Source organism: Pongo abelii, chromosome X (genome assembly GCF_028885655.2).
Source record: "Pongo abelii isolate AG06213 chromosome X, NHGRI_mPonAbe1-v2.0_pri, whole genome shotgun sequence".
Lineage (NCBI taxonomy): Eukaryota > Metazoa > Chordata > Mammalia > Primates > Hominidae > Pongo > Pongo abelii.
This window is the reverse complement of record NC_072008.2, coordinates 111,959,526-112,031,614: the sequence shown is the minus strand read 5'-3', so window position 1 is coordinate 112,031,614 and position 72,089 is coordinate 111,959,526. Positions and strand designations below refer to the sequence as shown.

Below are 72,089 nucleotides of genomic sequence, written 5' to 3'. Positions count from 1 at the left end.
AGATTGTATCAATAATCAAAAATCTCCCACCAAAGAAAATTCCAGGACCAATGTTATGCTCACTCTTGCCACTTTTATTCACTGTAGTTCTAAAAGCCCTAGCAAGAGCAATTAGGCAAGGAAAAGAAATAAAAAAGGCATTCAACTTAGAAAGGAATAAGTAAAATTGTTTCTGTCTGCAGATGACATGACCATATATATACCTGTAGAAAACCCTAAAGACTCCACCAAAAAAATTTAGAATAAACAAATTCAGTGATGTTGTAGGATATGAAATCAACAGCCAAAAATGAATTGTATTTCTAAATATTAAGAATAAAGTATTTAAAAAAGAAATTAAAGAAACAATCCCATTTACAATAGCATCAAAAAGAGTAAAATATTGGAGTGTAAATTATAGAGCTAGTATATGAAAAACAGAATGAAGATTCCTTAAAAAATTAAAAATAGAACTACCACATAATACAGTAATCCCACTTCTGTATATATATCCAAAGAAAATGAAATCACTTTCTTATTAATAATAACAGTGCATACTTGAAGTTTGCTTAGAGTGATCTTCATTATTATCACCACAAGAAAGATAACTATATGAGGTGATGAATATGTTAATTAGCTTGATTGTCATAATTACTTCACAATGTATACATACATCAATATGTCATGCTCTGCACCTTAAATATATATAGTGTTTACTTGTCAATTATGTCTGAATACAGCCAGGAAAAAACACCTGCCACCTGACCCCTTTTAACTCTTCCTGCCTCCAAATCAATACACAAAGAAGTGAGCTATTATGCTGGCTGGGGTGATTGATCCTGACCACTAAGAGGAAATTAGACTTCCACTTTACAATAGCGGTATGGAAGACTATGTCTGGAATACAGGAAGTCCCTTAGGGCAGCAGTCCCCAGTTTTTTTGGCACCAGGGACCAGTTTCATGAAAGACGGTTTTTCCGCAGACGGGGTGGTGGCGATGGGGGTGGATGGTTTCAGGATGAAATTGTTCCACCTCAGATTATCAAGCATTAGATTCTCATAAGGAGCATGCAACCTAGATCCCTCGCATGAGCAGTTCACAATAGGGTTTGTGAACTTCCATAAGAATCTAATGCCAACGCTGATCTGACAGGAGGCGGAGCTCAGGTGCTAATGCTCACTCGCGCCGCACTCACCTTCTGCTGTGCAGCCTGGTTCCTAACAGGTCAGAAACCGTTTCTAGTTTTGTACGAGTCCACGGCCCGGGAATTGGGGACCCCTCCCTTAGGGTGTCTCTTAGTATTACCAAGCCCTGTGATTTAAGTGAATAGAAAACTATAACAACTGAATCCAGACAGGGCTACTAATGACCCAGACCCTTCAAAAATGCAGATTTGGGTCACCCCACCAGATAAAGAGCCACAACCAGCTGAAGTGCTTGCTAAAGGCAAAGGGAATACAGAAGGGGTAGCAGAAGAAGGGGGTTATAAATACCAGCTATGACCATGTGACAAGTTACAGAAATAATGACTGCAATTGATATGATTATTCCTCCTTATTTCACAAATATGTGCATGTGTATATCTATTTTTGTACCTCTTTTATTCCCTTATCATGTAACATAAGATATGTTGACTGTACATAATAATATTTAAGTATTGTTAAATTTGCTTTATAGTATTTAAGTTATGGGATATCAAGGAGAGGAGTAAACATCACTCAAGGGCTTTACCTCCTTTTCTGGGGAAGGAGTTAGTGTGTTTTTGGTTGTACACAGGATAGGTACATCCTGTTAGGGAGAATTATGACCTAATTGTTGTCTTTATCTGGAGATTAAGTATGGTTTAAGGAGATGTGTATGGGTGCCAAGCTGATAAACGGTAGACCTGTGATTGTTAATTTTATGTGTCAACTTGACTGGGCCACAGATCCCCTAGACAGTTTGTTAAACATTATTTCTGAGTGTGTCTGTGAGGGTGTTTCTGGATGAGATTAACATTTAAATTTGTAGGCTGAGGAAAGCAGATTGTACTCCCCAGTGTGGGTGGGCCTCATCCAATCCATTGAAAGCCTGAGTAGAAAAAAATTCTAAGTAAATAAGAATTATTTCTGCCTGACTGTGTTCAAGCTAGGAAGCTGGTCTTCTCCTGCCTGCAGACTTGGACTCTGGGCCCGAAATTACACCATTGGTTATCCTGGTTCTCAAGCCTTGGACTGGGAGTAGAACTGATTTTCTGGGTCTCCAGCTTGCCTACTGCAGATCTTGGAATTCTCAGTCTCCATAATGGTGTGAGCCAATTCCTTATGGTAAATCTTTTTATATATATAGGATAACAGGTGACATAGATGATAACAGTAAAAATTATTGTTCACATCGTATTGTAAGATTTTACATGGAGAATTCATTTGTGTTTACATAGGCACCTAAAAATTTACTTTTTAAAGGCTCTTAGGGGATATAAAATGATATATTGAACATAAGTGAATAGACACACCACAACAGTAATAAATTATACCCGACCAAATGCAATTAAAGAACAACCGCTCTCAAAAGTTTTTTGAGGGCTATCTCATATCGGTTCAATGAATTGTTAGATATGAAAATTTATGTATCAAGCACATAGCTTTAAATTTAGAGAGCAAAGTCTGATAGAACCAAAAAAATTAAAACTGATACAGAAGAAAGTTCTTCATCCCAGAAGAAAATTTTTTGAAATGAAATACCTAAAACGACTTTTAAAATAATGTACCCAAGGATTTTATTCAATAGCAGCTTAGACACAGTAAGTGGTATAAAAGCAATTTGAAAGAGAGGTAAGATATAATACAGACAGCAACATGGAGTGACAACAAAGTTGGAAAATGTGGAAGAGTTAATGAGTGATTTACAGGACAAAAAATTAAGAGATATTTAATCAGAGTGTGAAACGGAGAGGGGAGAGATAATTTGGAAAATGTAATATTTGTAGGATATGTGTTCAAGAACTTTCCACAAAGGATAAAAGGTATCAAGCAATTCAAGAAGGGCTAGAAAACTCACACGTACCACATTAAAAACAAAAAGTATTTATTTATGATTATTCTTTTAAGAACTGCCAAACTGCTTTCCAAAGTGACTATGGATGTACCATTTCACATTGCCACCAGCAATAAATGAGAGTTTCTGTTGCTCTGAATCCTCATCATCAGTTGCCATTGTTAGTTTCTTTGATTTTTAACTATTCTAATAGGACTAAAGTGGTAAGTCATGTATGTTGCCATAACATATGCTTTTTTGCAATTTTTGTGTCTTCTTAGGTGAAGTGTCTACTCAAATCTTTTCTAAAGCTATTATTGGGATGTTGTCTACTTGTAACTGAGTTATGTGTGTGTTTGTGTGTGTGTGTGTGTGTGAACATACGTTTTGCCACAGTTTATCCCAGTTTGTGGCCTGCCTTTTCATTTTCTCAGTTGTGTTTATTGAAAAAATAAACTTAAAATATTTGGTTTTGATGAAATATAATTTACTTTGTTTCTTTTTATCATTCATGATTTTTGTGTCCCATTTAAAAAATCTTTACCTAAACAAAGTTCACTGTGATATACACCTTTGTATTCCCCTAGAAACTTTATAGTTTTCCTGTTATATTTGGGTCTATGATCCATTTGAAGTTAATTTAAAATTTTTTAAAGTTTTATAAATGTATATATACACACTTTTTTTCCGAGCAGTTTTAGGTTTAAAGTAAAATTGAGTGGAAAGTATAGAGATTTCCCATATATAGTCCCTGCACTCATAAGTTCAAGTTAATTTTTTATGTAAGGTATGTATAGGTTAAGGGTCACTTTTTTTTCACACATAAGATGTTCAAGCACCATTTATTGAAACGACTATCTTTTCTTTCTTGAATTGCCTTGGTATCTTTGATGAACAACAACTGACATTATGTATACAGTTATATTTCTGGGCACGCTCTTTTGTTCCATTGTTCTACATGCCTATATTTTTGCCAATAGCACATTGTCTTGATTATTGTAGCTTTATATAATCATGCAGTCAGGTACAGTGAGTCCTCCAAGTTTGTTCACTTTCAAAATTGTTTTGGCTATTCTGAGTTCTTTGCTTTTCCATTTTCTTAGTTTGTTTACTGTTGCCATAAAGGAACACCTGAGGCTGGGTAATTTATAAAGAAAAGGGGTTTATTTGGCTCATGATGCTGATGTCTGGAAAAGTTAACGTTTGGGCATTTGCATCTGGTAAGGGCCTCAGGCTGTTTCCACTCATAACGGAAGGCAAAGGGGAGCAAGCTGTGTGGAGATCACATAGTGAGATAGGAAGCAAGAGAGAGGGGAAGGAGGTGCCAGGCTCTTTTAAACAACCATCTCTCTCAGGAACTAATAGGAGTGATAATTCACTTACTCCATCTCCCAGGGAGAGTATTAATCTATTAATGAGGGATCAAACCTGATGACCAGAACACTTCCCATTACGCCCCCCTCCTTCAACATTGGGGATCAAATTCAACATGAGGTTTGAGGGCACAAACATTCAAATTATGGCGTCCATATACCTTCTAGAATCAGCACTCCCATTTCTAGAGAAAAAGCCTACTGGAATTTTGATTAACAATAGGTATATGATAACAATAGGTGTTTGATAACAATTTTGATCTAAGTATCAATAGATCAATTTGGGAAAGATTGATATCTAATTTTTAGACTTCCAGTCTGAGACTTTTTAGACATTTTTAGAATTCCAATTATAACTCCTCTCACAGAGTTATAATCTGTGAACACATTATAATTCTTTTTTTATTCAGGTCTTTGACTTCTCTCTGCAAGGTTTTGTACTTTTTGGCATAGAAGTCTTGCAAATAATTTGTTAGATTTATGCCTAAGTATTTCATCTTTTGATGCACTTGTTAAATTACTTATTGTTCATTTCAATGTCCAATTTTCATTGCTGGTATATAAAAAATCATTGATTTTTGTATATTTTCCTTGTGTCCTGAAATCTTGCTAAACTCAATTTATTAGATAGAATAGCTGTTTAATAAGCTCTTTGGCATTGTCTGTATAAGGAGTCATGGCATAGAAAACAAAGATAGTTTTATTTCTTCCTTTCAAATCTTTGTTTTTTAATCTTTTTTGTTTTCCTTATTGCAATATCTGGGAACACCAGTATTATGTTAAATATATTTGGTGAGAGCAGACATCCTTGTGTAGCTCCCAAACTTAGGAAAAAAGAATTCAGTCTTCTATCATTTTACATCAGTACCCATTACAAGTTTGAGGAAGTCCCTTTTTATTTCAAGAGGCTGGAAGATTTTATCACAAATAGAAGTTGAATTTTGTGAAATGCTTCTTATGTATTGGTTGAGATACCCTTGTATATGTATGGATATAGTAAATTGCATTAATTGATTTTTGAATGTTTGAGCAAGTTTGGATTCTTGGGTAGTTCTTATCTTTGATAATATATCGTCATTTTATACATCCTTTTAATAATTACACTTGATATTTTCTTAAGGATATTTGCATCTACATTAATAAGAGTTATTGGTCTGTAGTTTTCATTTCTTTTAATGTTGTCTTTATGTCTTCAATGAAATTCTGTTCTCATAAAATAAGATGTAAACTAATACTTTCTTTTCTGTTTTACAGAAAAATTTCTATAGAATTAGTAATATTTATACCATAAATATTTCATAGAATTCCCCAGTGAAGATACTGGGATCTGTAGTTGTTATTGTTGGAAAGACATTTACTATGAATATAATATCTTTAGTAAGTATAGAACTATGAAGGCTATAAATTCCTTTTTGAGTGATCTTTGGTAGTTTCTTTCAACGAACTAGTTCATATCATTAATGTTGTTAAATTTTTTAGCATAAACTTTTAAATAATATTCCCTTATTGTATTTTTAATGCCTGTAATATCTGTAGTGATGTTACACCCTTAATTTTTATAATTGGTAATTTGTTTTTTTCTTATAGTTTTTTTTTTTTATCTTTTAAAACAATAAACTTGTGATTTCATTCATTTTCTTTATTGATTTTCTGCTTTTCGGTTCTTACTTTTACTTCTGCTCTTACTTTTACTATTTCATCCCTCTTTTTTCTGTAGGTATAATTTGCTCTTCTTTTTCTAGTTTCTTAATGTGGAAGCTTAGATCATTGATTTTAAATCTTTATTATTTGTTATTCTGAAAATGTAATGCTTTCTATTTCCCTCTAAGTATTACTTTAGAAGCATCTCAAAAAACAAGAATTTTTATGTTTCATCTTTTCCCTGTAATACAGTTTCTAATTCTCTTATGTCTTCCCTTTTGACATATTGAGTTATTTATCAGTACTGTTTAATTTTGAAATAATGAGGATTGTGAAATATATTTCTATAATATATTTCTAGTTTGGTTCCATTTTGGTCAGGGTAGGTACTTTGTACAATTTTAATTATTTTAATTTTGTTGACATTTGTTTAGTGGTCCAAATATGGTCTATCTTGGTAAATGACCCATGTGCACTTGAAAAAATGTTTATTATGCAAGTTGTTGTGTGGAGTGCTCTGTAAATATTAATCAGATCAGTTAGTTAATAGTTTTGTCTAGATCTGCTTCAAGCTTAAACTCTTTATTCTATTAATTAAGATAATTTTATTAAAATCTCCAACTATAGCTGTATATTTTCCATTTCTCATTTAATTTTTGTTTTTTGCTAAATATATTTTAAAACTTAGTTGTTAGGCACATATCCATTTAGGATTTTTAGATCTTCTTGATCGATTTACCCTTTACTATTGCTATGTCCGTCTTTATATCTGTTAATTTTTTTTGTTCTGAAATCTAAGTTTTCAGATGTTAATATATCCACTCTAGCATTCTTTTGCTGAGTATTTGCATGGTATGTATTTTTCATTACTTTATTAAATGGCTTTAAGTGGGTATAACTGACATATAATAAACCGTATGTGTTAAAATCATATAATGTAGTTTTTGACACAGGTATAAACCCATGAAACTATCAGCACACTCAAAATAGTGAATATTTCAATCATTCCCAGAAGTTTCCTCATTCCTCTTTGTATTGTCTTACTGTTTCTAGTCCCTGCAACTCCTGTCTTCTTCCCCAGATACCTATACATTTTGCATTTACTGTGATGTCATATTAATATAATCATATAGTAGCTACTTTATTTTGTGTGGCTTCTTTCATTCATAATAATTATTTCGAGATTCACCTATGTTGTAGCATACGCCAATAACTCATTTGAATTAATCAGATATATTGATAGATGATAGTTAGGTAGCTGGATAGATGTAGCTATATCAAAGTTTGTATTTTGTTCATTTACTTCTTAATAGACATTTGGGTTGTCCCCAATTTACAGTATTTTGCTAATTTAAATAAAGTTGCTACGCACGTTTGTGCACAAATCTTTCTATGGATGTATGGTTTCATGTCCTTCAGGTAAATATCTAGGAGAAGAATGACTAGATCATATGATAGATGTGTGTTTAACTTTTTAAGAAGCCACTGAGATGTCTTCGAATGTGTCTGTACCATTTTACATTCCCACCAGCAGTGTATGAGAGTTCTAGTTTCTCCATATCCTCACCAGAACTTGGCATTGTCAATCCTTTACTTTTACCCATTCTGATAAGGGCACTGTGCTAATTCATGGTGGTTTTATTTTTTTATTTTATGTTTTTTCTTTCTTTTTGTTTTTTATTATACTTTAAGTTCTAGGGTACATGTGCACAACGTGCAGGTTTGTTACATATGTATGCATGTGCCATGTTGGTTTGCTGCACCCATTAATTCATCATTTACATTAGGTATTTCTCTTAATGCTATCCCTCCCCTATCCCCTCACCCCATGACAGGCCCCAGTGTGTGTGATGTTCCTCGCCCTGTGCCCAAGTGTTCTCATTGTTCAATTCCCACCTATGAGTGAGAACATGTGATATTTGGTTTTCTGTCCTTGCGATAGTTTGCTCAGAATGATGGTTTCCAGCTTCATCCATGTCTCTGCAGAGGACATGAACTCATCCTTTCTTATGGCTCCATAGTATTCTATGGTGTGTATGTGCCACATCTTCTTAATCCAGTCTATCATTGATGGACATTTGGGTTGGTTCCAAGTCTTTGCTATTGTGAATAGTGCCACAATAAACATACATGTGCATGTGTCTTTATAGTAGCATGATTTATAATCCTTTGGGTATATACCCAGTAATGGGATGGCTGGGTCAAATGGTATTTCTAGTTCTAGATCCTTGAGGAATCGCCACACTGTCTTCCACAATGGTTGAATTAGTTTGGTGTTAATTTGCATTTCCTTAGTAATTAATGTTGTTAGGCATCTTTTGACGTGCTAACTTACCGTGTATATCATCCTTAACAAAATGGTTGTTGAAAATTTTCTCATTTTATGTTGTGTTGTTTATCTTATTGAGTTTTTAGATATTATTTTATGCTAGGGTTTTAATCTTCATATTGAGTTCTGAGGTTTTTAAAATATATTCTGGATATATGACCTTTATCTGATATCTGATTTAAAAGTATTTTCTCTCTGTAGCTTGTCTTTACATTCTCTTAACAATGTCTCTTGAGGAGGATAGCTTTAATTTTTATCATGTCCAGTTGATTTATTTTTTCTGTTATGAATCTTGCTTTTGGTGTTACACCTAAGAAAACTTTGGCCTATCTTTTCTTCTAGATGTTCTGCAGTCTTAGGTTTTACATTTAATTTGATGATGTATTTTGTCAAAATTTTTCATATATGGTGTGAGGTGTATATCAAAGAAGGAAAGAAAAAGGGAGATTATCTGTGCTCTCTCAGAATATTAGGCATTTGCGATTCCTTGAGCCAGAACTAGATGGCATTCTCTGGAGTTCTCATTTTTCTGTGCCACAATGTTCACTTCTGGGTTTCTGACTGCATTACATTTGAGTTGGAGGATGCCAAAACAAGAAAACATTAAATTTGCTGCCAGTTCAGGATACTTTGAATGTGGGTGTTCTTTCCCAAATTGCCTTCTGCTATTTACATTTCAGAGTCCTTACATAACTGCTCTATGCATTCTATTCAAGTTTTATGGTTGTATTCAGTGGCAGAGATGAATGAAGTGTCTTTATTTTATATTACCTGGAACCAGAACTGATATTCTAATTTCCAAACATTTCTACCACTACTTTTATCTCTCAAACACACACACAACCAACAAACCAATGCCTTCTTTCCAAAGAGAATGAAATATCAGTGTTGCGAACACCCAGAAGCCAATGACCAAGGCTGGCATTAGAAGACAGAAACCCTGGCAAGTAAAGATACGTAAAATACTCTCCATTATTCAATGAACAATCCCAGTAATACAATGGAAGAATTCTGTTTCTCACAAATGTGCCACATAAAACTCTCCCTTGCATTAAAAACAAAACCCTCACATTTTATTATACTAAGTAGTTCAACCACATATTTATCAGTTGGACTCTCAATCCAGAAGCAAAATGTTTTATCATTTTATATCAGTCCATGCCAATGACTTACCACAAACTTTCCAAATTTAGATAAAGGTTTTTTTTAAACTTCTCATTTGATACTTCTTTGTATCCTAAAATCCCAAATAAAATCAAATGTTCTATTTATATTAAATGATATTTATATTAAATGATGTGTAAATACATCTGAAGACAATTGCTTTTGAAGTACACTTGGGATTAGAACTATCTCAGACTAATTGTTTCATCTTGCTCATTAAAGAATAGAACTGACAAAAGCCTTTCAAGGGAAATCCCACAGAAAGAGGAATATGCTCTCATGTCCGGTAGAGTGATTTTTATATTTCAAACTTTGTCTGAAATATCCCCCAAAGTTTCTAAAATGTAATAATCCACAAAAATTATATTTCTCACATTTCTCTTCATGCTTATTATTTATATTTATATTAACCCCTTCTAGAAAACTCTTGAGATTTAAACTACCTTTTTTTTTTCTTTCTGAGATTAATACAACAGAGATTTGTTAAGTACTTCTTTGTGTTCTCTAGGTCAGAATGGACTAAAAAATGACTTGAGTGACAGAGAGCTAGACATCAAAATGTTAGCTTTATTTCTAATAATCTATACCCAAAATGCTTGCAAATACTTGCTCCCTGAACTAAACAGATTTACTTATCCAGTCTCTGACATTGCTAGAAAATCACTGCTTTCACCATCTGTCAGTAGCACAGGACAGGTCCATTTTAAATTGTGGCATAGAGAAAACCAGAATGAACCCTCCTTGCAGACAGCCAAAAACAAAAGAAGGGTCTGATCCAGTCATACTTAATTTTTTCTCCCAAAGCTCACCAAGCTTTTCAATCATCCTTGAAGGAAAGTTGGGAGAGAGATTAGGAGTGTTCTCTGAAATCAGTTTTCTTCAACAGTGAAGCAAGCAGTAAGGAACATGGAGGATCTCCAACCCACTCTCATTCCAATGTTCCACCAGGTTTTTGTTATTTTAACACACATCTTAACCATTAATTAAGTTTTTGGTAAATGAAGTGTGTAGCTGCACCCTCCTGTCACCAGATACAATTAGAGGTAACTTTTCTTCCTATCCAGCATATTTAAACTTTCCTACTTGTCTGTTGAGCCTTGTGTTTCTGGCATTACAGTCCTGAATTGACTGTAAACTTCATCTAGCCACTTCTCCACACTCTCAGAAGCAAGATTTCCCACATCTCTAGCAGCAGACTATCCATTTACAAGCATAGTCTTGCTGTCTCTGTAGTTTCAGTCTCTTACTCTGTTTACTCCCTGTTCTACTTTGCATCCTATGTCCAGCTATGCTTCTCAATGTGGTACATTAGAGGTTCTAAGATTATAAGATCACAGTTAGATAAACCAATAATAAAATGGCAACAATAAGGAGATGCTCCAAATTTGAAAAAAAACCTCTTTTTCCTTATGAATTTCCAATAAATAAATTCCAAAAATTAATAAAATTATTCTGCTTTTGTGTGAAATTAAATTAAAACCCAAAAAAACTTAAAATCTTGCACTGTATCTTTTTTTCTATTTATTTTTGGCCAAAAGTGTCCCTGATGCTTGGATGGTGCTGAGCTTGCTTCAGCAGCTACATTCTGAGATGTGTTCTATTGGAATTGGATAGTGCTTTTAAGGTCTCAGAAATCACAGGAATTTTACTTTTTTTTCACATACGAGAGAGCAGGACTCAAGAGATTTGATATCTATACTACTCATTCTTTCAATTCATTTAACAAATACTTAACTGGTACCTCTTATGTGTCAGGCACTGCTCAAGGCACTATAGATGGAACAGAACAAAAGTAAAAATCTCTATAGTCCTGAAGCTGGTATTCTAGAAAGCTCTTCATGGGTATGAGTAAAAAAGAGAAGCAACTTCCAGAATTTAAGACAATTATCCTATGCCAAATTATGTTCCCAGAATATAGTACATGGTTGTTGCCAAAGACCATAGCAGCAATTGAATGATATATGATGAAAAGGGGGTACACGGGCAAAATATTGGCTTTATTATTGCCAAGTTGTTTTGATGATAAAACCTAATCAATTCAGTGCAAGATTCAATTCTAGAGTTCCCAAAAATGTTGATTCTGACAGTTTTTGCTAGTATCTTTATTGCCCCGTGGGTTGACAGATCCTTGGAGTTCCCTACTCCACAATTTCAGTGATTCCAATAATTTTTTTTTTTTTTTTAGACAGAGTCTCACTCTGTCATCCAGGTTGGAGTGCAGTGGTGCGATCTCGGCTCACTGCGACCTCTGCCTCCCGGGTTCAAGCGATTTTCCTGCCTTAGCCTCCCAAGTAGCTGGAACTACAGGTGTGCGCCACTACGCCCAGCTAATTTTTGTATTTTTAGTAGAGACGGGGTTTCGCCATATTGGTCAAGCTGGTCTTGAACTCCTGACCTCGTGATCCACCTGCCTTGGTCTTCCAAAGTGTTGGGATTACAGGCGTGAGCCATTGTGCCCAGCCTCCAATAAATAATTTTTAATCTTCTACATCACATATTGAAATCCACATTGTAAATGTGTATAATGTATTACAATTTTTATTTGCAATTATCTTGAATGAATGTCTGTCTCTCTATTAAAACATTAACTTACTAAGTGACAGGTAAGTGGGTAATCTCCCATCCAACAGGAAATGCAATATAATTTTTATTAAGGGAGCTTCTGCAAAGTGAAAGGGAAATTATGAAAGAGGTCTTATTCCCCTCATAAATCCAGGAGGATAGACTTCAACTATCATAGTCATTACTGTGAAAAAAAGAATATGTGTCAATGTCATCAGAAATGAGGTGCAGTTGACTTATTCTACGAAGTAAAAATGCAGGTAGGTCTGGGTTAAGACCTTAGCATTTGTTTTCACATTCAGTTTTTTAAATAAATCAGACTTTCTAACATTTATTCTCACAAAAACTGTATTTCGTTAGGAAAAACAATTCATTTCAGATTTTAACTTTTTAATTGTGTATATTTAGCCATATTAAGATAATTGTCATATTTCACCAAATGAAGGCTTTTTCTGTGAGCTATTTTCAAAATTCTAGATTCTGGTCCATATACTCCTTCTAGCAGTTTGGAATGACTTACTAGTCAGCATTTGTATTACTGGAACCAATTGAAACTATTCTACAAATAAGCAAGGTGATAAACCTTGCTTGGTTTGGGACAAATGACTATTTGGAGCTAAAAGACTCAAAATAAAGTGCTTGCTTTTTCTACAGTTTATATTAGACTACAGGAACTCTTAAGTCAGTGTGGAGTCATAGGTCAGGAGCAGCCAGTTCATGAATACAATGATGCTAGCTGCCTTCCACATGGGAGTAGATGGCTATATTAAGAGAATCTCCCTCAGTGTCAGTGAGGAAGACAGCCAAAAAGGCTGTCTGTTTTAAGAAACAATTCAATTGTTAAATAATGGATACTCCCAAAAATGGAATTTCAGGAAAATGTGGATGAACAATCTTGCTGAAGGCTGCCCAAATGATTTATTGCATGCTGAGATTTTATTCACACACATATAGACTGCATACAGATAATGCATCAACTTTATCTTTTAATTGCAGGTTGTTTTCTTGCAAAAACTGTTGAAATTAGGGATAATATATATGAAAGTTTCTCTGCCATTGTTTTGAATTTTCAGAAATTTTCTTAAAAAGAAAATCTAAGAGTTTATATTAATAAGGTAAAACATTCAATTAATATTTCTGAAAAAAATACATTGAATTTTTAAAATTATTGTTGCTTAATATCTGACACCAGTGCCTTTTCATGTAAAAAATGTGAATTCCATATTAAAATATCAAGTGTATTTCAATGAAATGTTATAAAATAAAATGATATTTTCTTTAAAAATACTTGAGGACTTGGTCCATTTCATTTAAATTATTAAATTTTTGTGCATAATGGTGTTGATAATATTTTATTATCCTTAACAACCATAGGGTTAGTAGTGATGTCTCCTGTTTTATCTGTTATTGATAATTTGTGACTTTTCTTTCTCTCTCCCCTTTTCTTGGTTACCCTGGCTAATGTCTTATCAAATCTATTAATCTTTTCAAAGAAACACCTTTAGATTTTACTAATTTATTCTATTTTTCCCTGTTTTTAGCTTTGTGGATTTCTGCTCTAGTATTTATTTTCTTTCTACTGCTTATTTTAGATTTAATCTGCTCTACTTTCTCTAGATTCCTAAGGTGAAAAGTTAGGTTACTGATTTTAGTAGCGGGAATGGGGTGGAAATGTGTATACTTTGTCTTATCCACAAATGGAAAACTTATTAACTTTTAACAGCTTTCATTTATGAATGTTTAAAATGTTTATGATGTTACTATACAGTGGTACCTAGTTATATTTTCTAAAATATATGCACCATTATTGTTGTTTGTCATTGCCTGAGTGTCCACAAAACAGAGCCTGATACAAGAGTTTGCATGCAAATAGTTTATTTGGCAAGTGGTTTTAGTGAGTCAGAGTGAGAAAAATTAGTGGTGAAATAAGAAAAGAAGAAAATTCAAACAAGGATGTGTTATTAAATTGGACATCACTACAGGCAGGTCGTGCTCAATCTTCTGGGATAGAAGTTGGTATCCACTTTTGTTAGGATGAATAACTACTATGGGTGCAGCGCATTCAACATGGATCCAAGTAGCTGGATGGTGTCTTTGAAGGAAGGTATAGAATTGAGGGCAGAGCATCAGATGTTGCTCTTGCAAAGATATACATTGAGCAGTGGCAGTAGCTTGATCACCTTTGACAAGAGAGAACCAATGCTGTGGAGCTCATGCTTAGGCTTAATCCCTGCCACCAAGACAATTCATGGATTTATGTGCCAGAAATAAGATAACTGAGGAAAGAAGTTGTTTGACATTCATGGCATGAGTCATTAGGTCCACTTGGTTGTTGAGTGCCTTATCTACAGTCAGTTCTCTTGCATGGCCGTTAAGAATGAGGCACAGAGGTACATATGATTTGTTTCCATTCCCATAATTCCATCTATGTGCCTCTAATCCAGATTTTCTTTTTTTCAGTTTCCAGCCCTTCTCATTCCAAGACTCAGACACACCAGCCAAGTTGTTCTCCACAGTCCAGGAAACAACTTCAGGCCACTAGTCCCTTTGTAAAGTGAAGTAGCAGGTGTACTGTTCACAGCTTTGTCAACTAAGAGTTTCTCCTCAACACTAATCTTCAGGGCTACTCCAACTGAGGCTAAAGTGTAGGAGCAGTACATTTACAGCTATCTGTAATGCTGACATCTGTGCATTCAGCTTGATATTTTCCTCTTCCATCAGTTGGTCATAGATAACCTCCTAACCCATGGTCACAGAAGTGTTTTGAGAGGGGGCGTTGCAACAATGGTCAATGTCATGGCAATTTTGTGTAATCTGCTGATTTATTGATGCCTTCTCACGCTGGATCTCATATATGGCATTTCCGTCATGGGGTGAATTGCTGTTTACCCTGTCAGACCTTATCACTTGGTGAATCTAAATGTACAACTTATGACGGGCAGCTCGTGTCATATTGTCACTTGCTATCTCTTAATTAGGCACTCTATTTCTATTATGCCTTAATAGCATATGAGAGTATGTTTTTAAATGGCAAGTAGTTTACAGGAGATATGGGTTTTCTTCAGAACCTCAGAATTCTGTGTTATAGCACCCGTATAATGGCTAGATACTTCATCCTTAACCACCATATATACCTTAAGCATTATCAGTTATGCTGAGTCATATGGCTTGAGTAGCAGGGCAATTTGCACAGCAGATCTGCAAAGTTGGTGGGGAGCCATAATTTTCCACTGCAGCTGCTAACATCAGACTTTGGCTTGCCAGGCCACATCTTTATTTATTTATTTATTTATTTATTTATTTATTTATTTATTTATTTATTTGAGATGGAGTCTCTCTCTGTCGCCCAGGATGGAGTGGAATGGCATGTTCTCAGCTCACTGCAACCTCCATCTCCTGGGTTCAAGCAATTCTCCTGCCTCAGCCTCCCAAGTAGCTGGGACTATAGGAGCCCACAACCACTCCCAGCTAATTTTTTGTATTTTTAGTAGAGATGGGGTTTCACCATGTTAGCCAGGATGGTCTCAATCTCCTGACCTTGCGATCGCCCACCTCAGCCTCCCAAAGTCACATCTTTTATTTTTGTACAAAAGAAGTAATACATCAGCCAGCTGTCTGTATATCTAGCCCTGGAATACTACTATCTATAAGGCATTGTCACAGCTTCTGACATTTCTGTCAGTCAAGTTAGCCAGACTCCACTCTGACCTTGCTTTCCATTATGGTAGTGACACCTACCATGCCCCTGAGGTTTCATGCTGTCACCTGGGCCCTACCATTTTGGAATCTTATCATCTCCACTGCAACATAGTTTACTTCCAACCATGATTTGCAAAGGAGAGCCAACATCAAGCTTCTAAAAAATGTTAGTGTTCCTCCTCATCAACACATTCCTTATCAAAATATCTTCTCTGCCCTCTTAGGGAAAATAGTTCAGAGATAGGTCCTCTTGTCTCACTCAATAAGTCACTTCTAATACTGCCACTTCATTTGACCTTCTCACCAATTCCTCAGTACTCTGGCAAGAAAGTTTGAGTGGGCTGTCATGGTCAAGGCTTAAAGATGACACTCTAGCAGCATATTAGGCCAGCTCCAAGTCAGTGAACTCTGAATAACAGGTGTGTGATCCCATGCCAATAAGTTTCCCCCTATGATTGCATATTCTGCTCCCTTTCCTTGTTAGTTTTACAACCTCAAAATCCGTTCCAACATATATTATCCTAGCTGATGCTAATGCATATTAGCTAGTTCCTGTATTCCCTTCTAAATACAGGGTATTTTCCACCTGTTTAGAGATCGTATCTTGCTCCTTGTGCTGTGTAACAACTTACTTTTGTCATGGGTTGGAAGCAATTAAAAATGACAGTGCTGGATATTGACACAAGCAATTTCTTTTGAGGTAGGTGTCTTAGATGAAGTTATTGGCTTGTCTCCAGGAACAAGGAGGCTGCTCTACAGTAGCATGGGTTTAAGGGGGCTGCTTCTGCTAGGCTGAGTGTTGAGGGGATTTATTCTTACACTTGGCTATTACCAGATTCATGGTTTTATTCTTTCCTTATCAGGATATCTTTATTTCTATGTATGTATGTATGTATGTATCTATCTATCTATCTATCTATCTATCTATCTATCTATCATCATCATCTATCTATTGATCGACAGATCTATCTAAATCTGTAAGCATTATGTATGTGGTGTTCTTGCAGCTCTGTAGACCTGGGCCAGATTAGAATCTGGGCCTGATATTCAGCAGTCTGCCTTATGACTAGAAAAGATGAGGGTTTCCTTAACCCAGTGGGTTAGGGTGGATAACAAGTCAGGCTCTCCGATCACACACACAAACCTACATTAGAGATCCAGCTTAGGGCAATCTTAGAGTTGCCTTAACAGCTACTCAGGCTGAAAGGGATCTGAGTCCACAATGTGTTGGAAGCCAAATTCATCCATTTTCACATCTCAAATGCCATTCAATGGTTCATTCAAAGAGGAGAATGGATGCATGTTTGAGGCATTCCTCCCTTACTTCACTATGCCTCAAGATAAATGACATCTTAAGAGGGATCAGGTGTCCAATCTTTACCACAAACCAAACAGACACTTGGGAACTCCCAAATATGAGGAAACGTGGGCTCTGGTTTTCAAGTACAGGGAGTCTGTGCACAAAGTTAATGAATATTTCTCACTATGATGATGTAGTGCATCCTACTCATCTTAGAAATTGGATTTTCATCTGGATCACAGAAGTAACATCTCCTTTCTATAGCGCCTGAAATCTACCCTCGGAGCAGAGCTTTAACCACAGGTCACTTGCTCTCCTGACTCACAATGCTATGAAAGAATGAATGAGGTAATAATGAAAATATTAGAACCAGGAGACAGAGATAGCTCCACTGAGAGGACTAAAGGTGGGTATTATATTGGAATCAGAGGGACACAATATTATTGATATGGTTTGGCTGTGTCCCCACCCAAATCTCATTTTTAATTCCCATGTGTTGTGGGAGGGACCCAGTGGGAGATAACTGAATCATGGGGGGGAAGTCTTTTCCAAGTTGTTCTTGTGATAGTGAAGTCTCATGAGATCTGATCATTTTATAAAGAGGAACTCCCCAGCAAAGAGTTCTCTCTTTGCCTGCTGCCATCCATGTAAGATGTGACTTGCTCCTCTTTGCCTTCTGCCATGATTGTGAGGTCCCCCACAGCCATATGGAACAGGAAGTCCATTAAACTTCTTTCTTTTGTAAATTGCCCAGTCTCTGGTATGTCTTTATCAGCAGTGTGAAAACAGACTAATACAGTAAATTGGCACCAGTACAGTGGGGTGCTGCTGTAGATACCTGAAAATGTGGAAGCAACTTTGGAAATGGGTAACAGGCAGATGTTGGAACAGTTTGGAGGGCTCATAAGAAGACAGGAAAATGTGGAAAACTTTGAAACTCCCTAGACTTGTTGAATGGCTTTGACCAAAATGCTAATGATATAAACAATGAAATCCAGGCTGTGGTCTCAGATGGAGATGAGAAACTTGTTTGGAACTGGAGCAAAGGTGACTCTTGTTATGTTTTAGCAAAGAGACTGGTGGCAATTTGCTCCTGCCCTAGAGATTTGTGGAACCTTGAACTTGAGAGGGATGATTTAGGGTATCTAGTGGAAGAAATTTCTAACCAGCAAAGCATTCAAGAGGTGACTTGGGTGCTGTTGAAGGCATTCAGTTTCATAAGGGAAGCAGAGCATAAAAGTTCATAAAATTTGCAGCCAGACAATGCAATAGAAAAAAAAATTCCATTTTCTGAGGAGAAATCCGAGCCAGCTGCAGAAATTTGCATAAGTAACGAGGAGCAGAATGTTAATCCCCAAGACAATGGGGACAATGTCTCCAGGACATGTTAGAGGTCTTCACAGCAGCCCCTCCCATCACAGGCTCAAAGGCTTAGGAGAAAAAAGTGGTTTCAGGGGCCAGGCCCAGGGTCTTCATGCTGTGTGCAGCCCAGGATACCCATGCGGTGTGCAGTGCTTTTGAGTTAATGCTGAAATGAGTTAAGACTTTGGAGGACTGTTGGGAAGGCATGATTGGTTTTGAAATGTGAGGACATGAGATTTGGGATGGGCCAGGGGTGGAATAATATGGACTGGCTTTGTCCAAACCCAAATCTCATCTTGAATTCCCATGTGTTATGGGAGGGACCCAGTGGGAAATAATTGAATCATGGGGGGTATGTCTTTCCCATGCTGTTCTTGTGATAGTGTATAAGTCTCATGAATTCTGATTGTTTTATAAAGAGGAACTCCCCTGCATGAGTTCTCTCTCTCTTTGCCTGCTGCCATCCATGTAAGACGTGACTTGCTCCTCCTTGCCTTCTGCCATGATTGTGAGGCCCCACCCAGCCATGTGGAACTATAAGTCCGTTAAACCTCTTTCTTTTGTAAAATGCCCAGTCTCTGGTATGTCTTTATCAGCAGAGTGAAAATGGACTAATTATAGAGCAAATAAAGTGTGTTTTATCGAGGGTATAAAATCCACATACAGTGTGATGATGGTTTGTTGTAAGTTACTTCTTAGGGCAATGGGGAAGGTATGTGGATTGATAGAGGCTGTATGTCCAACAAGTCTTGGTCTTTTTTAGTCAGGGTCCAGAGAAGGTTTTGTGGGACATGCAGCTTATAAAATTCGGTAGGCTTTCTATTAAAGTAATACAAAATCAACATGAAAGGGAATACTTATTTAGAATGATAACTTATAGCAAGTGTTAAAATGATGGTAACTACAAGAACCAAAAATTCCAAACAAATCATATATATAAATTGTGTGTGTGTGTGTGTGTGTGTATTAAATTTGGAGAAACACCACTTATGTAGCTGCAAGATTTCAAGTAGGATGAAGTAAAAATCCAAGGTGAATAATACAACAGTTTTATTATAAACCAAAACACCAAACTTTTGCAAACTTTACATAAACGTGTAGCCATGTGACTGTATAACAAGAGCCCAAGAGTGACCATTGTCTAACAGGTAGAAATGCAGACAGTTTCATGTTAAGCCCTTAGAATTTCCTTTCATGGCAGATTTTTAAAATAAACTAACTTTTCTAACATTTATTCTCATAAAAATATATTTCAAGTTAGAATAAACAACTCATTGGCTTCAGACTTTTTATTGTATATATTTAACCATACTCAGATAATTGTCATATTTAGCCAGATGGAGGCTTTTTCTGTGACCTATTTCCAAATTCTCAGATTCTGGTTCATCTACTCCTTCAAGCAGTTTGGAATGACTTGCCAGTTGGCATTTATATCATTGGAACTATTCTACAAATAAGCCATTTTGATAAAGCTTGCTTGGTTTGAGACAACTATGTATTTGGAGATAAAAGACTCAGAACAAAGTGCTTGCCTTTTCTACAGTTTATATCAAACGAGATGGGCACTTAAGCAGTCAGCCTGGATTCATATGTCTAGAGTGGCCAGGCTGTAAATACAATAAGTCTAGCTGCCTTCCACATGTGGTCAGACAGCTATATTAAGATCCACTCACTGTTGGTTATGAAGATAGCCAGGAGCTTGTCTGATTTAAGGAACTATTCAGCCATTGAAGGATAGACACTCCCAAAAATGGAATTTCAGGGAAGTGTAGAATGAACAATCCTGTTCAAAGCAGCCAGTATTATTTTCTGCATGCCAAGATGTTATTCACACACATAAATACTACATGCAGATAATCTTCATTTTTGAATTACAAGTTGTTTTATTGCAAAGGCAAGTATAGTTATAATATATAGCAAAGCAAATCTATCTTTGGTTCTATATAGCAGATTTTTTTTTGCAAAAATAAATAGGCATGGCAAGAAAAATATTTCAACTATCTTAAGGGAAAACCCAATATTTTATAAAAATTAAGCAAGGAATATAGAAATGATGTATCTTTTAGACTTTTTTCCAATCATCTTCGTTAATATCTAACACCAGTGCAATTTTAACATTAAAATAATTGTGCACAATATATTTAACAATACAGCATAGACTCAAAAGTGTCATAAAACAAAATAGTACTTTCCCTTCAAAATCATTTAGGAATTATGCTTTCTAAAAATGTATGGGAAAGCAGAACTGCTGAAATATGTTGACAAAATTAACTTTGAAGAAGCGCAAGCAAAGGAAATAAAGATGTAATTATAACCACAGATCCTAGAGATCTCAAAAAAAAGTGAACACATTATCCATGCTCCCATTTGCAGAAAATATGTATTAGAGAGAATTGTTCAGAGATTTTTTTCAACTAGTATCTATAAGAGCTCCCTGTCATGGTTTCAACTTTCAGCACATTTAGTGAGCTTCATTTGTTGGTGGTTTTCGTCTCTTTTCATATATTATTTTTGCATCAAATAATTCTCTTTCCCTGTAGCCTAGACATGGTCCTTTTAGATACTTTGCTTCAGCTGCCTCGTAATCTAACCCATCAACAGCAGAAATTGAACAAATAATTGCTTCTGGCAGAAGAACTTCTAGGATAAATTTAATTTTATCTTCTTTTATCCAAGTTGGCATTATTTGATCTATTTGATTGTAGACTTCTTGTAAATATTTCACCACTTCATCCAACTGATCTTCATCCTCAAAGTATGTTTCAATACAGGGTGTGAACCTATTTGCATTCAAAAATGATTTCAGCCATCTGGATCCTTTTGTGCCATTTACAATGGCCAGAAGATGGTTCTCTGTTCCCTTTGCATTCACAATGAAGTCCACCAGGTTCTTGTTGGCTCGGTCCCGAGCAGCCTTCATCCGGTCAGGGAGAATTTTTTGGAAGGACATTTTCTTGGTCTGGGAAGTCACAGCCATCGGTTCCCTGGCATCTTCATTATGCAGCTTTGGAAATTTGTTCCTGAAAGTATCCTGTTTTATTTCTTTCCTAACTGGGTAACTAATATCAGCAGCATAATACTCAAGCAAAGAGCCTGTGAAAGAACCACAACCTATTCTAACTCTGTAGTCACAAATTAGTGAGATGCACCAGTCAATACTCTCACTATAATCCTCCCTGGCTTTGTCCACTAGCATTTGTTTCTCTTTACAATCAAATTTCTTTAATCTTCTAAAATTTACTCTAATGCCCTTCTTTTCAGAATTCATGTTTGCCTCAACAAAAAGCACACTTGCTTTCCTCTCTTTTCGTCTGATACTTTTTATCACTGCTGGCCAAAATGGATATTTCTGATATTTAAACCAGACTATCATTCCTGTTTCAAATGGACGTGTCTCATAATGTAAAATGAAGCGTGGAAGTTCTTCATCTTCCTCATCATCATCTAATAGAGAAAGATTAATGCGACTTGGAAGCAATGACTTGTCAGAGGCTTGACCTTCTTCCTCAAGTTCTTCAAAATCCAGTCTCTGAAAATTTCTTTCACTACTCATAAGACGTGAATAATCCCAGACAGGGTTAGAGGCACTAAATGAAACCTCACATTCCCTGGAACAACTCCCAGGGCATGCTGCAGTCCTCATCTCTGATTCCATGGAAGTTTGATTCTGGCTGGTATCTAAGCATGGATTTGAGGGACCCTCTCCAGGATCCTCAATATTCTCTGAGAAAGCAGAGCATTCAGAGGGAACAGCCAGGGTCTCTGGGCAGGTATCCTGGCCCTCTTCTTTCAAAGCTTTGGGCATAATGAGGATATCTGATGACAAAGGTGGAGCAAACTTTTCATCTTTAACACGTGCACTTTCCTCTTTCACTGCAGAATGCACAGACATAACTGCTGAGATATCAATCTTATTCTTGTTCTCTTTTTCATCACTATCTTCTGAAAGTGAAGGGAAAGTCTCGCACCAGCTAGAGTTTTGTAATGACTTTGTTTCCACTTCACTTGGAATAGTATCAACCATTGTGTGCGCTTGTGATTTATCATCATACAGGGAATCATCACTCTCTGAATGTGCTAACAAGCATGCTGAGTTTTCACTTTCCTCAAGACACCCTGGTAAGTCGCCTTCATCCTTCCGGTATTTTTTATGAGGGGGTGAATCAGACTGTTTTTGTGGTACATTTTGAGACAGCATAGTGATCTCCTCTTCATCTGAAGTGCTTGCTTGACTCAAATTTATTCTCTCATTCAGAATACCCAGTGCCACTTTTAGTGATCTTCCATAGGCAGTTTCCTCTGTAGGTGGAGCACTGTCCTCTGACTGTAGTCCTAATGAGGCAGCAATGGCTTCAATTTGAGATTTATTTAGGATCTTTGTTTCTGTGCTGTCCAATTTAATTTTTTCATCTAGTGAGAGTATTTGAACTTCTAGAGAAAATGCCTTTTTCCTCTTACTGTTTGATGAAGTTTCAGATCTGGACAAAACTTTTGCTGGCCATAACTGGTCTTTCCAGTTGCATAGGACATACTCAGACTCCATTATGGTTTATATTTGTGTGTCAAGGGTTATTGCTAAAGGTTGAGGTGGCTGTCTTTGTCACTGCTAATGCAAGTTCTACCCAAAACAATACTCTTAACAAAGCCTCTTTCGTCTTATGACTACAAAGGGTTTACAGCTTGTGTGGCCTGTTCTCCACCTCAATTTTCCAAGGATGCTTGAACACGTTGTTTGAATAGGACGATACCGGAAGATACTGAAATAGGGAAAAGGAAAAGAAGAAAAGTATCAGCAAATACAATTATTTCGCCAAAACAGGAGGTGAGCAATTACAAATGGAGAAGAGATAAAAGAACAATGCGCAGTGGGGCATGAGACAGAGGAGGCAGCATAATGTAAGATTGCGGGGGGGAGGGGTGGACAAAAACCAGAAAAGTTGGTTTATAATACCTCAGATTGAAGAACTTGCCCTCATTATTGAACATGCTTACTAAGGAGTGAATGTATGTACATGGCAGCAGAGGCGGGAGAGCTTGTGATGGGATGTCAGGAACTCTATTTATGTAATTACATACTTTGGTACTTTTGTGTCCCTAATTTCATACTTATAGCAGTGGGTCTCCAAACTTAACATGTGTCAGAATCATCTGAAGGACTTATATTTCTAGGCCCCATCATGAGAGTTTTATTCAGAAGGTTTGGCTTGTGCTCAAAAGTTTGTATTTCTAAAAAGTTCTCAAGTGCCTCTAATGCTACATGTTTAAAAAGAACTCTTTGAGGAGCAATGTTCTAGTTGAAAACACAGCTTTGTATTTTTTAAGCTGCAAGTGCTCCACTGTTCACCTGGAGCAGGCAGACAAAAACAACAGGGTCTGTATCTCCTGGATCCAGACAAAAATACAATGACTCTTCTAAAAGCATAATTTTAGAAGGCAGAGATTCAGAATTACTGCTATGACAACTTCTTGGATAGGATCATTATAAAGGATTGGAGAGTCAGGCCATTGGCCTGAACCTCAGGGAGACACCTGAATAGCCTCTTGCGTGATTTCTTCATAATGGTTTAAAAAGTGAGATGATTCTCCAAACTAGAAGTTACGACTTTTAATTATAAAGTGTCATGGCTGCAGAACAGGGAGCAAAATGAATTGTACCCCCAAATCATCAACCTAACATGATTCTAACATGAAATATGGCTTTTAATTTAAAATGCTAGGATGGCTGTAGAGCAGGAGGCAAAATACATTATTCTCCAAGTTCTCAACATGTTTCTACCATGAAATGTTTTATGAAATGGGAAGAGTCTTACCCACTGTCATGTGGATCCTGGTGGGTCTGGTTCTGTGGTCTGGCTGTCTTGATTCTCACTCCAACTGCTTGTCCAGCAGGGCCTTTACCCAGCTCAGCACTTCTGTGGTTGCACTGTCTTTCCAGGGCTTGGCTGGCATCACATGCAGATTGCCCAGGTCATGTGCATCTCTGATATTAACCTATGCTGTTCAAAAGGAAGGCAGGGAATAAAACCAATGAAATGGGAAAAGTGACAAGAATTTTCCCTACCTAAACTTTAACAGGCATGTCATTCTAAAACATAGGAATGAGGCAAAATTTCATCCATGATGTAGATGCCATGTTTATTTTCCTTCTTATTTTTATAATTTGAAACGCTCTCTGGGATAAATTTATGCTATTTAGTTTATGTTGAAATCATCTCTGAAGAAAAGTATGGTGGAGTGGAGATAGGCAAAAAAGAAGTAACAATTGTCTTGTGTATACTATGAGTCAGAATGTAGATTTTGTTTGAATGCTCACATCAGTTATCATGTAGAATTTTTCTTCTTTACACATACAATTTTTTTTCAATGCAATTGCAATTACATGCTGTCTCATAGTTTACTAATACAAAATAGATTCATTGCTTCATTTGTCTACTTCATAACAATGGTTGGCTGGAGAAAATTCAGAAAATCTGTCTAGTGCCCTCTTATGATGACAACCAGAACTGCTCATGAGTTGAAGGGGACTTTACTCACTATCAGATGTAGTTTCTATCCTTATTCCATAAGGACTACATCCAGCTAGCCAGGAGTCTTCTCAGACTTCTAGAATTTTCTATGTTAAATTTAAAGGTTTTGTTGTGTGGGATTCTAACCAGATCATAATGTCTTCAACTACAGTGTTTCTGATTATGAAAACATCCAGAAGCTTATTAAAAATTGAGAAGATGCAAAAAAGTATATGCAAAATAAAGTACAACTCTAGACAAATAACCACTATCAATATTTACTATATGTATTTCTAGAATTTTTTTTACATATAAAGATAAATGTATCTCATTTGAAAATTTGAAACCAGCTTCAGATCCCACTCAAGAGCATAGCTTGAACATCATTCACCTAAATATTTTCCACATAATTTGACATAAATGACTTTAAATGAGGTTTTCCCCCAAGCCTGTAGCATTTTATCTCAATATTTCCCTGAAGATGTAACAAACCCCAGATAAATATATATTAATAATTTTAAAAAGTAGAAAATGGTAAAGCCATCCCTGTCTCTACAACTATGCAAGTAATCTTGTTAAAACTTTCATAGATATGTTTTTCCTGATTTGTATGTAGTAATATACATAGGTATACTAACATACATATTTATTCTTAAGTTAGAACATATAGTATGTGCTATTATATATTTTTTTTCACCTTATACTGTTTCTCAGGCATTTGCCAAATGCATAGTATTTCATTGTATAGATGTACCATGCCATATAATATTTTGAAAACTGCGTATAGAAATAAACCAAATCCTCTGTTTCTCACTCTTAAACTTAGATGATACAGAAAAATGGCTCTTCCTGACCATGCTGGTATCTGTGATCTGAAAGAATAAACTTCAGGGAGGACACATGCAGGGCTGTAATTGACACAGCAACTATGCTACCCACTTGATCAAGTCCAGGAAAATTTCCACTATTGGCAGAAGACAGGGGGGATATGGGAGCATGTCTTTGTGTGTCTATGTGTGTTAATGTATTTGAAACAAAAGGGGTATGCTGTTTCAGCTTCATTTTTCTTTCATGATTATAAAAATAATCACTGAGTAATCTAGTCTAAAGATGCTGAAATAGGTTAAAAAATAATATTAAAATGGTGACCTGGTCACACAGAAATGCTGTTAACATGAGAGATTATTTTCCTCCAGATTTTAAAAATCACATATATACATGCATATATTATGTGAAAGTACCTTCACTCAACTACCTGTTTGATCCCTTTTTCACTCATGTACATGTGACACATACAGTCTTTTTATGTATCAATCAACTTATAGGTGTATTTCCCCCCATACTGTCAAATATTTCTAAGTTATTTTTCTGTGCAAATTAATAAATGCCTAAACATTCAAACAATAACGGAGTGTCTAACAATATAAACAAGGGATACCAACTCAATAAATTAGCAGGAACGGTCATGCTGCACTGAAGCCTTAATTTAGAGGCTGTAATCTGATCACCCCTTCTCCCACTGTGGACTTGTAAAGCATTGGAAGATACAAAAATTCCAGAGGATTAACTCCTTCAAAATGCCAGCAATTCTCAAAACCACACACCTTTCCCACCACTGCAAGACTGCCATCCCTATTTTTCTTATCTTTACTCTAAGATCCTGAGAAGTCACTAGAAATTAAGTAGCTTTGAGACAGCCATTACCTTGAAGCTTCTTGTCAGCTGCAACCTGGTGAAATGCAGCTCCTCCCCCAAGACTGGCCAGGCACAGCTCCTTTCCTAGAGGCTCAGAGGAGGGTCCGCCCCCTGGCTGTATGAAGAACAGAAAGCCCCTCCCTGAATCAGGGGAGGGGGAATTGCCAAGAGAAACCGCTGAAGTGTTGAACTGCAGGAATGTTCATTTTTAAAAAACTTTTAAGTGAAATGTCAACAAGTGTGCTTAATTTCTATTCAAACCCTTAGGGTGTGCCATTTCTTGAAGAAAAGAGGTAGCAAATCACTTTATCATATAATCAAAACCCAGTTACTAATATTCCTTACATATTTTTTTCTTGCCATCTCTGGCATCTTAACCCCATAGGTGAATTTTAGACCCAGCTGGTCAAGTCCATTAAAATAGACCGCTAAAGATATTGATTTAGATTACACAAAAACTGTACATTATTTGAGGGAGACTTTATTTCTTTATAATTCTTTTTTTTTTCTTTCTGTTTCCAGGACATGGTATGTCTCTACTTTTATTCAGTTCTTCTCTAAAACCCTTCAGGAAAGTTTCAGAGATTTCTTCACATATGTGATTATTTCTTGCTAGATGTTAAAATCATTGGCTTACCAGGAAAGCACTCATTTCATATGCCGTCATCAATAATTGACAATTCTGTTTCTTTTTCTTTTTATTTTTTATTTTATTTTATTTTATTTTTTTTTTTGAGATGGAGTCTCGCTCTGTCGCCCAGGCTGGAGTGCAGTGGCGCAATCTCGGCTCACTGCAAGCTCCACCTCCCGGGTTCACGCCATTCTCCTGCCTCAGCCTCCCGAGTAGCTGGGAATACAGGTGCCCGCCACCACGCCCGGCTAATTTTTTGTATTTTTAGTAGAGACGGGGTTTCACCGTGTTAGCCGGGATGGTCTCGATCTCCTGACCTCATGATCCGCCTGCCTTGGCCTTCCAAAGTGCTGGGATTACAGGTGTGAGCCACCGTGCCCGGCCGACAATTCTGTTTCTTATGTTTTGTTGTTTTCACTTGGGTGATTCAATGTGAGGGGAATTAATTTTTTAAAATTTATGTCTTTATTTACAGGTCTGAAATATACTTTGTACATTCTGTTCATCAAAATTCTATGTTAAATTTAAGTATAGATTTCTGATTTAACTCAGAAAGTCAATTGTAATTATCACTAGTAATGATTTGGGGAATAAAGTATTTTATTTGGCCTCTGTATCATATAATATGTAGTATTACTTATATATATATAATTACAATTTTAACATTCACCTTTATATAAGCATTAATATTAAAATAAAAATACCAATAAATCAATGAAAGCCATCTCTAGGCTGGTGTATTACTGGGGACTCTAATAATTAGAGTATATAATGCTTTGTGCTATAAACAACCCCTAAATCTCAGGGGTTCAATCCCCCAAAAGTTTATTTTGCTGATGTCAAGGTTCAACGTAAGGCATCACGTGGCCAAATAGGGACAAGTTTCTCTGTTCTAAGCAGTCATTAAGAGACCCAATCTTCTTCCATCCTGTGGCTCTGTCATCTACTTGGGTCTTAAAGACCTTCATTACATTCTTTGCATCTAGCTAACAGCCTAAACAAGAGGGAGGATGGAGGGCCATATGGAAGGTTTTAGTGGTCAGGTCTGGCAAACATCACTGCTAGTTAACAGTCCACTAACCAGAATTTAGGCATGGAGCCCCAACTGGCATAGAGGCTGGGTAATGTAATCTCCTTGTGACCCCAGGAGAAAAATGAGACAGAGGTTGACAAACATGTAGCGTTCTCTCTGTCACAGGAAATTTTCCCTTACAATCTTTTTTTGTTTTTCTTTTTGTTTTTTTTTTACAATCGTATATCATATTTGTAATGAATGAGACAGAAACTTCTAGTTGCTCACCGAAGATCCACTCTTTGCATTCTTCCTCATTAGCAGAACACCAGTTGTATTGAAGGTGGCAGTTTAATCTCCTAAAATATTGTCTTTCCCAGACTCCCTCACTGCAAGCCATGGTCATGTGATGGAATTTCTTGCCAAAGAATGCAAGCAGAAATTGCTGTGAAGATTCTAGAGAAGGCATCTCTAAAGGGGGATAAATAACCAGCTTGGGCTTTTTTTTTTTTTTTCCACTTTCCCACTTTCTCTTGCTTCCCAGAATTTGATCATGATAGAGACAGTTCAGGCAGCCTTTCTGGACCATAAAGTCACTTCGGAAAAGGATGCAACTCACTAGGGACGTGTGACCCTAAGCCACTCAATAATGGGATCACCTCATTCCAATCTCTTTAAGTTAGTGGAACATTAAACTTCTATCTTACCAAAGCCTCTCTGTTTTCCAGTCTTTTTTTCTAGTACTAGAACAAAATAGTTGATCTTATACAAATTACAATGAAAAGGCCAGGCTCGGTGGCTCACGCCTGTAATCCCAGCACTTTGGGAGGCTGAGACAGGTGGATCACAAGGTCAGGAGATCAAGACCATTCTGGCTAACATGGTGAAACCCCGTCTCTACTAAAAATACAAAAAAAAAAAAATAGCCGGGCTTGGTGGTGGGCGCCTGTAGTCCCAGCTACTCGGGAGGCTGAGGCAGGAGAATGGCGTGAACCCAGGAGGCAGAGCTTGCAGTGAGCCAAGATAGCACCACTGCACTACAGCCTGGGCGACAAAGCAAGACTCTGTCTCAAAAAAAAAAAAATTACAATGAAAATAACATAATTCTTATCATACAATTAATCCTTTCAATGCTTTCAAGGTATTAATACATGATCTAAAGAGGATTATCAGGCCAATATATATATGGCTTTATTTAAATGATGAGATTTATTTTATTATATATTTTATAATGCAGTATTTTTCATTCTGCCTTCATTTCACATGTTTGGAAAAAAACAAATGCCCACAGAGTATGATAATTATGTTAAAATTTGTTTTGCTTTATTTTGGATATTTTCTAGATTGCACATAAAGCAGGAAATGCTATACTATGGCACCATTTTCAAAATGAAATGCAAAGGAAAAGATTAATTCCATGAGCAATATTTTCTATTTCACCAATTTGTAGAAGGAGGTGGAGAAAAATGATAACCAATAATAGCAAATGCTAATACTGCACTATTAATATTTTTATGATAAAGATAGATAACATTACAGATATAATAATATCTAATACCTATACAAGTTTTCTATATGCCAGGCAATGTTCTCAAGCACTTGACATATGATCTTATTTAATAATTAGATGGTTATTTCCTGGAAGAGAGGGCCATAACCAACTCACGCTGTATAACATTAGTATTATTATTAATAATGACAATGACGATAGAAGCCAAAAGTGTTTTCTTACCATGGAGATTATATAAGGGGTGGGTCACCTAGGGTGTGTTTACAATACCTTATGATTTCATTTATATGACATTTTCAAAAAGACGTATAGCTGTGGTGAAAAGATCAGTGTTGCCAGGTGTTACAGGTGGGGAAGGGTGTGGCTATAAAAGGACAAGCCAAGGAAGTTGTGAGGGTGATGAAACTTTTCTGACTGTGGTGGTGGTTATATGAATCTTTATATATGTTAAAATCCAGAGAACTCTATACAAAAAATGGTCAAGTATAGTGTATTATACTTTAAAGTATGATTTTACTGTATAGCAATACAAATAATAAAAATTTAAATGAAAAAATGTAGTAATGACCATTATATAAAAAGCAAGTCTTTGCAAGTATGCCTTAGAAAGCATCTGCTTCTTCCTAAAGCATATTTAATAACAGAAATTCCCCAAATAAGACCCATACATATATTTTTTCAAAAGCACCAGTTGCACTTCCACTTAGGATATAAAAAGCTGTAAGAGAATGTCATTCATAACTTAATAATGATAAATCTCTAGATAACCTATGAAATCATAACTTTCCTTGAGCCTATCAGGGAACTGAGTTAAAGTGAATTCCAAAGGGTAATCAGCCCCTTTAAAGAAAGACAAAACATATGAACCTCTGTCCAAGCATGGAGACAGAAGTGACGGTCATACAAGCTGAAATTTTAATGAACTTTTACAAATAAAGCATGGGTTAGCTTTGTCAGTTTGGAATATCTGGAACCCCAACACTTACACACTTACTGCCAAGTTCTTTTTCACAGTCTTTAACCAGAAGCTCAGAAAAATGACTCAGGACAAAGCAGGAGACCTAAAAGAGTCCACGTCACTGGTTCTGGTAAGCAGAAGGTAATCAGCTGTTGCTGGGGGACAGACATACAACCCCACAGAACCTTTCTGTCATGAGAAGCAAAGCCTTAAGACACTAGAGGAGAAGCAGCAAACCCTCTCCTGAACCCAGGCAAAAATCCCTTGCTTCTGGTGGAAGGGTAGAAGCAAAACTTACTTGCCTGGGAGGGAGAGATAGGAAACCCCCTAATTTCCAGGACAAAGGCAGAGATCCATTGCTGCTTGGGGAGAAGTAGAAGGGAAAAACCTCTGCCCTGGAGGAAACCCTCTCTAACCCAGTTCTTAAATGAATGAAAAGCAGCCTGAGAAAGAGGCAAGAAAATATATCTGACCAAAGATCAACCACATATACAAATCAGAGGTTAGCTGCCATGGGGAGAGGAAAGAATGATGAGAAAGCCTCACCCTAAAGGTCCATGTTCATAAAGCCCCGCTAAGGCTGTGGCTAGACAGGACAACAGACAGTACTTCCTATCTCACCATGAGCCTAGCACCTGATAATAACAGCAGTCAACTGCTGTCATGTGAACAAGAGTAAGAAGAGAGACCCTCTGCTGGTGGCACAAGTATGAAGAGACTACTGAAAATTTACAGTGGAAAATCATTGAAAAAAATCTTGTAGCACTCCAGGCTCCAACTGAAGCACAAATAATATAAGTTATGCAAGCCAGATGACAATTAAGTGAGGAAAGGAGGAAAAACTCTTCAACATATTTTATAATACCAGCATTAACCTGATACCCAAATTAGAAAATAACAAATAAAGAAAACTTCAGATCAATATCTCTCATAAACATAGACACAGAAGTCCTTAACGAAATGCTATTAATCAAAGCTGATGATAAGGAAAAAGAATAATACATTATGACAAAATGGAGTTTATGGATGGTTCAACATTTGCAAATCAATCAATTAATATTATTCACCATATCAACAGACTAAAATGGAGAAAAAAAATCATCTCAATATTTACAGAAAAAGCATTAACAACATTCTACAAATAATGATAAAAGACATTTAGCATAGTAAGAGTTTAATGGATCTTCCTCAACCCGATTAAAGGCATCTACAAAAAAACAAAAAATAAAAAGCCTATGATTAACATCATATGGTAAACCACAGAATGCTTTCCCCTAAAATCAGAAACAAGGCAAGGATGTTTGCTTTCACCACTTTTATTTAGCATTACACTGGTAATCCTAGTCAATACAATAAGGCCTGAAAAATAAATACATTGCATATGGATTGGAAGGGAAGAAGTAAAATTGCATTTACAGACAAGATGATGTATGTAGAAAATCCCAATGGATCTACCAAAAAAAAAAACTATGAAGCTGTGAGACCTAATAAGTAACTTTAATAATAATGCCAGACATAAAGTCAATATAAAATAATTTATTTTATTTCTACACAATAAAATTTGGAATTTCAAATTTTAAAGAGTACCATTTGTAATATCATCAAAAACTGGGAAATACTAAGGGAGGATAAGTATGTACAAGATTTGTATGCTGAAGACTTCAACACACTGATGAGATAAATTAAATAAGATCTAAATAAATAGAGAAATATACCATGTTCTTTGACTGAAGAACTGAAATACTAATTTTTAGGATGTTGTATCTCCCCATTTCTGTAGAATTATTGCAATCTCAATCAAAATCCCAGTAGGTTTTTCATAGAAATTGAGAAGCTAACTCCAAAATGTATGTGGAAAAAGCAAAGGAACCAGAACAGCCAGATAAATTTTGAGAAAAAAAATACAAAAGTTAGAAGATTCATACTACCTGATTTCAAGGCTACGGTAATCAAGACAGCTTCTTCTTATTGACATAGGATTGACCTACAGATCAATAGAATGCAAACAGACCATCAAATATAGCCAACAGATTTTGGACAAAGGTAATTAAATGAAGAAATGGTGGTCTTTTTAACAAATGGTACTGGAACATCTGGACATCACATACCAAAATATTCTTCCTGACCCCTCAGCTAAGAAGATATACAAAATTACTCAAAATGGGTTAGCGACCTAAATATAAAACTAAAAATTATAACTTGTAAAAAAAAGTAGAAAATATTTAAGATTTTGGGCTAGGCAAAGATTTATTCGGATTTAAAAGGCATAAACCATAAAAAATTAATAAATTGGACTTGAAAACAATTTCTTTTCAAAACATAACATGAAAAGAAAACCCAGATTGGGAGACAATACTTGCAAAACACCTATGTGATGAAGGACTTTTATCCAAAATATATAAACAACTCTCAAAATTCAATAATAAGATTATTATTGACTAACCCAATGAAAATAGACAATTTAAACAGACATTTCATCAGAAAAGACATATGAATAGCAAGTGAACACATGAAAATATGCTCAACATCATTAGTAATTGAGGATATGCAAGTAAAACCACAATGAGACAAATGTCCCTCTCTGACAGCTTTGAAGAGAGTAGTGGTTCTCCCAGCACACAGCTTGAGATCTGAGAATGGGCAGACTGCCTCCTCAAGTGGGTCCCTGACCCCCAAGTAGCCTAACTGGGAGGCACTCCCCAGTAGGGGCAGACTGACACCTCACACGGCCGGTTACTGCTCTGAGACAAAACTTCCAGAGGAACAATCAGGCAGCAGCATCTACGGTTCACCAATATCCGCTGTTCTGCAGCCACCGCTGCTGATATCAGGGCAAACAGGGCCTGGAGTGGACCTCTAGCAAACTCCAACAGACCTGCAGCTGAGGGTCCTGTCTGTTAGAAGGAAAACTAACAAACAGAAAGGACATACACACCAAAAATCCATCTGTACATCACCATCATCAAAGACCAAAGGTAGATAAAACCACAAAGATGGGAAAAAAACAGAGCAGAAAAACTGGAAACTCTAAAAATCAGAGCACCTGTCCTCCTCCAAAGGAACACAGCTCCTCACCAGCAATGGAACAAAGCTGGACGGAGAATGACTTTGATGAGTTGAGAGAAGAAGGCTTCAGACGATCAAACTACTCCGAGCTACAGGAGGAAATTCGAACCAATAGCAAAGAAGTTAAAAGTTTGAAAAAAAATTAAACGAATGGATAACTAGAATAACCAATGCAGAGAAGTCCTTAAAGGACCTGATGCAGTGGAAAACCAAGGCACAAGAGCTACATGACGAATGCACAAGCCTCAGTAGCCAATGCAATCAACTGGAAGAAAGGGTATCAGCGATGGAAGATGAAATGAATGAAATGAAGCAAGAAGAGAAGTTTAGAGAAAAAAGAATAAAAAGAAATGAAAAAAGCCTCCAAGAAATATGGGACTATGTGAAAAGACCAAATCTACGTCTGATTGGTGTACCTGAAAGTGACAGGGAGAATGGAACCAAGTTGGAAAACACTCTGCAGGATATTATCCAGGAGAACTTCCCCAATCTACCAAGGCGGCCAACATTCAAATTCAGGAAATACAGAGAATGCCACAAAGATACTCCTCGAGAAGAGCAACTCCAAGACACATAACTGTCAGATTCACCAAAGTTGAAATGAAGGAAATAAATGTTAAGGGCAGCCAGAGAGAAAGGTCAGGTTACCCACAAAGGGAAGCCAATCAGACTAACAGCCGATCTCTCGGCAGAAACTGTATAAGCCAGAAGAGAGTGGGGGCCAACATTCAACGTTCTTAAAGAAAAGAGTTTTCAATCCAGAATCTCATATCCAATCAAACTAAGCTTCATAAGTGAAGGAGAAATAAAATACTTAACAGACAAGCAAATGCTGAGAGATTTTGTCACCACCAGGCCTGCCCTAAAAGAGCTCCTGAAGGAAGCACTAAACATGGAAAGGAACAACCAGTACCAGGCACTGCAAAAACATGCCAAATTGTAAAGACCATCAAGGCTAGGAAGAAACTGCATCAACTAACGAGCAAAATAACCAGCTAACATCATAATGACAGGATCAAATTCACACATAACTATATTAACCTTAAATGTAAATGGGCTAAATGCTCCAATTAAAAGACACAGACTGGCAAATTGGATGAAGAGTCAAGACCCGTCAGTGTGCTGTATTCAGGAACCAATCTCACTTGCAGAGACACACATAGGCTCAAAATAAAGGGATGGAGGAAGATCTACCAAGCAAACAGAAAACAAAAAAAGGCAGGGGTTGCAATCCTAGTCTCTGATAAAACAGACTTTAAACCAACAAAGATCAAAAGAGACAAAGAAGGCCATTATATAATGGTAAAGGGATCAATTCAACAAGAAGAGCTAACTATCCTAAATATATATGCACCCAATACAGGAGCACCCAGATTCATAAAGCAAGTCCTTAGTGACCTACAAAGAGACTTAGAACTCCCACACAATAATAATGGGAGACTTTAACACCCCACTGTCAACATTAGACAGATCAATGAGACAGAAAGTTAACAATACCCAGGAATTGAACTCAGCTCTGCACCAAGTGGACCTAAAAGACATCTACAGAACTCTGCACCCCAAATGAACAGAATATACATTCTTTTCAGCACCACACCACACCTACTCCAAAATTGACCACATAGTTGGAAGTAAAGCACTCCTCAGCAAATGTAAAAGAACAGAAATTATAACAAACTGTCTCTCAGACCACAGTGCAAACGAACTGGAACTCAGGATTAAGAAACTCACTCAAAACCACTCAACTACATGGAAACTGAACAACCTGCTCCTGAATGACTACTCGGTAAATAATGAAATGACGGCAGAAATAAAGATGTTCTTTGAAACCAATGAGAACAAAGACACAACATACCAGAATCTCTGGGACACATTCAAAGCAGTGTGTAGAGGGAAATTTATAGCACTAAATGCCCACAAGAGAAAGCAGGAAAGATCTAAAATTGACACCCTAACATCACAATTAAAAGAACTAGAGAAGCAAGAGCAAATATATTCAAAAGCTAGCAGAAGGCAAGAAATAACTAAGATCAGAGCAGAACTGAAGGAAATAGAGACACAAAAAACCCTTCAAAAAATTAATGAATCCAGGAGCTGCTTTTTTGAAAAGATCAACAACATTGATAGACCGCTAGCAAGACTAATAAAGAAAAAAGAGAAGAATCAAATAGACACAATAAAAAATGATAAAGGGGATATCACCACCAATCCCACAGAAATACAAACTACCATCAGAGAATACTATAAACCCCTCTACGCAAATAAACTAGAAAATCTAGAAGAAATGGATAAATTCCTCAACACATACATCCTCCCAAGACTAAACCAGGAAGAAGTTGAATCTCTGAATAGATCAATAACAGGCTCTGAAATTGTGGCAATAATCAATAGCTTACCAACCAAAAAAAAGTCCAGGACCAGATGGATTCACAGCCGAATTCCAACAGAGGTACAAAGAGGAGCTGGTACCATTCCTTCTGAAACTATTCCAATCAATAGAAAAAGAGGGAATCCTACTTAACTCATTTTATGAGACCAGCATCATCCTGATACCAAAGCCTGGCAGAAACACAACAAAAAAAGAGAATTTTAGACCAATATCCTTGATGAGCACTGATGCAAAAATCCTCAATAAAATACTGGCAAAACAAATCCAGCAGCACATCAAAAAGCTTATCCACCATGATCAAGTGGGCTTCATCCCTGGGATGCAAGGCTGGTTCAATATACGTAAATCAATAAATGTAATCCAACATATAAACAGAGCCAATGACAAAAACCACATGATTATCTCAATAGATGCAGAAAAGGCCTTTGACAAAATTCAACAACCCTTCATGCTAAAAACTCTCAATAAATTAGGTATTGATGGGACGTATCTCAAAATAATGAGAGCTATCTATGACAAACACACAGCCAGTATCATACTGAATGGGCAAAAACTGGAAGCATTCCCTTTGAAAACTGGCACAAGACAGGGATGCTCTCTCTCACCACTCCTATTCAACATAGTGTTGGAAGTTCTGGCTGGGGCAATCATGCAGGAGAAAGAAATAAAGGGTATTCAATTAGGAAAAGAGGAAGTCAAATTGTCCCTGTTTGCAGATGACATGATTGTATATCTAGAAAACTCCATCGTCTCAGCCCAAAATATCCTCAAGCTGATAAGCAACTTCAGCAAAGTCTCAGGATACAAAATCAATGTGCAAAAATCACAGGCATTCTTATACACCAATAACAGACAAACAGAGAGCCAAATCGTGAGTGAACTCCCATTCACAATTGCTTCAAAGGGAATAAAATACCTAGGAATCCAACTTACAAGGGATGTGAAGGACCTCTTCAAGGAGAACTACAAACCACTGCTCAATGAAATAAAAGAGGACACAAACAAATGGAAGAACATTCCATGCTCATGGGTAGGAAGAATCAATATCATGAAAACGGCCATACTGCCCAAGGTAAATTATAATTTCAATGTCATCCCCATCAAGCTACCAATGACTTTCTTCACAGAATTAGAAAAAACTACTTTAAAGTTCATATGGAACCAAAAAAGAGCCCGCATCACCAAGTCAATCCTAAGCCAAAAGAACAAAGCTGGAGGCATCACGCTACCTGACTTCAAACTATACTACAAGGCTACAGTAACCAAAACAGTGTGGTACTGATACCAAAACAGAGATATAGACCAATGGAACAGAACAGAGCCCTCAGAAATAATGCCACATATCTACAAGTATCTGATCTTTGACAAACCTGACAAAAACAAGCAATGGGGAAAGGATTCCCTATTTAATAAATGGTGCTGGGAAAACTGACTAGCCATATGTAGAAAGCTGAAACTGGATCCCTTCCTTACACCTTATACAAAAATTAATTCAAGATGGATTAAAGGCTTAAATGTTAGACCTAAAACCATAAAAACCCTAGAAGAAAACCTAGGCAATACCATTCAGGACATAGGCATGGGCAAGGACTTCATGTCTAAAACATCAAAAGCAATGGCAACAAAAGCCAAAATTGACAAATGGGATCTCATTAAACTAAAGAGCTTCTGCACAGCAAAAGAAACTACCATCAGAGCGAACAGGCAACCTACAAAATGGGAGAAAATTTTTGCAATCTACTCATCTGACAACGGGCTAATATCCAGAATCCACAATGAACTCAAACAAATTTACAAGAAAAAAACAAACAACCCCATCAAAAAGTGGGCGAAGGATATGAACAGACACTTCTCAAAAGAAGACATTTATGCAGCCAAATAACACACGAAAAAATGCTCATCATCACTGGCCATCAGACAAATGCAAATCAAAACCACAATGAGATACCATCTCACACCAGTTAGAATGGCGATCATTAAAAAGTCAGGAAACAACAGGTGCTGGAGAGGATGTGGAGAAATAGGAACGCTTTTACACTGTTGGTGGGAATGTAAACTAGTTCAACCATTGTGGAAGTCAGTGTGGGGATTCCTCAGGGATCTAGAACTAGAAATACCATTTGACCCAGCCATCCCATTACTGGGTATACACCCAAAGGATTATAAATCATGCTGCTATAAAGACACATGCACACGTACGTTTATAGCGGCACTATTCACAATAGCAAAGACTTGGAACCAACCTAAATGTCCAACAATGATAGACTGGATTAAGGAAATGTGGCACATATACACCATGGAATACTATGCAGCCATAAAAAATGATGAGTTCATGTCCTTTGTAGGGACATGGATGAAACTGGAAACCATCATTCTCAGCAAACTATCACAAGGACAAAAAACCAAACACTGTATGTTCTCACTCATAGGTGGGAATTGAACAATGAGAACACATGGACACAGGAAGGGGAACATCACACACCGGGGGGACTGTTGTATGGTGGGGGGAGGGAGGAGGGATAGCATTAGGAGATATACCTAATGCTAAATGACAAGTTAATGTTTACAGCACACCAACATGTCACATGTATACATATGTAACAAACCTGCACATTGTGCACATGTACCCTAAAACTTAAAAGTATAATAATAAGAAAAAAAAAGTTCAAATTTGAAAAAAAAAGACTAGCTAATTTTAAAAATAAAATAAAATCCTGACAGTATCGACTTCTAGCAATGATGTGTATCAACTGGAACTCTCATACATTGCTGGTGGAAATGCAAAATGTCACAGCTACTTTAGAAAACAGTTTGACAATTTCTAATGTAGTTAAGCACATACCTACCATACAACCAAGAAATCCCATTCCTGAGTATTTACTCAAGAGAAATAAAAATTTATGTACACACAAAGACCTATTCTAGAATGTTTAACAACTTTAATCATAATTGCCAAAAATTCCAAATCTACTGGTGATTGGATACTCAAATTGTAGAACATCCATATGATAGAATACCTCTTGGCTACATTAAGGAATAAATTACTGATATATGCAACAACATTGGTGAATATTTTAAAAATATGCTAAGTGAAAGAAGCCAGATGTAAAAGGCTATATACTTTACGATTCCATTTGTATGACATTCTGGAAAATGAAAAACTATAGGGACAGAAATCAAATCAGTGATTGTCAGGAACTGACAGAGATATGGATTGACTACAATGGGGCAGGAAGGAACATTTTGGAGTAAAGGAAAGGTTATACAGCTTGTCTGTATTGGTAGTTACATGATGGTATATGTTTCTCAAAGCTCATCAAACTGTACATCTAAAAGAGTGAATTTAACTCTATTTAAACTATACCTCTTTAAACGGGAGTCTTAAAAAGTCATTCAATCAGAATACGACCAATACAAGACATTTGTATTTTACTGTGAGAGTAATCCGGATACATATAGGGATTTTGATTTGTACTTTGAATCAATGATTGCCAAAGAAGGCTGTGGGTTCCACAAGATATGTTTAAAAATACCCTCTGTAGTGTAGAAATAATATGTGAAAAATGTAAATTATTTTGATCTCTTTTATTAATTTTTATTAACTTGTGCTTCTGAATTGCTTTAAAACATGGGGGGCAACTACAACACGTGACTTTTGATGCAGTTATATAACTCTTTAAAAATACATGTCTTCATTAATTATCTCTTTCATTGAGAGTTAGTTAGCACAGGACATATGTCAAGAAACCAGATGACATCAGCATTGTACAGTACATGAAATTTATCCCCATTGGCAGAGTCTCTAACCACACTGAAGTTCTCACATGCCACTAAACCATATGAGTGGAAAGACAGGAAGGAAGGAAGGAAGGAAATAAGGAGGAAGAAAGAAGTAGAAAACAAAATGCTACAATCTGGAGATAATGATCTAGTTAAGAATATGTACCCAGTTAAAAGCAGAAGCTGAGTAACATATGACAGGGAAACAGAGTGGTCATTGAATAAATAAATGTCATTATTTTAGTGCATAAGGTCCATATAATGAGTATAAACAGTCCAGTTAGAACACTCCCAAAGACAATGAGGAGGCCACAGACATTGGTAAAGCAAGGACTCTTAGACACTTCATAGATATTCAAAATATTCAATGACCCCCAAGGCAGAAGCACAGACAAGTAACAATTGAAACTCACTGTAAAAAAAGAGTTCAATCCTATTAATGTCAACTGGCTGAATATCAGCCCACCTGAAGAGGAAGAACATCAGGAAAACCTTAGTAATAATGAGCAACCCAAGTATAGAAAAAGGTAAGCCAGATTTAGTGATTCACTGCGAGGGTCAAAGAAACTCCATAATCCCTGGTAAAATGTATATGAATTAAAAGAAAAATTACCAACTAGTGACTTAGAGGGACAAAGGGATAAACCTGCCACATTGGAGATTTTATACTTCCCAGGCAATGTGTAGATATTCCCAGGCAAAACTTACACATGCCAATAAATAAAACTATTAGGAGTCAAGACACAGGATGATGGAATGGGAAACATTTTTTAAAGGAATAAAATGGAAACAAGTTTGACGAGGACCTCACAACCCCATCATTACAGTGCATAGACAAATAAACCTCTACTGCACTCTGCATGTTCCAGTAGACAGAGTAAACTTCAGAGTTCTTCCTGGCATAAACAAGCAAGAAGGAAGACCCATCTGGGGTTTGCCCTGGGGAATTTAAAGAAAAAAGGAGTCCTCCCTTAACCACACCATTCTCTGAGACACCCATAGAAAAAAAAACCAGGACAGGACAAAAATTATTCCTGCCACTGAGAGATGAAGCCAGCTGGACTTCCTGGGTTGAGTGGGGACTTGGAGAACTTTTCTGTCTAGCTAGAGGATTGTAAATGCACCAATCAACTCTCTGTGTCTAGCTAGACGATTGTAAATGCACCAATCAGCAATCTGTAAAAATGCACCAATCAGTGCTCTGTGTCTAGCTAAAGGATTGTAAATGTACCAATCAGAACTCTGTAAAATGAACCAATCAGCACTCTGTAAAATGGACCAATCAGCAGGATGTGGACGGGGACAAATAAGGGAATAAAAGCTGGCCACAACAGCCAGCAGCGGCAACCTGCTTGGGTCCCCTTCCACACTGTGGAAGCTTTGTTCTTTCACTCTTCACAATAAATCTTGCTTCTGCTGACTCTTTGGGTCCATGCCACATTTAAGAGCTGTAACACTCACTGTGAAGGACCGCGGCTTCATTCTTGAAGTCAGTGAGACCAGGAACCCACCAGAAGAAACCAACTCTGGACACATCTTGGCAACCACGACGGGACTACCGCCTATCACTAAGCAGTGAGTACCATTGGACCCCTTTCTCTTGCTATTCTGTCCTATTTTTCCTTAGAATTTGGGGGCTAAATACCAGGCACCTGTTGGCCACTTAAAAGCGACTAGCATGGCCGCCGGACTAAAGACACGGGTGTCAGGCTTTTTGGGAAAGGGCTCTCTAACAACCCCCAACGCTTTAGAGGTGGGAGTGTTGGTTTGCCTGGAACAAGCTTCTGCTTTTCCTGTACTTCCAGGCTGAGCCAAAGGTCAACAGAGAGGAAAGCCATTCAGCTCCAGGGTCCTGACAACAAGTTGGTTGACCCTGAGGCTATGAGCAGAACTCTCACAGTCACGTCATCCAAGCGAGACTCATCCATCTATCCTATCTATACTGACCCTTGCCTCCTGGGTCCTAACACTTGTCAGACAAATTTCCTCTCACCTCTCTTTTCCGAGGCTAGTCCCACTTCTAAAAACCACTCCCTATCTCTGGTGCTTTTCTAGTTTATCCTATAAGAATAATTTCTAGTATAAACCTCAGGACTCTGTTCCCTTCTTTAGGCACCCAGGCTCACCAATCAGAAAGACATAATTTTTGCCCAAAGCCCCATGGTGGGGGACTATCTGAAATTTTAGGATCCATCCTCAGACTAGCAGGCTTAACAAAAGCTATTCCTGAAGCTAGGATATGGGGAGCCTAAGAAATGATATCCTTCCTATTCATATGATGAGAAGTGAGGACAAAATGTGTCACTCTTCCAACCCTGAAGATCCCTTCCCTCCCTCAGGGCATGGCCCTCCAGTTCATTTTTGGGGCATACCATCTTTATAGGACAGGGGTAAGGTCCCAATACTAACAGGAGAGCACATAGGACTCTAACAGGTTTTCGAGAATGCATTGGTAAGGGCCACTATATCAGATTTTTCTCTGTCCTCTTTGTGTTCTATGAGGACAGGCAAGGGTGCAGGTTTTTGAGAATGTGTCGGTAAGGGCCACTAAATCCGACCTTCCTTGGTCCTCCTTGTGGTCTAGGAGGAAAACTAGTATTTCTGCTGCTGCGTTGGTGAGCACAACTACTCTGATCAGCAGGTTCCAGGGACTGTTGCAGGTTCTTGGGCAAGAGGGGGATCTGCTGCTCTGTCAGTGAGCCCAACTATTCTGATCAGCAGGGTCCAGGTACCGTTGCAGGTTCTTGGGCTGTGGGGGGAACAAACAAACCAAAACCACAGGCGGTTTTGTCCTTCAGATGGGAAACACTCAGGTATCAACAGGTTCACCCTTGAAATGTATCCTAAGCCATTGCGACCAATTTGACCTGCAAACCCTGAAAAAGAGGTAGCTCATTCTTTTTCTGCACTATGGCCTGTCCCCAGTATTCTCTCTCTGATGGGGAAAAATGGCCACCTGAGGGAAGTATAAATTGCAATACTATCCTGCAGCTTGACCTTTTCTGTAACAGGGAGGGCAAATGGAGTGAAATACCTTATGCCCAAGCTTTCTTTTCATTGAAGGAGAATCCACAACTATGCAAAGCATGCAATTTACATCCCACAGCAGAACCTCTCAGCTTACCTCCATATCCTAGCCTTTCTACAGCTCCCCTTCCTATTAATGATAAGCCTCCTCTAATCTCCCTCACCCAGAAGGAAACAAGCAAAGAAATCTCCAAGGGACCATAAAAACCCCTGGGCTATCAGTTATGTCCCCTTCAAGCTGTAGGGGGAGGGGAATTTGGCCCAACCTGGGTACATATCCCCTTCTCCCTCTCTGATTGAAAGCAGATCAAGGCAGACCTAGGGAAGTTTTCAGACAATCCTGATAGGTATATAGATGTCCTACACAGTCTAGAGCAAACCTTTGATCTCACTTGGAGAGATGTCATGCTATTGTTAGATCAAACCCTGGCCTTTAATGAAAACAATGCAGTTTTAGCTGCAGTCCGAGAGTTTGAAGATACCTGGTATCTTAGTCAAGTAAATGATAGAATGACAGCTGAAGAAAGGGACAAATTCCCTACTGGTCAGCAAGCCATCCCCAGTAATGGATCCCTCCTGGGACCTTGACTCAGATCATGGGGACTGGAATCACACACATCTGTTGACCTGTGTTCTAGAAGGACTAAGGAGAATTAGGAAAAAGCCCATGAATTACTCAATGATGTCCACCATAACTCAGGGAAAGGAAGAAAATCCTTCTGCCTTTCTCCAGCGGCTATGGGAGGCCTTAAGAAAATATACTCCCCTGTCACCCAACTCCCTCAAGGGTCAACTGATCCTAAAAGATAATTTTATTACCCAATCAGCCCCAGATATCAGGAGAAAGCTCCAAAAGTGAGCCCTGGACCCTGAACAAAATCTGGAGGCATTATTAAACTTGGCAAACTCGGTGTTCTATAATAGGGACCAAGAGGAACAGGCGGAAAAGGAAAAGCGAGATCAGAGAAAGGCTGCAGCCTTAGTCATGGCCCTCAGACAAACAAACCTTGGTGGTTCAGAGAGGACAGAAAATAGAGCAGGCCTATCACCTGGTAGGGCTTGTTACCAGCGAGGTTTGCAAAGACACCTTAAAAAAGATTGTCCAACAAGAAACAAGCTGCCCCCTCGCCCATGTCCACTATGCCAAGGCAATCACTGGAAGGCACACTACCCCAAAGGACAAAGGTTCTCTGGGCCAGAAGCCCCAAACAGATGATCCAACAACAGGACTGAGGGTGACCAGGACAAGCGCCAGCTCATGTCATCATCCTCACTGAGCCCCAGATATGTTTAACCATTGAGGGCCAGGAAATTGACATCCTCCTGGACACTGGCGTGTCTTTCTCAGTGTTATCTCCTGTCCTGGACAGCTGTCCTCAAGGTCCGTTACCATCCGAGGAATCCTGAGACAGCCTGTAACCAGGCATTTCTCCCACCTCCTCATTTGTAACTGGGAGACTTTGCTCTTTTCACATGCCTTTCTTATGCCTGAAAGTCCCACACCCTTATTAGGGAGGGACATATTAGCCAAAGCTGGAGCTATTATCTACATGAATATGGGGAACAAGTTTGTTGTTCCCCTATTTGAGGAGGGAATCAACCTTGAAGTCTGGGCATTGGAAGGACAATTCGGAAGGGCAAAAAATGCCCACCCAGTCCAAATCAGGCTAAAAGACCCCACCACTTTTCCTTATCAAAAGCAATATCCCTTAAGGCCTGAAGCTCATAAAGTATTACAGGATATTGCTAGACATTTAAAAGCTCAAGGCTTAGTAAGAAAATGCAGTAGTCCCTGCAACACCCCAATTCTAGGAGTACAAAAACCTACCTGAAGGATGTCACAGAGAAAAGGGAATGGAGTTGTTTCAACCAGATCTATTGTTGGTCAAATCCCTCCCCTCTACCTCCCCATCTATGGATTCTTTGTGGGAAGGACCATACTCAGTAATCCTCTCTACCCCCACTGCAGTTTAGGTGGCAGGAGTGGAATCTTGGATTCACCACAGCCGAGTTAAACTTTGGACATCCCCTGAGGAACCTGCAGGACCGTCAGCTCAGGAGTCCCAGGATCTGCCAGACCAGCCTTGATACACCTGCAAACCGTTGGAGGACTTGTGTCTCCTATTTTAGAAGGAAACATCCCAGACTAAAAAGCTCCTCCTGCTGATCCCGAGGAAAAACCCCTTCCTCCTTAAAAAAGATAAGCGAAAACCTACATAAGCTTTATCTTTAACACCGCTCCTTGCCCCTTTAATGGAATCCTTTTACTAACAAACAGTCCAGGTTTTGTAATGGAAAACATACTCCCTGCATGACCATTCACCCCTGGACCCCCTGCAGCAGCACCCCCACCACTAGTGAATGGCTTCTCATCCCCTCTTTCAATCACCCTCTCCAATGGTTCCTAGTAGACACAAAACGGTTTTTTCTCCAGTGGGAAAATAGAACACAGGGAGCCACTCAGTTTGCTCAAGCTCAAAGCTCAAGTCCCCTCAAAGCTCAAGTCCATTAGTGCAGAGCCATACAACTAATACCCCTACTTATAGGGTTAGGAATGACTACTGCTACAGGAACTGGAATAGCCAGTTTATCTACTTAATTATCCTACTACCACACACTCTCAAAGGATTTCTCAGATAGTTTGCAAGAAATAACGAAATCTATCCTTACACTACAATCCCAAATAGACTCTTTGGCAGCAGTGACTCTCCAAAACTGCCAAGGCCTAGACCTCCTCACTGCTGAGAAAGGAGGACTACACCTTCTTAGGGGAAGAGTGTTGTTTTTACACTGACCAGTCAGGGATAGTACGAGATTCTGCCTGGTGTTTACAGGAAAAGGCTTCTGAAATCAGACAACACCTTTCAAACTCTTATACCAACCTCTGGAGTTGGGCGACATGGCTTCTCCCCTTTCTAGGTCCCATGACAGCCATCTTGCTATTACTCGCCTTTGGGCCCTGTATTTTTAACCTCCTTGTCAAATTTGTTTCTTCTAGGATCAAGGCCATCAAGCTACAGATAGTCTTACAAATGGAACCCCAAATGAGCTCAACTAGCAACTTCTACAGAGGACCCATGGACTGACCCACTGGCCCTTTGACTGGCCTAAAGAGTTCCCCTCTGGAGGACACTACAACTGCAGTGCCCCTTCTTCACCCCTATCCAGCAGGAAGTAGCTAGAGCAGTCATTGCCCAATTCCCAAAAGCAGTTCAGGTGTCCTGTTTAGAGGGGGGATTGAGAGGTGAAGCCAGCTGGACTTCCTAGGTCGAGTGGGAACTTGGATAACTTTTCTGTCTAGCTAGAGGATTGTAAATGCACCAATCAATGCTCTGTGTCTAGCTAGAGGATTGTAAATGCACCAATCGGTACTCTATAAAAACGCAACAATCAGCCCCCTGTGTCTAGCTAAAGGATTGTAAACGCACCAATCAGCACTCTGTAAAACGGACCAATCAGCACTCTGTAAAATGGACCAATCGGCACGACGTGGGCAGGGACAAATAAGGGAATAAAGGCTAGCCACCCCAGCCAGCAGTGGCAAACCACTCGGGTCCCCTTCCACACTGTGGAAGCTTTATTCTTTCACTCTTCACAATAAGTCTTGCTGCTGCTCACTCTTTGGGTCCGTGCCACCTTTAAGAGCTGTAACACTCACTGCGAAGGTCCACAGCTTCATTCTTGAAGTCACCGAGACCAAGAACCCATCGGAAGGAACCAACTCTGGACACACCACCACTCTAAATAAAGGTACTTATCAGTTCTTTAGTAAGGAGATATGAGACACTGTTGAAGGTCCAATATCTAAACCTCAGTGTTCCTCAGGAAAGTATTATGGCAAAGTTGTTACATATTCCAAATTCACAAACAGATATAGAGACATGGGTTTAGGACCTAGTTCTGACTTTACTAGCGGACTGGAGGGACAACTAGTGCTACCAGATATCAAAATATATTACAAGGTTAGAATAATTTTTTAAGGTTCAGTGACAATTTAAGTGTGAAGCAAGAGGTCGATATGGACATAGAAAAGATGGGGACAAGAAAAAAGGTTTCAAATAAACCATAGTTCTGAATTATTATCTGGATACAGGTTAGAAATCAATCAGTGAACTTTCAATCATCTAACAAAAATTCTTAGGTCCCTGGTCTGAGTTTGTCTGGTTTAACCAGAAAAGTAGTGGTTTTAGAGGCCTCTATTGCCTTAGGGCTACTAAACAGTTTTCTTCTTCTGTGGCTTGTTCATGCCTCCCTGAAAACTCACAAGGAAGCTTGAATAAGTAATTTCAAATAGGCAATACTGGAGGGTATACATTTAAAGGAAAGGCAAAGAAAAAAGAGACTAAGCAAACGGATTTCTTCTCTCAAAGGAGTATGGAGATGGACAATGGAAATGGAGAAGACAAAAGATGAATAAATACTGGGCACAAGACAAATAAACATTTTGTGGTTGGGGGGAAAATATTTAAAAATCTAAGAAAAGAAGAGTAGTTCTATAATGCCCCAGTTTGTAGCCCTTATTATAGTTATTACATCTAAGGAATGAATGTATATGTGTATGAGAGGTTGGTGGGAGATGTCCAGGGAAAGCTGGGGAATATGTTCGGGACACTATTCCTATTAATGAATATTTTTGTACTTTGGAGTCTCTCAAGGCTTATTCTAGGGGAATCCTTTTTCGACTCTTCTAAGCTAACAGTGCTGCCCTGTATACCCAAGGCAGCCAGACACAGATACTGGGGGTCTGAATCCCCTGGACTAATCCAGACAACAATGACCTTGTTAAGAGAAAAAGCTTAGAAGTCAGAGATTCATAATGACTGCCACAGCCACCCATTGGAAAGGATTGTTTTTCCCTAGAAGAAAACCTAGGCATTACCATTCAGGACATAGGCATGGGCAAGGACTTCATGTCTAAAACACCAAAAGCAATGGCAACAAAAGCCAAAATTGACAAATGGGATCTCATTAAACTAAAGAGCTTCTGCACAGCAAGAGAAACTACCATCAGAGTGAACAGGCAACCTACAAAATGGGAGAAAATTTTTGCAACCTACTCATCTGACAAAGGGCTAATATCCAGAATCTACAATGAACTCAAACAAATTTACAAGAAAAAAACAAACAACCCCATCAAAAAGTGGGCGAAGGATATCAACAGACACTTCTCAAAAGAAGACATTTATGCAGCCAAAAAACACATGAAAAAATGCTCACCATCACTGGCCATCAGAGAAATGCAAATCAAAACCACAATGAGATACCATCTCACACCAGTTAGAATGGCAATCATTAAAAAGTCAGGAAACAACAGGTGCTGGAGAGGATGTGGAGAAATAGGAACACTTTTACAGTGTTGGTGGGACTGTAAACAAGTTCAACCATTGTGGAAGTCAGTGTGGCGATTCCTCAGGGATCTAGAACTAGAAATACCATTTGACCCAGCCATCCCATTACTGGGTATATACCCAAAGGACTATAAATCATGCTGCTATAAAGACACATGCACACGTATGTTTATTGCGGCACTACTCACAATAGCAAAGACTTGGAACCAACCCAAATGTCCAACAACGACAGACTGGATTAAGAAAATGTGGCACATATACACCATGGAATACTATGCAGCCATAAAAAATGATGAGTTCATGTCCTTCGTAGGGACATGGATGAAATTGGAAATCATCATTCTCAGTAAACTATCACAAGGACAAAAAACCAAACACCACATGTTCTCACTCATAGGTGGGAATTGAACAATGAGAACACATGGACACAGGAAGGGGAACATCACACTCTGGGGACTGTTGTGGGGTGGGGGGAGGGGGGAGGGATAGCATTAGGAGATATACCTAATGCTAAATGACAAGTTAATGGGTGCAGCACACCAGCATGGCACATGTATACATATGTAACTAACCTGCACATTGTGCACATGTGCCCTAAAACTTAAAGTATAATAATAATAAAATTTAAAAAAAAATAAAAAATAAGAAAAGGATTGTTTTTAAGGATTTCTTGAGAGTCAGGCAGGTGGCTGGGGCATCCAAGTCTTTCATAATTAGACATCATTATGACTGTTTGCATACTTTTCCTACAGGAGTTTAGCATATATAATTCTTTCCCAACATTAGAATCTGTGGCATTTAATTTAAAATGTTATGGCTACTGGGCGAGAGTGAAATCAGTTGTATCCCATATTCTCAACTTAGAATGTTTTTACCATCAAATGCTTTGTGAAATGGGAAAAGCCTTACCCACTGTCACATAGATAGTAGTGGGTCTGGCGCTAAGATCCAGCTGTCTTAATTCTTACTCCAACTGCTTGTCTGGCAGGGCCCTTACCCTGCTTGGCACTTTTGTGGTTCCACTGTTTTTCAGAGGCTCACCTGGCATCACATGCAGATTTCCCATGTCAAGTGCATCTCTGATAAAGGCATAGAATCAAACCAACGAAATGGAAAATGTGTAAATAAATTTCCCTGCCTAAACTTTAACAGGCATGTCATTCCAAAACACAGGAATGAGGCGAAATCTCATCCGTGATGTAGATGCCATCTGTTTTCACTTCATGTTCTTATAATATGAAATGCTGTCTTTGTCAGTTATGTTATTTGGCTCATGCTAAAATAATATCATTCCGGAAAATTACAAGGTAGAGAAAGGAGAGAAGGGAAAGGACAATTGACTTGTGTCTACTATAGGGCAGACTATGTAACAGCATTTTTTATGATTTCTGTTTGAGTCCTCACATCAGTTCTTGGGTGGGGTTTTTCTTTTAGACATATACAATTTTTTGAGTGGAATTTGAATCACACTCTACATGCTGTCACATAGTCTGATAATAAAATACATTTCACTGTTTTGTTTGCTCAAAAAATAGTTGTCTGGAGAAAATTTAGGATATCTTGCAAGCGCCATCTTGTGATGAGAAACAGAACTGTTACTACAACATCCTTGTGGGAGAACGGTGGGAACTACATCCTGCCAGCAAGCAGCTTTCTCAGGCTTCTAGAATATACCATGCTCAAATTTAGTTTTGTTATGCATTACGTAAAAAATGGAATCCGAATCTCTTCACCTCCAATGGTCGGATTGTAGAAAAATAATTGCATGGTTACTGAAAATTGAAAATATGAGAAAGATATAAAAAGAAAGTATAATTCTGGAAAGATATTATTTCCTGTATATCTTTCCATATTTTTCTTTACATAAACATATGAATGCATATGATTTCAAATCAGCTTTTTGTCCTGCTTAAGCTCATGGTTTAAACATTTTTGCATACTAATAAGTGTTTTCAATGTGATTTTTTAGTGAATCACTTCAAATGCAATTTTCCCCCAACTTTGCAACATTTTACCTCAATCTTTTTTCTGATTTTGTTTTAAAAAAAGGCTAAATATGTATTAAGAATTTTTCAAAAATAGTGATAGTAAAGCCTGCCCTATCTCTTCAACTGCACAAATAATTCCATTAGCAGGCTGGTTTATATTTTTTTCTGATTTGGTTACACATGTATTAATGTAGCCTTTTATGTTTAAATGACATAATATGGTGCTTACCATTCTGCAGTTTGCTCTCTTTACTTCTCAGACACGTTTTCAAGTCACTACAAGTTCATACTTTCATTTGTCAGCTATATAACATGCCATTGTATGGATGCACCATAGTACATAATACTTTTAAAACTGTTCATAGAAATAAACCAAATCCTATCCGTTTCTCACTCTTAAACTTAGATGATATAGAAAAGTGGTTCTTGCTGACCATGGCTGTACCTGTGGACTGAAAGGACAGGCTGCAGGGAGGACACATGCAAGGCTGTAGTTGACACAGCAACCAGGCTACCCACTTGATCAGGTCCAGGAAAAAATCCACTATTCGCAAAAGACAAGGGAGTATGGGAGCGTGTCTGTGGTGTCTATGTGTGTTTATGTATTTGAAACAAAATGGGTATACTGTTTTGGCTTTATTTTGCTCTTCTTATTATGAAAATGAGCACGAATAGAAACAATTCTAAAAATGCTGAAAGTAGTGAAAAATAGATTTAAAAAAAAAATTCCATAATCTGAACACTCAGAGATGAACACTCAGAGATGCTGACTGTTAACTCGGGAGTCTAGTTCCCTTCCTAAGGAAAACGAATATACATCTTTACAAGTGTTATCACTCGACGGCATATCTGAATCCCTTACCATGTTCATGTACATTTATATTTGTGTCCCTATATGCCATTCTCTTTGTGTGTTTACATTTTTCTATCATTTTTTTGTGTAGAATAATGTGTTTAAGTCAAAATATAATAAAATCTGTAACAAAGATAGAAATATGTAGTGCCACGTAAAAAATTAACACGAACAGCACGTCTCACCGAAGTCTTAATTTAGAAACTGTAATTTGATAGCCCATTACCACACGGAGGACTTTAAAAATATCGGGCGAAACAAAAATTCCAGAGGATTAATTCCGTTCCAATAACAGCAGTTCAAACAAAACCATTCCATTCCCACCTCTCTCAGGCAACAATCTCTATTTCTTTTCTTTTCTTTTTTTTTACTTTAACACCAAGGCCCGAAGAAATTCCCAGAAAATAACTGGCTTTAAGACAGCCATTACCTTGAAGCTTCTTGTCAGCTGCAGCCTCTTGAAATGCTGCCCCTCCCCCAATACGGGCCGGGTACAGCTCTCTTCCGAGCGGCTCCGACGAGGCTCCGCCCCCTCCCAGTGATGGTAATGGCAGGAGACCTTTCCCTCAAAGGGAAGAGAATCACCAAGTTAAACTGCAATTCTCTTAAAGCGAAGAGATTATCATTTTTAAAGCAGTTGAAAGCGGAATGGCAACATGTGTCTGTTTAACTTACATTCAAACTACAAGAGTGGGTGATTTTCTGGGAAAAACAAAAGGTAGAAATGCCTTTACCATATAATAAAGACTCAGTAAAGAACATCTTTTACATATTTTTCTTGCCTACTTTGGCAACTTATTTCTAAAAGCGATTTCAAGATCCGACTGGTCAAGCTCTATTAAAAAGCCCCTCTACATCCTTATTTGTACTGCAATGAATTAATACATTATTTTGTGGATAAACAATTCCCTGAAATTTTAATTCTTCTGGCCCTGGCACATGATGTATATCTCTCTTTTTATTCAGGTCTTCTCATTCATCTTTCAGAAAGTTTCATCGTTTTTTCAACTAAAGTCATTTCTAAACATAAAACATCAACCAAAATCCGTAAAGAGATATGTACGTATCTGAATATCCTGAAATTGGAAACAAAAAAATTCTTATTGGCAAAAACACAATAAACCAAATTTGAAAATATAAGAACAAACTTGACAAAACTGTTTTCAATGCAAAAATATCGCTAAAGTAGTTCTTACATATTAATAAGAAATAAATGGCAGAGTAAAAATGGGCAAAAGACATAAATAGACAATTCACAATGTTCTGAGAGAATAATTTTTCCCCACTCCTAATATTTACTTCCTTGAGGGCAAGCTCATATGGTGCCACCACAGGAATCTCTGTCCTTTCCTGTACAGCTACAAACCTCTAGGCTATTTGGGTAGGTTTGCTTAAATTTGGAGTTCTGTTATCAAGCCTGTAATCCCAGCACTTTGAAAGGCCCAGGTGGGCAGATCATTTGAGGCCAGCAGTTCGAGACCAGCCTGGCCAACATGATGAAACCCCATCTCTACTAAAAATACAAAAATTATCCAGGCATGTTGGTGGGTGCCTGTAATCCCAGCTAATCAGAGGGCTGAGGCGGGAGAATGACTCGAACCCGGGAGATGGAGGTTGCAGTGAGCCGAGATCGCGCCACTGCACTCTAGCCTGGACAACAGAATAAGACTCCATCTCAAAAAAATAAAATAAAATAATAGTTAATAAATAAGCCCATTTGATTCTCACAATAATCAATACCCTGCAACTTCCTCTTCCTCTTGTACTATTGTAATGTTGACATTTTGGCTTCCATCTGCAACTCCATTTGTTTTATATCTATCTATCCAGTTTGTTCAGTGGAGAAAGGGAGGTGCTATATGTCAGGACTCCTCAAAACCCAAATATTCAAAATAAAGATTAAAACTAATACATAAAAGATATTCACCTTCCCTAATAATCAAAGAGATGCAAATATAAAACAGCAATAAGAAGGCATTTTTCTACCTAAATTGACTAAGAAGCAAATAAATTATACAACTAATAGAGATCCAGGAAACAAGGAAATGGGCACTCTTGCTAATGCCACGGTCACAAAGCTGGGAAGAGGGTGAGACAAATTCGGAGCCAAAGTCTGACTCCAAAACAGGAGGTATGCCCTCTCTCCACCAATATTCACTCCCTCCTGCGCTTGGAATCCTGTCTCTTTGGTAGAACCAAAGATGATGTTGCTCACTTTTGAACTGTGAGGAAATTGGTGAATATAACCCCAGCGTGGCCGGGCGCGGTGGCTCACACCTGTAATCCCAGCACTTTGGGAGGCCGAGGTGGGCGGAGGTCAGGAGATTGAGACCATCCTGGCTAACATGGTGAAACCCCGTCTCTACTAAAAATACAAAAAATCAGCAGGGCGCGGTGGCAAGCGCCTGTAGTCCCAGCTACTCAGGAGGCTGAGGCAGGAGAATGGCGTGAACCCGGGAGGCAGAGCTTGCAGTGAGCCGAGATCGCGCCAGTGCACTCCAGCCTGGGCGACAGAGCAAGATTCCGTCTCAAAAAAAAAAAAAAAAAAAAAAAGAAATAACCCCAGCATGAGTGTTGCTTAGTCTCATGTCTCATGTCTCTGATGGTGAACATATTGGTGAACTACAACCATCTTCAGCAACTACCATACTTACTATCCTTGACCTCTTTCTATCTTTACATCCATCTACATTCCCACACAAATTAAAAAGTATTTTCATGCACTACGCTTTTTTTCTTTTTCTTTTTTTTTTTTTTGCGACATAGTCTTGCTCTGTCACTCAGGCTGTAGTGCAGTGGCACCATCTCAGCTCACTCTGCCTCCTGGGTTCAAGTGAGTCTCCTGCCTCAGCCACCTGAGTAGCTGGGATTACAGGCATGTGCCACCACATCCAGCTAATTTTTGTACTTTTAGTAGAGATGGGGTTTCACCATGTTGGTCAGGCTGGTCTCAAACTCCTGACTTCAGGTGATCTGCCTGCCTTGGCCTCCCAAAATGCTACGATTACAAGGTGTAAGCCACCGCTCCCGGCCTGCACTATGCTTTTGCACTGACCGTATCTGCATGATAGCATTCACTTGGCCTTAGATCAGTTATGAGAAGTCTCTTTTGTGTTATAGGGGCCTGGCAGCAGCTTCCCTATCAGATATGGTGATTCCTGGACAGGGGCTGAAAATCATTCATTATACAGAGAATTGCCATTTTCATTCTACCCTCATTAACAATTGGCAATTCCTTGCTCCTGTGCTTTGTGGTTTGCAGCTGCCAATTCAGTATGGGAAAGTTGCATTTTTATCCTCTTTTGCTGAGCTTTTTTATTCACAAAATATTCACGAAATTAAGATTTAAATTTAGATTTTTATTGCCTTTAACGTTCAGGTGTTATTTCCCAGGAAGCATTAGAACCTACACATTGCTAACGGATAATGATTCTGAGGTTTAGGTCTCTTAAGATAATGTTATAAAAGATCATAAAACTAGGTAAAGTTGGTGAGGCCCTCACAACCCCATTTGTTATCACAGTGAATGGGTAAACACATCTCCTGCCACATTCTCACTATTCAGGTTAGACACAGAGCTGCATTTGACACATCTCTTCCTGTAATGATCAAATGGAATAAAAGAAAACTGTCTGCGTTGGGGACTCTAAAGAAAGAAGCCATCATTCTTCCAGAGACTCATAACAGAAGGGTCAGCCTGGGTCAAAATTTTCCTGGTAAGCAAATTTAAAATGACACAGAGTTCTTTGGTGAGATATGGATTTCTGTTGGCAGAACCTAATGTTTAGCTTGTAAGAGTTTATCACCAAGGCATTATGACATGGTTATGTTTCTGAATTTTTCAGACAGATAGCCAAAAAATCAGACAGTGTGGGTTTGAAACCTTTATTAGCTCAGCAGAGAAAAAACTTTCCAATCCTTGACAACAATGCTAGGTTGTCATCTCCCATATCCTAGATAGCATAGTCAGCAAGGATGCATGGGTCACCTGTATCTCTATATTAACCTAGATTGTCCAAATATTAAATATTAAGCCATTAATATATTTAAAAATACAATAATAAAAAGAGTTTTAGCTACCTAGTTGTCTAGAAAAGCCGTTTTTTGTTTGTTTTTGTTTTTTAAGAAGCCTCATTCTATTGCTGTGGGGATAGTAAACGGTTCTGGTCTGTTGTAGCCTCTTTTATCCCCTTGAACCTTCACAAAGTAGCTTGAATAAAGTATTTTCAATGGGTGATAATTGGATTGCATTAAAACATGGCAAAGAAGAAAAGAGATCAGATAAAAAAATGTACTTTCCTAAGTAGGACGAAGGTAGACGATGAGAATACAGACAAGAAACAAGTCAGAAGAACGAATAATGGGTATCAGATAGGTGGGGTTAGATGTGTGGAATATATTTGGGGGGGGTACAAAAAAGAGAAGTATTATAACACAAACCCAATATCCCATCATTATTTTCTCTGTTGTGTAATAAAAAGGGAATTGTGTGGGAGGAGCTTTGGCAGTATCGGGGACATTGTTTTTGTTCTTGAATAATTTGGCCTTTTGCAACCCTCTGAGTTATCGTAAGTGAATGCTGGGTTCTAATCTTTTCTAAGCCGCCACTACTGCCCTGTCTATCCAAGGTAACCAAAGGAGAGCTCACGGACACAATGAGGCTCAGCATCAACAATCTCACTAAGAGCACAACGTTATGAGGCACGGATTTGTGATGGTTGCTGGGAAAGAATTAAGTTTGTTAAACCACTACAAAATATTATTTAAGAGAATATAGTCATGTCGTGCATAGTGACATTTCAGTCAATGACAAACTGCATATATGACGATGTTCCTGTAAGATTATAATAAAGCTGCAAAATTCCTGTTGCCTAGTGATGTCGGTTACAGCCATTGTAACACTGAAGCACAATTCATGACTCACCTGTTTGTGGTGCTGCTGGTGTAAACAACCTACTACACTGATAGTGGCATAAAAGTATTGCACATACAATTATGTGACGTACCTAATACTTGATAATGATAATAAATGACTCTTATTGGTTTATGTACTTTACTTTTTAATCTTATTTTAGTATATTCCTTCTACTTAGAAAAAAAAAAAGTTAATCGTAAAATAGCCACAGAGCAGGTCTTTCGGGGGTATTCCAGAAAAGGGCATTGTTATTCTAGGAGACAACAGCACCATGAGTGTTACTACCCCTGAAGACCTTCCAGTGGGACGAGATGTGTAAATGAAGGACAGTGATGTTGATGATCTTGACCCTGCGTAGGCCTAGGCTAATATGTGTGTTGGTGTTTAACAAAAAAAAGTTTGAAAAGAAAAATTTAAAAATTTTAAAAATAGGAAAAAAGCTTATAGAACAAGGATATAAAGAAAGAAATTATTTTATTTTATTTTTTTTTACTGCTGTACAATGTGTTAGTGCTTTAAGGTATTGCTACAAAAGTGTTAAAAGATTTAAAAATTTAAACATTTATAAAATAAAATGTTACCATAAGCTAAGGTTAATTTATCATTAAAAATAATTTTTTTATATAAATTTAGTGTAGCCTAAGTGTTCAAGTCTACAGTAGTATACATAATGTTCTAGGCCTTCACTTTCACTCACCACTCACTCACTGACTCACCCAAAGTAACTTCCAGTCCTGCAAGTTCCATTCATGGTAATTCCCCTATACAGGTATACCATTTTTTGTCTTTTATGTCATATTTTTACTGTAACTTTTCTATATTTAGATATGTTTGGATATACAAATACTATTATAATGATAATAAATGACTGTTATTGGTTTATGTACTTACTATACTTTTTAATCTTATTTTAGTATATTCCTTCAACCTAGAAAAAAAAATGTTAATCGTAAAATAGGCACAGAGCAGGTCTTTCAGGGGGTATTCCAGAAAAGGGCATTGTTATTCTAGGAGACAACAGCACCATGTTGTAGGCAGTTGTGTTGCAACTGCCTACAGTATTCAGTATTCACCACTGTAGGCAGTTGTGTTGCAACTGCCTATAGTATTCAGTACAGTAACATGGTATACAGGTTTGTGGTATAGGAGCAATAGGCTATACCATATAGCCTAAGTGTGTAGTAGGCTATACCATCTAAGTTGGTGCAAGTACACTCTATAATGTTCTCAGATAAAATCGCCTGTTGAAGCATTTCTCAGAATAAGTCCCCATCGTTAAGCCGTGCATGACTGTACAGGTGATTCAAGAAGGTCGTAAGACCTTAAGCAGGTTCTAAGAAACCTTTATAACTATGTTATCCAGTTTATGGTATCACAACCTAGTATAGTTGTCAAGGACTACAGAGTCAGGCCTCAGGGAGACACCTGCGTAGCCTCTTGCATGATTTCTTCATAGTGGTATAATATATAAGATTTTTTCCAAAAACTAGAAGTTATGACTTTTAATTACAAACATGATAGCTGTAGAACAGGAAACAAAATGAAGTATACCCCAAATTCTCAACCTAACATGATCCTTACATGAAATGTGGCTTTTAATTTAAACTGCTATGATGACTGTAGAGCAGGAAGCAAAATACATTGTTCTCCAAGTTCTCAACATGTTTATACCGGTGAAATGTTTTGTGAAATGGGAAGAGTCTTACTCACTGTCACATGGATCCTCGTGGGTCTGGTCCTGTGGTCCAGCTGTCTTGATTCTCACTCCAGCTGCTTGTCCAGCAGGGTCTTTACCTGGCTCAGCACTTCTGTGGTTGAACTGTCTTTCGGGGGCTCGGCTGGCAGGGAATCAAACCAATGAAACGGAAAAGGTGTAAATAAATTTCCCTATCTAAACTCTAACAGGCATGTCATTCCAAAACACAGGAATGAGGCGAAATCTCATCTGCGATGTAGATGCCATCTATTTTCCTTCATGTTATTATAATATGAAATGCTCTCTGGGTCAGTTATGTTATTTCGTTCATGCTAAAATCATATCCTTCAGGAAAATTATGAGGTGGAGAAAAGAGAGAAGGGGAAGAACAATTGACTTGTTTCTACTATGGGCCAGACTATGTAGCAGCATTTTTTATTATTTCTGTGTGAGTCTTCATGTCAGTTATTGGTGGGGATTTTTCTTCTAGATATTTATAATATTTTGAATGGAATTTCAATCACACTGTACATAGTCGGCTAATACAAAACACATTTCATTGCTTTGTCCACTTCATAAAAATATTTGCCTGGACAAAGCTTAGGAAACCTGGCAAGCACCATCTTGTGACCAGAACCAGAACTGCAGACACTCAGGCTTCTAGAATTTTTCATTCTCAGTTTAAGAGTTCTGTGCATGTGTTATACAAAAATGGGATCATAATGTTCTCATTTTAATATTTTTCATCATAATATCTCTCATGCATATTGTATATATCTTTCTACATCTTTTGGATTTCCAAAGAAGAAAGGAAATCTCCACAACAATGGTCAAAATGTAATGGTTTGTTCTGTATATTTCTAGATTTTTTTCTGTAGAGACTTATCAATGTGGAAGCTTTTTGAAACTAGACCCTTTATTCCTCCAGTAATATATTTGAATATCTTTCCATATCAATAATTATTTTCCATATCATCTTTTTGTGAATTGCTTTACAAAATTTTTTCCACGTTTCTAAAATTTTATGTTTTTCTCATGATGAAAATTATTCAGGCTTGCTCTTTTCAAAATGAAATTTTTAAAATGGGGAAATGTAATACATAGAAGGTTAAAATATTCTGTCTATTAATTGGAGATATGTGTGGAGATATAAGAACACTTATATCTCCAATTAATAAAGTGGCATGTATTATTTCCAGATTTCTCCAATTAATAAAGTAGCATGTATATTTCCAGGTTTTTATTGCATACACTGTACTGATGCATGCACATTCTTTTTGGTAAACAAATAGGATTACATGATACAGGCCATTCTTCAATTTGCCTATTTTTAGAAGCTACCTTGGACATTTATTCTAATCATTGCATTTAGAGTTAACTCATTCCTTTTACAGCTGCGTAGTATTCAACATTATAGATATACTATCCTATATGACTATGTCATAATATGTTTAAAACATTTTATGAATTATTCCTCAGGAGTATAAAGATAAATATGTTCTGCTTGAACCAGAGTCTGGACTATAGCCTCAATAGGTGAATTGCAAGAAAAGCACAAGCAATCAGGTAATGAGCCTTCTCAGATCCACAGAAAAATCCTACTGCAGCTAAAGACAATGGAATGTGTGTGTGGCTATTGCTCAAGTGTCTGTAACAAAAGTGATTATTCCCTTTTCAGCTCCATTATCGTTTCCAAAAGAATCTAAAAGTACATAAAAATCTAAAGATGAAAATACACATCATCAGTACTCAAACCCTGAGTTGTTCACGGCATACATTTGATGTCTAATCCTTTTGATTTTTTTCCTCATCACATACATGTTTGAATATACTATTTGAAATTACATTTATTTAGCCACATATTTGAACACCTTTCCCTGTTTATATATGAGTTTACGCTATTTTGGGGAAAGTAGCTTTTCCCCATGATTTTAAGTTCTCATCTCAGTTTCTATGCTGACATAGAAACTACATGCTAAGTAAAATGTGGAAGAAAGAAGTGGAAAATTTCCTCCTTTTCCCCGACATCCTTTTTTATCAGGCATCCTTTATTACTAAGTATATTGTTTGTTGTGTTTTATTATACTAATGCATGTCTGTTATTGTTATGATCTTTTAGATTTTTTCTATTACAGTACAAATACGAATGTACAATTCTCTTGAGAGATAGGTAGAAGTACAGACAAAGATCATATTTTGCACATTATTTAAAAAGCTATTAAGTCATTGTGTATCCCTTGACAAATAACCAAACTACTAATTCTCAGAGATACTCGAATTTGCACAGTTATGCATTACTTTAAATTACTAACATACTCCACCAAAACAGTAAGATTTGTTAGAAACACAATCAACACATTCAAAGTAATATAAAAAACCAACATCCCCAACTAACAACTTAATTTTTCATTTAAGACTATTACAACCTTTTTCAAAATAAGGAAGATTAACCTCCCAAGTTTTGTTTCATCATTTATCTCAGCCACCACTGCCTTTTGATGGAAACATAAAATGCTCTATTAAAAAGTTAGCTTTTGCTACCTCTTTAAGAATATTTTCCCGCAGGTGTAATGTTGATTACCACCTCCCCGACTGTGGACTTTTAAAATAATCTGAAGGAACACAAAACACAGATATTAATTCCCTCACAGAAACAACGACTCTCACAAAACGACACTCCTTTCCCGTTATTCCTAAGCAGCACTCTCTTCTTTTCTCACCTTTATTCCAAATCTTTGAGAACTCTGTGAAAATAACTAGCATTTACGACAGCCATTACCTCCAAGCTTCTCCACGGAAGCCTCCGAAGCCTGTGTGTAATGCAGCTCCTCCCCGAAGACTGGCTGGGCGCAGCTTTCTTCCAAGCTCCTAGAGGATGCTCCGCCCCCTCTCCGTGATGGGGAAAGCACGAGGTTCTTCCTTCACTTAGGAGAAAAATGACCAACTTAAACCGAAATACAGTTAAAGGGAAGAAATGTTCCTCTTAAAGTACTTTAAAGTGTAATGGTAACCTATGTCTGTTCAATTTCCATTCAACCCCCTAGGATAGGTGTTTTAATGGAAAAAAAGAAGCAACAGCAAATCTCTTTTTCATATAATAAAGATGTGGTTAAAACGTTCCTTACATATATTTTTTCTGATCCTCTTTTGTACTTTATTTCTGGTAAATTTAAGACCTACTGGCCAAACTTCACAAAAAAACATATGCTAAGTATTTTGATTTGGATTACAGTGAATTAATACTTTATTTTAGGTAAAATTAATTCTTTACAATTTTGAATCTGAAACTGGGATATAATATATCTCTCCTTTCATTCAAGTTTCTTATACTTCTTTCCTTAGGTCATTTCCAAAGAAAAATCCTCAGACAAAATCTGATTATACTGAAATTGAAAAAAAATGTATTAAGCGTAAAATCACCATAGGCCAAATTAAAAAATCAGCCGCAAACTTAGGAGTGCTTTTCAAGTGCTTTTGTTTGTCCATATGATTAGATAAACAAAAATATACCCAAGCTAGTTCTTTCATTTCAATAAGAAAGAAATGAACAACAAAGTAGGGAAAGGGGCAAAGAACACAAGCAGAGAATTCCCAACGTCCTTCCCTATTCCTGATATTTACTTCACTGTGAAGAAAGCTCAAAGCAGTGTAACTTGAAGGCTCTCTGCGTCTTCTAGACTAGAGAAACATGCTCCTAGGCTGATGGATAGTTTTCCTTAAGTCTGGAGTTCTGTTAGTCTCATTTCACTCTCACAAGCAAAGTCCTGCAATTTATCTTCCCCTCTTAATAAAGCTGACAATTTTGGTTTCATCTGCTATTCAATTTATTTTTACCACATTTTCTTCATTATTTTTAAGATATGACAATTGTAAACTTTTTGTACCCATGAAATTACCTCAAAATGTATAATAATGCAAAAATGGATAGAAATACATTATTGGGCAAGTAAGAAGAATTTGATTAGCTCTTATAGAAGTAAAAGGAACTGGTGGTCAGTGCCTCCTCCTGAGGCTGTTTTACCTAAAAGTATTTTGATCTCTCCCAGATTAATGTCTGTTTATTTTGGTCTTGAAATGTGATTTTTTTGTACAATTGACAAAAATTATATATATTCAAGATGGGTAATGTGATGATTTGATATATGTGTACACTGTGAAATGATTACCACAATCAAGCCAAGTAATATATCCATCACCTCACATAGTTACCATTTCATGTGAGATGAGAACGCTTTAGATCTACCTTCTTAGCAAATTTCAAATATACATTACATATTATTAACTACAGTCACCTTTTCATGTACCTTTTGACCATTAGCACGTTTTCTTTGGAAAAAATAACTACCCAGTGTCCTTTACTCATTTTTAAAATCAGTTTACTTGCTAGTTTTTTCTTGACATTGAATTTTATAAGTTTCTTATTGTGGGTATTAATTTTATAAGTTTCTAATTGTGGATATTGACTCCTTATTGGATGCATGGTTTGCAAATATTTTCTCCCATTCCATGGGTTACCTTTTCATTCTGTTGATTATTTTCTTTGCTGTGCAGAAACTTTAGTTTGATGTAGTCCCACTTGTTTATTCATGTGATTTCTAATAGCAAGTTATCTCAAGAGCTCTGATATAATTTCAAAGCTCAAAGCTTCTCCGTATTGCAACTCTTTAAAAACCGCTTCTGTTCATGAAAAATTCTGCAAAATTGTGGGACAAATTCTGCTAATGTGTAACAAGGACATAATACTAAGAATAATAGTTTATTGAAATATAACAACATCAAGAACAGAGAACTGATAAACTGTGTTCTATAAAGTCAGAAGACCTTGAGAAACAGTGCTATTCAGAATGAAAAGACTCTACTCTAAAGAGTTGCTTTTTTATTATTGTTGACATTAGTTTTATTTTCTTTGGTATTAAAAAGTGCTCTAAAAAACCAGTGGTTGTAGAACATAAACATACCAAAGTATAAAATGTTGAAAATACCAAATATTGGTAAGGATAAGGAGCAATTGGAAGGTTCATACACTTTTTACAGAAATGTAAATTGGAACTCACATTTTGGGAACTGTTTTGGCACTATTTGCCTAAAGCTGAGCATTATAGAGGTTAAGAGAGAAGCATTTAGTGCTTTAAGTAGCAGAGTGGAATATCTAAATTGGTAATAGATAAATGGTCTCCACAGAGACCTATGGGTACCCAGATGTTCCAGTGGGACATAGAAAGTAAATGTTTAAAATTCAATTTCTTTCATTTTGATTTATTTTATAAGCTTCTACTTATAAATATGTTAAATGTACGTAATAAATGCTATAATGTATTACATATTTTATAAAAATATCGAACAATTCGGAGGTATCAAATTTTTTTTCAGTGGTGATAAAAATATATGTGGACATCTCTGCTTTATGGCACTCACACCCCACATAGCCTTCCCACTTGTCCTTTCCCAAACCATTTGCATGGTTTGGGATTATTTTATCATAAAAAGACTAATTAAGCTGAACTTGCTAAATTTCCTGTATACTGTTTTCACTGCTCAGGTAAGCTAACGTTACTCTCATTAAATGTTTAAGGTAACCATGAGAAACTGAATTATAGTAAGCCATGTCATTGCAAAATGATTGGTTCTCTCAAACTTCAGGTAAAGCCACAAAATATGTGGGTATACAGTTATTCTATTTGGACTATGTAAGTGTTTTCACTGTAATATTATAAAGCCAAAATTCTTTGTTTTAAGTTCAAGGGTACAAGTGCAGGATGTGCAGGTTTGTTACATAGGGAAACACGTGCCATGGTGGTTTGCTGCACCTGTCAACCTATCACCTGGGTATTAAGCCCGGCTTGCATAAAACCAAAATTCTAATACCAACAGTGATTGTATTTTTCTTTAATGTCAACCTAAATTTAATTTCTTAGTTCTGTAATTGACTTTGAGACCTTGAAAACAACGAGTAAATTTTTTTGGATATCTGGACAATTCCTAAGAAAATCAGAATTCATAAACACAAAGCATCAAACATACCAAATTTCAATTAACAATTTTTATTTAGATTCTTACTTACATATAAATGTATTCTTATAAAGCTCAAAATAAAACAGTAAAATCAATATTGTATATGTATCATCTACTAATATGTTGAGAGGTTAATTGTATTTTAAAGCTCATATTTAAACCTTTCTATGATATGTGTTTATGGGTGTGTATTTGGGTCTGTGTTTAAATATACACATATAATGGTACATTAATTTAAATAAGAGTAGTTTAAGAACAATAGAGAGGATTAAACAACTAAAATGAATAATGATTTTAGAACATGTAATCTGACCTCAAAATGAGATTATATAAACTTATTATTATTATTATTTATTTATTTATTTATTTATTGAGACAGAGTTTTCCTCTGTTGCCCAGGCTGGAGTGCAATGGTGCTTTCTTGGAGTGCAATGGTGCTTTCTCAGCGCACTGCAACCTCCGCTTCCCTGGCTTAAGTCCTCAGCCTCCTGAGTAGCTGGGATTACAGGCATGCACCATCATGCCTGGCGTTTTGTATTTTCGGTAGAGACGGGGTTTCGCCATGTTGACCAGGCTAGTTTCTAACTCCCGACCTCTAGTGATTCACCTGCCTTGGCCTCCCAAAGTGCTGGGATTACAGATGTGAGCCACCGCGCCCGGCATAAACTTATTACTTACATTTCATATATTCTATCATGATAGCAAAAGATTTAATATGCCTCACCTTCATGTACATTTTCAATCCACACGAGCTTATTCATATTCTTTTGTGCTACCTCTTGTGCTCACAGAGTCTTCATTTCAGGAAGAGCTAAATTTTTATTTATTGTTGTACTTCTTTCTGTTATGTTTATTTTAAATATTGCATTGTCACTATAGTTAATGAGATATCCATGGATAAAACTGTTTCTTCCTCTTAGGTGTTTATTTTCTAATTTTAATTAAGCAGCTGATTTCCTCTAGTAGCCTCTTTAGTTATTTTCTTCCCCCAAATTGTATCTTTAATTAATTAATTATCAATTTATTTTTTGTAGAGACGGGGTCTCACTATGTCAGCCAGGTTGGTCTCAGACTCCTGGCCTCAGGCAATCCTCCCTCCTCAGCCTCCCAAAGTGCTGGGATTAGAGGCATGAGCCACCACGCCTGGCCTAACCCTAAATTGTCTTTAACCCTAAATTGTCCCATTGTCTTATACACCCAAATCATCTTTGGCAGTTTTCAGATGGCTAGAAAATAATACAAAAGGCATACTCCCTCACCTAATAAAAGAAGGGATGAAAATATACTTAGGTATATTTGGCATGCTATTTTATAAGTAGATTTAGTGTTAGAAGAACTACTATCTCTTTTTAGACACACATTTTGGAAAAACTGCCAAATCAAAAAAAGAAAATCAGCCTATCCTAGATTAATTTTGTATAGGTAAAGGGCTATTGATATAAATGTTTCACTGACTGTATCTTTTTCAGATAGATATAAGCATGCTCTTATTCATGTGTACATGCTGACACAATAACATTTTACAAATTGATGTACATTATAAGATTTCATTCCTAGGTTCTTATTCCTTGCTTTTTAGTGATAATTGTAGTCCACACTTTATAGGAAGGTTTATACAGTAGATTTGCCAATCACAGTCCATAAAACATAGACCGACTGACTTACACTTACTTATGGTAATTGTTACCTAAATTCTTTTTTTTTTTCAATTTTCAGAATTTTTTTTTAATTTTATTATTATTACACTTTACGTTTTAGGGTACATGTGCACAACGTGCAGGTTTGTTACATATGTATACATGTGCCATGTTGGTGTGCTGCACCCATTAACTTCTCATTTAGCATTAGGTATATCTCCTAATGCTATCCCTCCCCCCTCCCCCCACCCCACAACAGTCCCCGGAGTGTGATGTTTCCTGTGTCCATGTGTTCTCATTGTTCAATTCCCACCTATGAGTGAGAACATGCGGTGTTTGGTTTTTTGTCCTTAAGAAAAGGTCATGGTTAGGTCCTTATATGTATTATACCCAATAGGGAAATCCATGCTCCTCTATCTGATATATTCAATCACTCTACTAAATCAACCCAAACCTGTCAGTCTTGCATCTTTCATTGTGACAGTCACAAAGGCATGTGTCACAAATTACAGATCAAAGATTGGGTATTATGAAAGACGGGTCTAAGAAAGTTAGCCTTAGAGCCACAATGAAATGCACTGTACAAAGGACCCAAGATTCAAAATTTCCCAGACTATGCCAGCCCAGAAGCAGGGGACTTCAGGAGGTAGATCACGATTCCAAAACAAATGGAACAAGAATTTGTTACATGAGACTAAGGGAGGGCTGAATGAAAGGAGGGGAAAGTCTAATTATGATTATTTTCATGGGGATGTTTTAGACACTGTGTTTATAGGTATTCTCTATTCTGACGGTCTTATGCCATAGTGTTTTTTTTTCTTTCTCCCTCTCCTTTTCCTTCTCTTTCTCCTTCTTCTCCTCTTCCTTTTATATTTTAACTCTCCACATCACAGCATACCAGAAATATCTCAGCCTTTAAGGTAAATTTCTTGATCTTTATTCTCTAACTTTGGAGAAAGTAAGTTCATAAAATTGGTAAAGAGCATTTCTGGAGTAATTGGGACTTTTTAAAATAGAGCTTTGGATTTTTTCACAATCTTCAGAGAAACAGTTATCCGGGCTTGGTAGTTTCTCACCGTGAAAGGGTTGGCAACAATATAACAATGAGGTGTGGGTATGTTCAGTAACACATAATGCACTTATGTAAATATACCAAGATATGTAAACAAAATACTCTAAAAGCCCAGGTGAATTGACAAATTAATTTGTCACCATTAAGATTTATTTACTTGATTATTTAATTTGGAAATTGCTCCAAGATGTTGGAAACTGAGTTAAATGATGAATATAAATAAGTACAAACCTTGCTGATAATCATGGTTCTAATAACAGTGTATAAAGAAAGCCTATGTCTAAGTTTCACTATATTAAAAAATTATAACAAACAATCAAACAATATGTTAAAACGTGAATGATTATTGCCTTTTGGAAGAGGAGACAAGAAAAATAGACAGTCAAAAGGAAAAAAAATATTGCCAAGCTAAGAAGTGGGCAAACTATATATTCTACATATTTATTTTCAGATTGAAAGAAAATCACTGGCAATAACTTGCTTTTTGGTGTTCTGCTTCATATTTCTATTGACTTGATTTCAGGCCTTCTTGTTAGATGTTCCTATTCTACACTGTTGCTGGAGGATGAAAACTTTTAATCTCAAGCAGATAAATTCTGAACATTTGCTGCTTAAATACAAATGTTTTTGTTTGTTTGTTTTCTGACTGATAGCATGTACCGAAGGCGCTTTTTATTTTCTGACTGATGGTCAGTATGAACTGTACTGCCACAAGCTTCAGGAAAAGACATTATGTCTTTTAAGACTTTATGAAAGGACACTTTCTTCATTATTATGAAAACCTACTTGTTTATGTAAGCATTCTTAGTTTCCAAATTTTTAATCATTCAATTTCAAAGCCCTTTCCCACCTGGCATGCTCTCTTTTAAATGTTTCTGTTGTTTTGCTGGTTCCCTTGCTGGTAAATTAACAAAATTTGACACATGGTAGAAATAAATTTGTCCAAAGCAAATTTGTATCAGGTGATATACAAAGTATATAACAATTCCGAAGGCATAGACTTTCACCTATCTAACACTGGCTATGAACAAACAGTATGTAAGAATGCCAGCCGGCCATGGTGGCTCATGCCTGTAATCCCAGCACTTTCGGAGGCTGAGGCAGGCGGATCACGAGGTCAGGAGTTAAAGACCAGCCTGGCCAACATGGCGAAACCTCATCTCTACTAAAAATACAAAAATTAGCCAGGCATGGTGGCGTGCACCTGTAGTTCCAGCTACTCAGGAGGCTGAGGCAGAAGAATCGCTTGAACCCCGGAGAGGGAGGTTGCAGTGAGCTGAGATCACGCCACTGCACTCCAGCCTGAGCAGCAGAGCAAGACTCCATCTCAAAAAAAAAAAAAAATGCCTACTGGCTGAATGTCTTGCCACCTTAAGCACAAGAGCAAGAAAAGAATGTACTGGAGTTGAGCTTATGGATACTGAGAAAGGCAAACTAGTCAATCACTGCTAGGGCCAAAGGAGCCTGAGAAATCTCTGGGCAAATGTATGGGAACAGGATGGAGAGGGAAAAAGTGCTTCCAGTGAAGAGAGATGAGCTCCCACAAAGAATCTGCTGACGCATGACCCACAAGAATATAAGTTTGAGTTTGCCATATTTGGGAATTTTTGTGTTTCTGAGTCAATATGTAAAACCTGCACATTGCCAATGGCTAATAATAATATGAGTTAGACTGCTTAGGTTAATATTATACTAAGATTTTAAAACAAAGTGCTAAGGTTTCTGAAGACCTGACAACTACCTCATCACAGTGTACACATAATTACAAAAAACAAACAATCCTAGCTCTTGCCACACTCTGAGATCACGTTAGAGAGACAGAGTTTCAGTGAGATACAACTCTTCTCGGGATTGACAAGCAAAGAGCAGGACCTTCTGCGATCAATCTTGGTGATTCTAAAGCAAGAAAGAGCCATCTTATTCTCTAGGGGATCCATAAAAGAAGGGCCATCCTGGACCAGAGTTATTCCTGTATCTATTCTGCATGAAGGTCATTATTATTTTCTAGTGAGGATATTGGGAGACTATTCACAAGGTGAGCTGTTTAGCTTTAATAAATTGTCAGGGATGCACATACCCAGATGGTTACGTTTTTGATTTCTCAATATTACAGGCAGTCTGATAGATATGAATTTATTTCCCAGCTCTACCACTTGTCATGTCATCTTAAGTTTCTTCATTTCTGTGTACCTCAGTTTCCTCATCTATAAAATGTGAGTAATTTTAATATCTAACTCTAGAGTTGATAGAAGTAATCAAAACAATACTGTAGTTCACCTGAAATAAAAACGTGGGAATTTCCAGGAAACTTTTGAAAAATAAGTGTAAGTAGGGAAAACTAACACTGCCATATATAAAGCCATATAAGCGAAATTACAATAATTAAAAGTTTTTAGTACTACTAACCCACCTAGGCATGGAGCAAGCAACTAATGAAGACATAGCGAGAATGGGAGAAAGGGAAAAAGAAATCCATATGAATCGTAGAGCATCTGAAGATATACATGGTCTGTTGATGTACAGTCATGCATTGCTCAATGACAGGAATATATACTGAGAAACGCATCATTAGGCAATTTCTTAGTTGTGCAAACATCATAAAGTGTACTTACACAAACCTAGATGGTATAGCCTACTATACTCCTATGCTATAAACCTGTACATGTTACCATATACTATAGGCAGTTGTAACACAATGGTAAGTATTTGTGTATGTAAACATATCTAAACATATAAAAGGTACTTTTAAATAAAGTATAAAAGATAAAATATGGTATATCTATATAGGGCATGTACCATGAATGGAGCTTTCAGGACTGGAAGTTGCTCTTGGCAAGTCAGTGAGTGAGTAGTGAGTGACTGTGAAGGCCTAGGACATTACTGTACACTACTGTAGATTTTATAAACACTGGAAACTTAAACTAAATTAATTAAAATTATTTTTCTTCAGTAGTAAACTTAGCTTACTATAACTGTTTTACTTTATAAACTTTTTAATTTTTTAACTTTTGATTATTTTGTAATAACATTTAGCTTAAAACACAAACACATTGCATAGTTCTACAAAAATATTTTCTTCTTTTATATCCTGATTCTATAAGCTCTTTCCTATTTTTAAAACTTTTTTTTTAACTTTTAAAACTTTTAAAAAATAACTAAAACACACACACATTAGCCTAGGCCTATACAGGGTCAAGATCATCAATTTCACTGTCTTCCAGCTCCACAACTTGTTTCATTGGAAGGTCTTCAGGGGCGATAACAGGCATGGAGCTGTCATCTCCTATGATAACAAGCCGCCTTCTGGAATACCTCCTGTAGGAACTGCCTGAGGCTGTTTTACAGTTAACTGTTTTAATAAGTTGAAGAAATACACTATAAAATAACAATAAAATACATAGTAAATGCAAAAATGAATAGCATAGTCATTAATTATTATCAAATATTATGTACTGCACATAATTGTATGTGTTAAATTGTGCTTTTATACAACTGGCAGTGCAGTAGGTTTGTTTTCACCAACATCACCACAAGCAGATGAATAATGCTACGACAGCTACTGCGGACTTCGCTCAGCCACGGGAACTTTTTAGCTCCATTATAATCTATGGGACCACTTTTGCATATGTTGTTTGTCGTCTACCAAACCATCATTATTCAGTGCATGACTTTACATAAATATAGACTAGAAATCTGTCATAAATTATTTACATCCTGGGAAAATCCTTGGGATATTGACATGTTTTAAATTCCTGGTTCTCTACTAACGTGAGGCTTTTAAATGGCTCTTTTGTTTCAGGATTACTAACTGATACCAACTTTGGTGCCCTCATCTTTTCCTCCTAAAACTCCAAAGGGGTTTAAACACTTGTTTTGAGTGGGCAATACTTGAAGATACTGGATTAAGTACAAGACAGAAAAGGAGAATCAGAAAAAAAAAAGTCATATCAGAAAAAGAATCTTGTCAATGAAGATGCAGTAGAGATATGAGAATAAAAAGAGTGGGGATCATACAGAGGAGATCTCATACATGGAATATACATTAAAAAAGAACTATAAGAGTACTATCATAACACCCTAAGATCAATATATTCTTATTATTGTTCATTTATTTTAAGTTGTGAGTATATTTGTCCTCATGTGTGACAGCAACACTGATGTTACAGAAGCCCACTTGCTCGAAGTCACCTGCCACTTTTGTCATCGGAGCCAAAGCCCATGAATGCCCTGAAGCTATAGGGATCAAAGTATACAAGTGCTGTGCTTCCAAGCCGGCTAGAACTCCCACTGCCTCTGTCAGAGCCAGAGCTAGGAGCACACTGCTGAGTAGGCTGCCAGACCATCTGTGACACCACAGCCAGGACCATTCTGCCTGAGCAGGAACCCAGGAGACTACATTTCTACTGGGGAACCCACACTCCTGCTGAGGAGTCTACCTCCCCACTCGTACTACTGCAGTTATAGGAAACTTATATTGCCAAAAAAAAGAGAGAAAAAAAGAACAATGGCTTCTCTCCTTCTTCCACCTTCCCAATCTCCTACCAGTTTCTCCCATTTACATAATCTAACAGATATCAAGGTAGCAAGGGAGTCTGGGCGAAGTAGTCTATGGGCTTCCATTACTTATAATACAGAAGAATGGAAAAAGAGCTGAGAGAATCAGATACAATAAGATTATAATGTCTTTATTGTCAACATTTCTCTGTAAAATAATTATATATGCTCATAGAAAATATAAAAATGCAAAAATACAAGATACATAAGGAAGACAGTATAACACACCAGAGATGCCTACTGTTAATATTTGTGGTTTTTATCCTTCATAAATTTTCACACATATATATGTGAATATTATTTGATACTATGGTTTTTAAATTCAATGATATATTTAAATATTTTTAAATCAAAAGTATTATTTTCATCATTTAAAAGATTATTTTGAACAATACATTCTTTATATTTCTAAAATATCTCATTTTTCTGGTAGCAAAACTCATGTAAATTTTTAAAGAAAATTCAAACCAGGAGAATGTTATAATATAGATGTTGATATAATCCTGTATCTCCATCACCCCTGGTCACTGCCTGCTTATCCAGCTGTGCTCTATTAATTATTGGCATATATTTTCTAGATTTTTTTACGTATTGTTCAAAAACATGTATTCTGCTTTGAAAATGGGGCCATGTGATACATTCCATTCTGCATTTTGCCTTTTTGAAAACATAACATGACATTTCTATGTCACTACATATATATAGCAACTTCATTGTTTTTAGAAACAACATACTGTAAAATCTTGTGGATAAGCTGTCTACTATGGTTTGAAAGTATGTTCCTCCAGAATTCATATGTTGGAACCTAAACCCTAAGGTGATGGTATTAAGAGGTGGGGCCTTTAGGGAAGTGATTAAGTCAGAAATTCTCTGCCCTTGTGAATGGGATTGATGCCCTTAAAAAGAGGCTTCAGTAAACTGCCTGGCCCTTCCATATCTTCTGCTATGTGAGGACACAGTGTTTCACCCTTTTGCCCCTTCTGCCATGTGAAGACGCAGCAAGAAGGTGCAAGCC

General features: G+C 37.2%; 1 protein-coding gene across 6 annotated transcripts; it reads right to left on the bottom strand.

The window, feature by feature from the left end:
• Positions 1–19,451: 19,451 nt before the first annotated feature.
• Positions 19,452–60,640, bottom strand: PWWP3B (PWWP domain containing 3B). Of its 6 annotated transcripts, none has more exons than XM_054544923.1 (6): positions 60,520–60,640; positions 57,814–57,941; positions 51,619–51,753; positions 26,636–26,767; positions 24,236–24,421; positions 19,452–23,182 (listed from the first exon to the last, which is right to left on the bottom strand). In XM_054544923.1, exon 6 carries the CDS (start codon positions 22,966–22,968, stop codon positions 20,887–20,889), a length of 2,082 nt encoding a protein of 693 aa, XP_054400898.1. In that variant the 5' UTR covers positions 22,969–23,182; positions 24,236–24,421; positions 26,636–26,767; positions 51,619–51,753; positions 57,814–57,941; positions 60,520–60,640; the 3' UTR covers positions 19,452–20,886. The 6 variants fall into 6 exon arrangements, with proteins under 6 accessions (XP_054400898.1, XP_054400899.1, XP_054400901.1 ...); XM_054544924.1 differs by having other exon boundaries at positions 26,636–26,741; XM_054544926.1 differs by having other exon boundaries at positions 26,636–26,741; positions 60,579–60,640.
• Between the last annotated feature and the right edge of the window lie 11,449 nt (positions 60,641–72,089).

Excerpts from the sequence above, each read along its gene's own strand:
- PWWP3B (XM_054544923.1), bottom strand. The coding sequence starts at position 22,968 with ATGGAGTCTGAGTATGTCCTATGCAACTGGAAAGACCAGTTATGGCCA.